General features: G+C 43.5%; 1 long non-coding RNA gene across 1 annotated transcript; it reads left to right on the top strand.

Annotated features, from left to right (window-relative positions):
• Positions 1-12,020: 12,020 nt before the first annotated feature.
• On the top strand, positions 12,021-43,847 carry LOC116595354. Its single transcript, XR_004287633.1, has 3 exons — positions 12,021-12,109; positions 13,496-13,591; positions 43,453-43,847. It is a non-coding gene; the product is annotated as an uncharacterized LOC116595354 (long non-coding RNA).
• Positions 43,848-72,089: the final 28,242 nt, after the last annotated feature.

Here is a 72,089-nt window from a genome sequence, read left to right as displayed (position 1 = left end):
ATGATGCACATCCCGAACATACATAAATCTTCTACAAGCTAGAAAGAAATAGATTGGCAATCTAGTAAAGACATGGACAGTGGGTTTGAAGTGATGACTCGTGGAAGAGGAAAGCTAGTACACATGTGAACAGGTAGTTGACTTTGTGAGTCATCAGGTAATGCCAATAAACTCTCAAAAAACACATTCATCTCATCCGATTTGCAGAAATAAGTGGTTAATATAAAGTATTGACAAGGATAAAGGTAAATGGAAATTCTTACACATGTTACAAATGCTTGGAAGAACAATTTGGCAATCTGAACTAATTCATTGACTCGTGTTATTTAAAACCATATTACTTAATTCCAAACATATGGAAATTTTCTATTTATTTTTAAATGATTTTTTCTAGCTTGCTTTCATAAGTAGATGTACCCCATTTGATTTCAGTCCTTTGAACTTTGTTGAGGTTGAGTCCCACTTCGTGCCCCTGCATGATTTGTTTTTGTAAAGGCTGTATATGCACTTGGAAACAACGCATATGTTACAGTTATTGAGAATCAGGTCAAGTTTGTTTATTGTGTTGTGTCTTCTAAGTCCATACTTACTTTGGGTGGGGGTGCTGCTCATTCTACCAGTTATTGTGTGAGATAATTTAATATCTCTCTCTCTGATTGTGGATTTCTCTATTCTTCAGTACCAACCATTTCTACTTTATGTGTCTTGAGGCTATGTTATTATGTGTTGGAAGTGTAGGACTGTTGTACTTTCCATTTGGTGGGCAACTTTGATCATCCTGGCATGTCTCTTATCTGTACTACTTCTCCAGTCTGATAGCAGTACTTCTGTACCAGCTTTCTTTCTGTTAGTATTTGCCTAATGAGTTTCTTCTATCATCTCAGTTTCAACTTTTCAGCAGTCTTCTATTTTAGTGTGTCCTTTGTATTTTATTCTTCCACTAATTATTTGATTAGTTTCAATCACTAAATATTTGCTAATGACTGCCATGACAAATACATACTTGGGAGATGGGAGAAAGCAGGTATGCAGTTCCTTTGCTTGATGTGTGGCTGATACACCATCATGGGACTTCTGGCCAAGGCTTACATGATTTAAAAAAAAAAAAATTAAGATTTTATTTATTTATTTTAGAGAGAGAGAAGGAGAGTGCACCAGGGAGCAGGGAGTGGGGTGGGGAGGGATAAAGGTGTAGGGAGAAGGAGAACTCTGTCCTGAGCTCAGAGCCTGAGCAGGGACTCGATTTCACAACCCCGAGATCATGACTTGAGATGAAACCAAGAGTCAGACACTTAACCAACTGAACCACCCAGGCTCCCCTTGCACTATTTCTCTGAAACACTGTGATGTTCTAAGGACATCACCTCTTAATGGGGAAAATATTATATAATTCAAAGTTTATGCAAGGGCTACATTAATTGAGAGCTTGTGTGGAAATCATTCAGCACAGTGTCTGACAATAGACTGTCAGAAAATGATGACAGCTGTCCCATTTGTCAACCGGTGGGTTTTTAAGTATGTTTCCTGACCAGTAGCATCACCCTCGCCTGGGAACTGTTACAGATGCATGTTCTTGGGTCTATCCCAGACCTAATGAACTATAATCTTTGGGGTGGCACGTGGCAATTTGAATTTAAAAAGCCCTCTGGGTTGTTCTGAGGTGTGAAGATTTGAGACTCACTGTTATAAGTAATAAACGTATAATGTTACAGACTTTGATAATACTTTCCTGTGTTGGCAGCACTAGGGAGCAAACGGTTTGGTTAATCTAGAGCTGGGATTGATCCAGTGATCCTGCAGATATATGGAGTGCTGGAAGGGCTGTGAAGGTAAAAGCCTTGTAGCTTTGTGCCTGACCACAAGCGCTTTGTGAACTGACTTATGTCAGTAGTTTGTGAAGCTCTGTCATTATCATCATCATCATCATCATCTTCATCATATTTTTTAGTTCATGATGCTTTCAATCCCTTATTATTCTCTTCTTGCTTAGTAGCCTTAAAGGTCACTTTGCTGAAATTGTTTTTTTACTGATGCTCCTTGTTTGCCTATTTACTTATTTAAGTGCTTTGAAATCACTGTCTGTGGTCACTTGCCTTTATCCTGAAGAACTTCCTTTTAGTGACTTTGCTAACAACATATGTTTTTGCTTATCTGGACATGTCTTTATTTCACCTGCAGTTTTGAAAGATAATTTTGCTGGATATAATAATCTTAGTTGATTTTTTTTTCTTTCTTTCAGCACCTTGGATGTATTGTCCCAGTGCTTTCTGGCCTCCCCTGTCTCCAAGGAAGTCTGGAAGTCTGCCTTCAGTCTTACTGAGATGTCCTTGGATATGAGGAGTCATTTTTCTCTTGCTGCTTTAAAGTTTTTCTACATTTCAGCATGTTTACTATGATGTGTCTTGGTATGACTCTCTTTGTATTTATCTTATGGAGTAATTGAGTTTCTTAAGATTAATGTTCCTCATCAGATTTGAGAAGTTTTCAGGTGTGTTTCTTTGGACATCTTTTCTTCTCCTTCCTCTATTTCCTTTCCTTCAGGTACCCATGTTAAGTAAATGTTGGTATGCTTGATGGTGTTCCACATTTCTCAAATGCTCTCTTCTTCTTCTTTTTTTTTTCTTTTCTCCTCTTTGGGTTGCATAATTCCTGTCATTCGATAAGTTCACTCATTCTTTCTTCTGACAGTTCACATCTACACTTGAGGCTCTGTGGTAATTTCTCATTTTGGTTTGTGTGTTTTTCCTACTCTATAATTACTATTTTGTTCTTAAAAAATATCTTTATCTCTCTTCATATTCTCTATTTGATGAGCTCTGTCACTCTGTCACCATATCTTCCTTCATTTCTAAAGCATGATTTTCTTCAGTTCTTTAAACATATTTATAATAGCAGCTTTGAAGTATTTGTCTGTTATATTTGGTATCTGGGCCCTGTCTTAGGCAGTTACTGTTTCTTAATTTTGCCCCCATGTAGGGACCACACTTTCCTGTTTTCTTTGCCCATTACATTTTAGTTGTTGTTGAAAACTGGGCATTAGGTAAATGTAGCAACCCTCAACACTGATACCCCTCTACGTCCTTGGGGTTTGTTTTGTTATTATTGTTTGTTTATTTGTTTAGTGATTCATCTAGATTCTTCTAGTCTGTTTAGAAGTCTATTTCTCCTTCAGTGTGAAACCCTCGGTGCTGTTCCTCACAGGGTTCACCCTTGGGCATGTGTGATCACTTGAGAATGATAGTGGTTGAGCAGACTCTTTGATGATGTCTTTCCAAGCTCTGTCTGGTAACCTAGCTGACTTATGGTTTAGCTTATTGATTTTGAATGCTACCAAATTACTCTTAATTACTTCTACCCAAAATCTCCATTGTTTTCTACAATACCTTTAGACTTGGTTCTTGTTTCACATTCAGTCACTTCCTTTAGGAATTGATGTGAAGCTCTCTGTCCTTCTGGATCCTCTCTCCTTCTGGGCATAGTATTTGAGTCACTACTCTGGAGGTTGGGTGAGAACCTCACTCTCTGGTCTTCTTGGCTTACCTCTCCCAGCAGGAAACCTTCAACCTCTGAGTTGTCTGGGGGAAGGGTGGTCAAGGCTCTAGTCTTCTAAACTTCCCACTCTGAAGTTAGGGTCTTTACCTTAGGAATGGAGGATATGTGGAAGAAGGGAGTTCCTGAACTCTCAGCCACACTCACCAGATATTTAGCCTCTGTAACTCAAAGTTGGACAGGGTGAGAAATGCTGGTTTTCTTCCCCTCCCAGTGATGCTATATTCTTTGATATGATATGATATCCACTGATTGGAAATGAAGTGATAGGGAATCCTATCTCTATGGCCACACCCTCTGGAGTGGGGTTTCCATCAAGCTGAGGCAGGGCGGGAGAGGGAGAGAGTTGGTTATAGCTTCAGTTCCACAAGTTATGACAATTCTTACTGAGATTTAGTAAATTTTCTGAGCAAATATTCCATCAGTTGTTCTATGACTTTGGGGAAATTTCCAGAGACTTCAAAATGGTTAATATTTAAAAAAATTGAAACGATATTATTTTCATCAATTATGGTTGTTTCACTGGGAAACAGTTCACAGGGCTCCTCATACTGCTATTCCCAAGGAATGTTTTTCCTTATCTTTTTATCTAATGTAACAAGTTTCATGTTCAGTGCTTTCCTTATTTTGAATTTCTGTTTCTTTCAGGTGTGAACTCTGTAATTTTGCTAGTTCTGCCTTCCAGGGGGCTAATTTTCTCTTCAGTGAAGTCTATTCTTTTATTTAAGCTGCCACTGAGTTTTAAATGTCAATATCATTAGTTTCATTTTCAGAAATTCCATTCAGTTCTCTATTAAAACTATATGATCAAATTTGATCATCTGTTATTCCTTCAATTTTTATTTTTGTAATCATAGTAAGCATACTTATATTTTTTAATTTGATAATTCCTACCTCTTCAGTGTGTGCAGTACAATTCTTTCTCCTTTTATTATTATTTAATAATTTAATTAAAATAAAAAATAAAGACTTATTTTTTATTATGTTATGTTAATCACCATAGAGTATATCATTAGTCTTTGATGTAGCATTCCATGATTCATTATTTGTGTATAATACCCAGTGCTCATTACAACACATACCTCCTTAATATTATTTTTAAATTGAAGTATAGTTGACATACAATATAAATTACTTTCAGGTGTACAACAAAGTGATTCCAAATATATACACATTATGAAATGCTCATCACAAGAGTAGTTACCATCTGTCACCATACAAAATTGTCACAATATTATTGACTATATTCCCTATGCTGTACTTTACATGACTATGATTTATTTATTTTATAACCATAAGTTGGAATCTCTTAATTCTCATCACCTATTTTGCCCATCCTTCCACTTGTATCCATTCTGGCAACCACCATTTATTCTCTGTATTTACGAGTGTTTTACCATTTTGTTTCGTTTATCATTTCGTTGTTAAGATTCCACATATAAGTGAAATCATATGGTATTTGTCTTTCTTTCTTTTTTTTTTTTTTAAAGATTTTATTTATTTATTTGACAGAGAGAGATCACAAGTAGGCAGAGAGGCAGGCAGAGAGAGAGAGAGGAGGAAGCAGGCTCCCCGCTGAGCAGAGAGCCCGATGCGGGACTCGATCCCAGGACCCTGAGATCATGACCTGAGCCGAAGGCAGCGGCTTAACCCACTGAGCCACCCAGGCGCCCGGTATTTGTCTTTCTTAGTCCAACTTATTTTAGTTAGCAAAATACCCTCTAAGTTCATCGTGGAGTTGCAAATGGCAAGATTTTGTTTTTCTTTATGGCTGAGTAATATTCCAGTGTGTGTGTGTGTGTGTGTGTGTGTGTGTGTGTGTGTGTGTATACACATCTTCTTTATTCATTTATTGATGGAAAGTTAGGCTGTATTCATATCTTGACTGTTGTAAATAATGCTGCAGTGAACATGGGGTGAAAATATCCTTTTAAATTAGTGTTTTTGTTTTCTTCAGGGAAATACTGAAAGGTGGAATTGTTGGATTATGTGGTATTTCTATTTTGAATTTTTTGAGGAAACTTCATACTATTTTCCACAGTGACCACAACAGTTTACATGCCCATTAAGAGGGCATGAATGTTCCTTTTTCCGCCCATCCCTGTCAATCCTTATTATTTCTTACCTTTTTTGAAACTAGGCACTCTGACAAGTGTGAAGTGGTAGCTTATTATGAGTTTGATTTGCAGTTCTCTGGTATTTAGTGATGTTGAGGATTTTTTCAAGTGTCTGTTTGCCATCTGTATGTTTTCTTTGGAAAAAAGTCTGTTTAGACCTTCTGCCCATTTTAAAATTGGATTATTGTAATAATAATTATTATTTTTTGGTCTTACATTGTTTAAGTCCTTTACATATTTGGATATTAACCCCTTACTGAATATATCATTTGCAAATATGTTTCTCCTGTTCTGTAGGTTGCCTTTTCATTTCTTTGATGGTTTCCTTTACTGTGCAAAAGCTTTTTAATTTGATGTACTTCCAATTGTTTATTTTTGCTTTTGCTGCTCTTGCCTGAGGAGACAGATCCAAAACATATTGCTAAGACTGATATCCAAGAGTTTATTGCCTATGTTTTCTTTTAGATGTTTTATGGTTTCAGGTTTTATACTTAGGTCTCTAATCCATTTTGAGTTTATTTTTGTATTCAGTGTAAGAAAATGATTCCGTTTCTTTCTATTGCAGGCAGCTGTCCAGTTCCCTTAACACCATATATTGAAGACTCTCTATCTTATCCATTGTATATTCTTGCCTCTTTTGTCATAGATTAATTGACCGTAAATGCATGGGTTTATTTTTGGGCTCTCTGCTCTTTTCCAATGATATATGTGTCTATTTTGTATTGGTATAATACTGTTTTGGTGTTTTGCAGTACATTTTGAAATCTGGGATTGTAATACCTCCAGCTTTTTTTTTTTTTTCCAAGATTGCTTTGGCTATTTGAGGTCGTTTGTACATTTATACAACTTCTAGGATTTTTTATTCTAGTTTGGTGAAAAAAGTTGGTATCTTGATAGGGATTGCATTGAATTGTATAATTTTTCTTAATAGTCTCATATTTCTTTGTATTTCTGTGGTGTCAGTTGTCTCTTCTCTTTCATTTCTGATTTTGTTTATTTTAGTCATCCTTTTTTTTTTTCTATGTTGAATCTGGTTGAAAGTTTATCAGTTGTGTTTATTTTTTCAAAGAACCACTTCTTAGTTTCATCAATCATCTCTATCATTTTTTTTTCTTCCTCTTTGTTTCATTTATTTCCAAACTGGTCTTTATTATTTTCTTCCTTCTACTAACTTTGAGTTTTGATTGTTCTTTTTTACCTAGTTCTTTTAGACATAAGGTTAGATTGTTTACTTAAAATTTTAGTTTGATATAGGCCTGTATCATTTAATTTATTCATATTAATTTCTCTCTTAGAAATGCTTTTGCTGAATCCTCAAATTTAGAAATGTTGAGTTTCATTTTCATTTGTGTCCAGTTATTTTTTTGGTTTCCTCTTTTATTTCTTCATTTACCTATTGGTTGTTTAGTATTCTGTTGTTTAGCCTCCCAATATTTTTGTTTTTTTTTCCAGGTTTGTCCCCCTGGTAATTGATTTCTAGATTCATACCATCATAGCCAGAAAAGATTATGCTTGATATGATTTCAATCTTTTAAAATTTATTGAGACTTATTTTGTGTCCTAACATGTGATCTATCATGGAGATGGCTTCATGTGCATTTGAAGAAGCATATGTATTCTGCTATTTTTTGATGAACTATTTGGATGAACTGTTCCGTATGTTCTAATGTGTCATTCAAAGCCACTGTTTGTTTTTTTCCCCTGTAGAGATAACCCATTGATGGTGGTGAAGCATTAAATCCCCCTCCTATTATTGTATTACTGTCGATTTCTCCCTATATGTCTATTAATATTTGCTTCATGTATTTAAGTGCTTCTATGTTGGTTGCATAGATATTTATAATTTTTGTAGTCTCTTGTTGGATTGATCCCTTTATCATTATGTAATGCCCTTCATTATCCCATTACAGTCTTTGTTTTAAAGTCTATTTTGTCTGATGTAAGCTCTTTTTACATTTGCATATGCATTGGATATTTTTTTCTACCCCTTCAATTTCAGTCTGTGTGTTTGAGATAAATCTCTTGTAGTCAGCATATATATGGGTTTTGTGTTTTTTATCCATTCATTTACCCTATGTCTTTTGAGTGAAGCATTGAGGCCATTTATATTTAAAATAATTATTGATAGGTATGTACTTGTTCCCAATTTGTTATTTGTTTTCCGTTTTTGTAGTTTCTTTCTTTTTTAAAATTTAAATCCATTAGCCAACCTATAGTGCATCATTAGTTTTTGGTGTAGTGTTCAGTGATTCATTAGTGTATAACACCCAGTGCTCATCACATCATGTGCCCTCCTTAATGCCCATCACCCTGTTACCCCATCCTCTACTGACCTTCCTTTCTGCAATCCTCAGTTTTCCTGGAGTCTCATTTTTTTTTCCCCTCTCTGATTTCTAATCGTTTCTTTCTGTTCCTTTTTTTTCTTCTCTCTGACTTCTATTCTCTTCTCTTTTGTCTTATGATTTAATTATCTTCTTTCATGTTATGTTCATATTCCTTTCTTTCTTTTTTTCTGTATTTATTATAGATTTTTGGTTTTTGGTTACCATGAATTTCATATCTAACACCTTATGTATATAGTAGTCCTTTAATTTGATGGTTGCTTCAGTTGAAACACATTTTAAAAATACATTTTTATTTCCCTTACACATGTTTTATGTATTTGATGTTATATTTTACATCTTTTTATTTTGTGTATCTCTTAACTAATTTCTATAAATACAATTGATTTTAGTATTTTTATTTTTCAGTCTTCTTACTAGTTTTACAAATGACTTTTCCTATGTGTATGTTTTTATCTAAAATCTTTTTTCATAATTTTCTTAATTCTAGCTATGAAGAGTTCCTACTTCAAGTTATGATTTTTTCTTTTTTTGCTTTAAGAAGCATACTTCTTTTGGGGTGCCTGGGTGGCTCAGTTGTTAAGTATCTGCCTCCAGCTCAGGTCATGGTCCCAGGTCCTGGGAAAGAGCCCTGCATCAAGCTTCCTGCTCAGTGGGAAGCCTGCTTCTCCCTCTCCCACTTCCCCTGTTTGTGTTCCCTCTCTCACTTTCTCTCTTTCTCTCTGTCAAATAAATAAATAAAAATCTAAAAAACAAACAAACAAACAAACAAACAAACTTCTTTTTTAGTGGTGGTGAACTTACAAAGTCTTGTAGAACCTCTTAAAAAGTCTTGCAAGTTCATTGCCACTGAACTGGCCTAAGGTTAACTTTAGTGGTGATGAACTTCTTTAACTTTTATTTGTCTGGGAAACTCCTTATCTTTCCTTCATTTCTGAATGATAGCTTTTCTGGGTAGGGTGTTTTTGACTGTAGGTTTTTTCTTTTCAGCATTTTGAATATATCATGATACTCTTTCTGACTTGTAAAGTTTCTGCTGAAAAATCAACTCATAGTCTTATGGGTATTCTCTTATGTAACTAGTGGCTTTTCTCTTGCTAATTTTAATATGATATTATTTTTAACTTTTGACATTTTAATTATTATGTTCTTGGTGTGAAACTCTTTGGATTCATTTTGTTTGGGGCTCTCTGTGCTTCTTAGGCCCAGATGTCTGTTTCCTTTCCCAGCTTAGGGTAGTTTTCAGCTGCAGCTTATTTCTTCAAATACATTTTCTGTGCCTTTCTCTCTTCTTCTGGGATCCCTAAATGCAAATTTAGGATAATTGATGTCCCAGAGGTCCCTTGACCTATATATATTTAAAAAAAAAACTCTTCTATTTTTACTGTTAGGCATGGATGATTTCCATTACTGTCTTCCAGATTGCTGATCAGTTTTTCTTTATCATCTAAACTGCTGTTGATTCCCTTTGGTATATTTCTTATTTCAGTTATTGTGCTCTTTAGCTCTGAGTTCTTCTTTTTTTTATGTTTCCTATTCTTTTGTTGAAGTTTTCAACTGATTTCAACCACTCTTCTCCCAAGTTTGGTGAGCATCTTTATGACTCTTTGAACTGCTTACCAGGTAAATTGGTTATTTCCATTTTTTATACATACATACATACATACATACATATATATGTATGTATACTCTTCTTGATGTGGGTTTTATTTACGTATATAGCTATAGAAAGTCTGTACTACTAATCTTCAGGGTACACTCAGAGAACACTGCTTTATATGTATTTGCAGATTGGTATGTCTGGCAAAGAAGGTGAATGAGCTCAGGGTCTTTACCCTTGCTTTCTCCTAGCACTGTATTGTTTTGTTTTCATTGACTCTAGATTGGAATGGCTTGTTTCCTCACATATTTAGTGATTTTTTCTTTAAAGATTTAAGTTTATCTATGGGGATTTCTTTGTGACCTGAGTTTAAAATATCTCCAGAAAAGATACAAGTTTGCTTCTGTCAGAGACTTGGAAAATGCAAATTTAGGTCTACTTTTGCCTGGATTTTGAGTTTTTATTGTCCCACAACAGAGACATGTGACTTCTGGCCCCAAATCACTGAGTATGTTGTCTTCTTAGAGGAGGTTCCTTTATTTTTCAAAGTTCTAAGATCTCTCTCTAACATCAGAGATGCCTCAATTCCACCTGCTAGGAGGTGGAGCCCCTGGCCTTGTTTTTGGGTACGTTCTGGTGTTGGTTGTGCCCCTTACCCTTCCCACAGCTGCCTGTGGATAGCCTTCCACCTCAGCCAGACCCTGCAGTCTTGTCCTCTCCTCTCAGGAACTTTGCAGCTGATACTCTTGCAACTTCACTCTTCTCTGACATGCTTCTCTGACATGCAAGTACAGGCTTGCATTCTTGCTCCGTGGCTCCATACATGTTTTTGAGATAGTTTTAAAAAGTTCTCGGGGCGCCTGGGTGGCTCAGTGGTTTAGGCCTCTGCCTTCGGCTAAGGTCATGATCTCAGGGTCCTGGGATCGAGCCCCACATTGGGCTCTCTGCTCAGCGGGGAGCCTGCTTCCCTCTCTCTCTGCCTGCTCTCTGCCTACTTGTGATCTCTCTCTATCAAATAAATAAATAAAAAATCTTAAAAAAAAAAATAAAAAGTTCTCTAAACCTCGTTTCCTCATTTGTAAAATAGCCACTTATCAGTACCCTAATGGCAGTAAATATTTCTTGTCCTTCCCTTTCTCTCTTCATTTATATCAATTTTTTTCCTCTCTTAGAGTAACTATTATGCTAAAGGCCATGAAAATCTTGAAGTGTGTATTAAATTAGGTAAAAGCTCTACTTATAATATAAAAATGACTTTTTGAAAACATTTTGCCTTTTGATTTGTTCTGCTGTTGTCTTATTACCTGATTTGCTGAGAGGGAAGACAGCAAAACAAAAGGCCTCAACATAAAAATGTCTCTTGGAAGTTGATGTAATAAATCTTCAAACAGAATTCAAGTAACTCTTGCCTTTAAGTCATTATGAGAGATAAGTAAATAGCATGGCACAAAATGACAACCCACACAAATGCAGCCCTTTGAAGGTGTTCTGAATGTTGGCATTTAAACACTGCTAGAATGTCTTCAGATCACTGGAATCTTCCCAAGACTGAAGTATCTTGTCCTTTGAATGTTCCTCAAAAGATAAAATGCACTGATTGCCCATATATCTTGGAGTCCTGTACATGTAATGGATGCCTTTGTTTCTATTGCTAGATTCTCTAAAAGGGGATAAGATTTTAATTAGAAGTCAATAAGATTCCCTCCCATTTCTCACTGTAATGGATTTGCAAGCTGTTACTGCTACCTCTTTATTATTCAGCATAGTTTAAAATGTCAGCGGTTACTTGCCAGTCACAGGCTATGAAAAGTTCAAGGAAGTTTGTTTGCCACTTCTCTTCTGGATGGCAGTCTCTTATTCCATTTCCCCCAACACATTTTTTTTTTTCCTGTAAGAGATGATGATATGATGGTTTTTGTCTGAGCTTGAGGACTTCTTTCAGGAATTCATATGCGACTCACTTATCCATCCCAAAAAGCACCCTTCTTCTTCTGGCAGTCGGTGCTGTATCTTCCAGAAACAGCTTGTTAGGAGGCAGGCTTGCTGTTTCTTGAAGTTTCTCTGCTTCATGAATGTTATTAGAAACCTTTCACAGATATGCTTGCACATTGATGAGCCATGAGCTGGCTTTGGAAGGGCAGTTCCTGCTGCTATAAATGACACCAGGAGAAGATGCCTGAAAAGAAACTTAGACTGGGCAGGAGAGGACAATGCAAAGGGATAGAATGTGGACCCCATTTGCCCATCCATGGATCCAAACACTATTTTACCCAAACCTTCAACCATTCTTCCACCCATCTATCCACCTACCCATTCATCTAAACACCCTTCCATCCATCCATCAATCCACTCATTGGTTCATCTGTCTATGTATTTAAGCATTAATTAATCTCTTTTCTTCTTTAGAAAGTATTCAAAGACTCTGAACTTGGTGCTGATGTTACAAAGACAAGACCTGGTCATGCCCTAAAATTGCTTGGTGTCTCATGGCTGAAGTTGAGGTAAACATTATATGTTAATAAAAAACATTTGATTAAATGAGAAAAATATTTCAACATGTAAAAAAAAAGAAAGTTGATAAATAAATAGAAATTCATTTTATAGTGTGAAAATTCTGTAATAAGATACATTCAAGTGGAGAGGAGAGCATTGCATTTAGAGCGGGGGGCAGGATTCTTAGGGAACTCGTCATAGAGTTTACATTCACACCAGTTGTGAATGTGGTGGTGCAATTGTGCTCCCTACTGAGGGCCTCTTATGGATGAATGTGGAGCATGTAGAGGATGTCCTCCATGTGAATGGGAGTGGCAGGCAGAATGGAAAGGTGTGCAGGTGCTAGATCTTGAAAGACTTGAGAAGCCTTGCTACAAAATTTGTGCTTTATTTTATAAGAGATAGACAGTGTTAGAAGGATGTGATGATAATCAAAACTTCATTTTAAAGTATCATTCTGGGTTCTTTGATGAATGAGGAAAAGACATCAGGTGGAAAGTTAACTGTTGTTGTCCAGGCAGGAGGTGCTGATGGTCTGAGCTGAAGTGGGCAGTGTAGAGATCAGCAGAGGAAACTCTCTGGGAAGTGGCTTTGGCAGAAGGTGAGGGAGAGATGGGTGTAAGAGGGAGAGAAGGGTGTAAGACAAGGACCAAGTGTCTAATGCTGGGGCCACTGGGAGACCTAGAAAATGGGCTGTAGGCAGGATGGGTGTGGCGTGAGGGTGGCAGGTAGATGGTGGTGTCAAAACAGTGTTCAGTTTTAGGGTTCCGTGGGATATTTGGATGGAGGGGTCCATAGATTGTTGGAAACATGTCTGAAGCTCAGGAAGGTGGTGTGAGCAGCAAAGACTCAGAGGTGACGGGAGCATGGAGGTGGAGGTGATGGTCAGGAGGGACATGGAAATAACTGGACACAGCCACAGAAATTCTTTGAATACCCTCTGAAGTGGTCCTAGCTTATTTTCTAAAAAAAAGATTTTATTTATTTATTTATTTGACAGAAAAAGAGAGAGAGTGTGTGTGAGAAATAGAGAGTAGAAGCACGGGGAGAAGCAGGCTCCCCGCTGATCAGGGAGTCAAATGCAGGGCTCAGTCCCAGGAATCTGGGATCACAACCTGAGGTGAAAGCAGACTCTTAACTGACTGAGCCACCCAGGTGCCCTGAAGTCCTAGCTTTTTAATTAATATTTCTAATAGCCATGTCATAGTGTTTGTTCATAGTAAACTTGTGGGGAGCTAAAAAGTAGGATGGAAGAAAGGCTCTTCCGTCTCATTTCTGGATAACTGATCCTTTGAGTTCAAATGTCAGAAGCTCCTATCTGGTTAAATATTGTCCAAAACTAGCCTATGAGGGCCTGTCTGATTTACTGTCCTGTGTTATATTGTCTCTTCCAGCCCAGTGGCCCCTGTGCCATGGTGGAGTCTCTTGCTGTTGACTACCTTCAGGGTGTTGATGAGTGTTGACTGGAACAGGACCAGGATAAGGGGCGGGTGAGGCTGGAGTGGTCCCCCTCCAGGCTGCCGGGGTTGAGCCCTATTGCATCTCTGAGTAAGGCCATTACCCATGGGAACTCACCTCCCTTCATCTCAGCACCATGTAGTTCTCCCCCAAGGCACAAAGATGCCACTTGTTCAAGGGGAAGTCCAAGTTGTCATGACATTGCTTGATGAGTTTGTCAACAGTGGTCACAGTTTGTGTGCCATTTGCTGTACTTGATGCACCCAGTCTTACTCTCTGGTTTTCTTCCACTTCCTGTCCCTTGGAGAACTCCTAAGATGGAAGGAAGATAAGATGGCCATTTCCTTTGGAAAGAGGAACCAGAGCAGGAAAAACCCCTCTTTTTATGAGGGAATGTCTAAAGCAAATTCACAAGACAATTCCTTTGTTATTTGTGGAAGTGTGGTGAGGAATTTAGAAAAATCATAAAAGTGTTTAAAATATTTTATTTTATTTCATTGCATTTTCAAATGTTGGTACTAAATTAGAAGGTGAAAAGTGTGTGCAGGGATAGTGTGGGAGTACTAATTTGAGCAATTCCACAGTAGTACATGAGGGTTCTGCATTATTATGATGCTTCACAAAGCTCACCTCCCCCACCCCCTACCTGACATGGGAGAAAACAAGGAACTGTGAGTTTTTCTGCCCTGGTCAGGGAGGAACTCTGGTGAAATTGGCTCAGAGCTCCTGCGTGGCCAGCAGGCCTGCTAGAGCCAAGAAGTGCTATGGAAATAAAACTGCCTTCTGTATTTAACAGCCAAAGTGTTTTACCTTAGCTAGTGGCAAGAACAACTTTTATTGACAAGGAACATCTGGTGGTTAGTTAGCAGGTTTTTAAAAAAGCTATTAATCAGGACTAAAGAATACCTCTGTCTGTGCATCTGCGGGACATATGATGATATGCAGACAAAGTCCAAAAACAAATTTAGTTAGAAATGTGATGCAGGTGTGCTTGTATGGATCCTCAGCCTGTCCTCTCTGGGATGGACCCACACCCAAGCACGTGGCCCCTCAGGCCCAACTCTCTGGTCACCTACCCTTGGTCTGTCTACTGGGACCTGGCAGAGGGATAAGGCCACTTTGCACCTCCTTGGGCGAGGTTCATGTCCTTTTTCCTTCTTCCTAAGGTGAGGATGGTGATGGTGGCATTCTCTTGAACAAAGCCACGGATGCTGCCCACTGAGCTGGAACCTGAAGCATGAATGACTGAGCTCTCGATGGACATTTTGGCTCCAGCCAGCAGGCAGGAAGGGATTTTGGGAGGGATCTTTCTGGAGTGGGTAGCCACTCACTTCACCGGTGTTTAAACCCCAGCTTTGGGAGGAGGGACTGGGGGCAGGGAGGAAAGGTGCACCCAGACCTCAATAGCACCAGAAAGCTTCAGAACATGCACTAGGACTGGCGCAGGTTATTCTCTTGAATTTCTGATTTCTTTAGCATAGTGATCTCAAGCATCTTTTCTCAGAAGCCGAGCTTTCCTGTTTCATGTGTTATCCCACCTCAAACTTTGTGCTTTTAGAACATCAGCTAATGAATCCTTACAGTCAGGTGAAAAAAATGGGCATCTGAGATAATTGAGTAGAAAAGTTCACTAGATGATGATTTGCTCCATATTCCATGTTGTGGTTTTGCCTAATTAACTTGAAGTAGCAGGTCTTGAACTAGCAGAACTTGAAGTAGCAGGTCTGGCACAATGTTTAACTCTGGAGCACAGAAACATCTCAAAGACCTCCTGCCTTGAAACTACCATTTTATAGATGGGGAAACTGAGGCTTGGAAATGGAGTGGGATTTGCCCCAGGATACGGTGATCTGAACTACTTTTCTGGCTTCTTGCCTTGTACCTTGATAGCTAGCAGGTGACAGCTGCCAGATGAGTTCACAGAGTAGATGCACAGAAGGGTGTGTGTAGGGATTGAGAGGGAATTCTGCTGGCTTCTGAAATCTCACCATCTGACATCAGTTTAATGGAATGCCTTTTTACCAGCGGACACTATTATATTGATGCTCATCAGTGACAGATTACTGCAAAGGATTTGGGACAATAGGTAACTTAGTCTTTGCCACACACGCCCAGCAGACAGTACAGAGAGGGTGGTGTCAGTGCTGGGAAGAGGGGAGGGTTCTTGACAGAAGGCAGGCTTGAACAAGCTGGGGCCTGTGAGCAGGAGGACCTGGTTTTTCCCAGCTTGGTTACCCAGGGGCCCATGGCCCTGGCACTCCCAATGTACCTGCTCTATCTTTCATGGCTCAGAAGGCCATTGTGAGAAAGGACTTTGGAGGAAAAGTATAAACTCATTGAGAATAGAAGCAGAGTCTGGATTGGCCATTGGAGTTTGGTACTGAGAATGACTCTGGAAAGCTGTAACTACGAGAGAGAGAGAGAGAGAATATGACCATGCTGGAGTTTTCACTGGGAGCAAGAGATGAAATCCATGAAAGATTAGCATTCTACGAGCCGCCAGGTGGGGATTTCTCCATAGAATGAGCTCTCCTACCCATAGAATGAGCTCTCAGACACTAGTTGCTGTCTCTGAGACACTGGCTTGAGACAGTGGACAGTAAATCAATAGTTCATTTTGCAAAACCTCATGAAATCGGCTTGGGTGATATAGTGAGGATCTTTTCTTGGTTGTTGGCACATTTGGCTTGGATGACATCACAAAGGAACATCACTTCTCTTCAACCCACTTCTGGAGAGCCAAAGCTTCCAGTGCAGGAGACTGTGGTGCACATCAGGGTACTCAGCCATTTATGAATGGCACAGCCGCAATCCTCAGCTGGCCAGAACAAGGGACCAATGTGATGGCCATGGTTTTCATTCCTGAGATGATTTTGCTTCTCACAAGCTCTGGTCTGCTCATATACCACTGGCACCACTGCCTGATTTGTGAAAGCAAGCCAGCCATGTCCCAAGGAGCTGCTGTGGCTAGTTAGAAATGTGGGCTCCCTATCTACCACCAGGACTTCAACACTAGGCTGAAAATAGCCATGTTTTAGGTTTTGAACCAACAGTCGATAGTCTGGGTGTCAACAATGTCTCATGGTGTGAAGCCCATGGCCAGACTCCGTTTGTAATAAAATAATCCCAGTTTTCTGTGATCACTAAAAAGAGAAATATATTCAGTGGTTCAGGATAGCATGGAAAATTGCTGTAAAAAAGCAGAGGCTAAGTTAGGATAGTTAGGGGAAGTGTCAAAGAAGCAGCAGCATTGTGGTTCCTCCCTGGCAGCTCATGGGCCAAATGTGGTTTGCACAGGTGCTCTGCATTGCTGGTTCCCCACCAACCCCTGACAGAGTATGTGTGTGTGTGTGTGTGTGTATGTGTGTGTATGTACTTACGTATGTATGTATTTATAAAACTTTAATGAGTTGCCGAACAGAGATGCTGAGAGATTTTGGTTAGGAGTCTGGCTCTCTCCTTCCAGCATGGCACCACCTGGCTCTAAACAGGGCATGCTCTTTCAGGCTACCTGCCTGCTCATGTGGGACCTAAACTCTAGGACCCTGAGATGGACCTAAGTGGGCCTTCAGGAATGGCTAGAGACGACCTTGGGAGCACCTGGGTTAGAGTCTTGAATTTCTTGCCTTAGGAAAAACTTTCACAACAACATATAAAAAGCAGAAGGTTTAAAGAAAGAGGTTTCAGTCTATAAATATTCAAATCTCTGCCTATCAAAAGACCCTTAAAATTGAAAGGCAAAAGGCAAAATAAGAAAAAGGTTTACAATGAGTGGAGGATGGTTAGATGGTAACCAGAGAGTTCTGCCCCTTTTGTCTTGCCCAATTATCAATCACAACCCTTTCACTTTCAAAGTTTCCCTGGTTTGGGCAATAAATTACATGGTTATCTTATGAATGGTTAATATTTGTAGTACATAAAGAGTGCTCACATATTAAAAAGAAAATAAATTAACACTGAAAAGTGGAGTAAAGCCTCAAATGGCTAATGTATAGTGTAGATGAAAACAGTCAATCCATGATGAAAATACTCACTTTAATGAAAGAAGGAAGATAACAATGAGGCAGTATTTTTGGAGTGGTGATTGGAAAGCTTTATAAAGAATGTAAACACATACATGCAGTTTTTCACAGGTATGGGCCACAGACACTTCTCATCTTACAGGTTGTAACATAACTTGGAAGACTTTCTGGAAGGCACAATTCCTTGTGTGGGGAAATTTTCCACTTCTAATAATTCATCTTTAGGAAATATTTTAGAATAAGCAAAATGGCAGTTACTCAGTGAAGCTTTGTATACAGAAAAGTGGAAAGATAAGTGCCCAACAAGGAGGAAATAAATTGTTACTAGCTGACAGTTCTCAAGTCCTCTAGGACCTTTGCATAATTTCTCCCTTTTAACTGCCAAACAACCTTATGAAGTAGGTACCATCATTATCCCCATCTTACAGATGAAGATACTGAGGCTTGGAGCAGTGATGGCAGCAGTAAGTAGCGGAACGTAGGCAATGTGGCTTCTAACCCCAGAACTTCACTACTATGCAAGCACCTCTCCTAGTTCTTGATGTTGCATCCATTAAGTGGCATGTCCATCAAAAATGATGTTGAAGAGTACTTAGTGATTTGAATTGAGAGATAGGAAATATTTTAAAATGTTATGAACCAACATATATAGTATTGTTATATTTTTATAAAAAGAGAACATCTCTGTGTGCATAAAAAGTGATGGATATAAACCAGACCAGTCACAGATATGCATAGGTAAGAATATCTCTCAGTGATAGGAATACATAGGATTTTTGTGATCCTCTTTTGTCTTGTTTGTATTTTATAAACATTGTACAATGACTATGATTTAAATTTGAAGTAAGAAAAAATAACTGCAAAATTAGAGTAGGGATTTGGCTGGGGAGAGGTGTCATTTTGGATGTGCTGGTGGACTGTGGCCAGCAAATCATGGTAGCTTTGATGAGACCATCAGTCTATTATGACAGACAAAGAGAGAGCAGTTGAGAACTGGGTCTTCTAACTTCTGTTCTTTATTACAAAGTGGGTGGTCTCTTTGGAAGCAGGTCATCTCTTGTTGTCTATCCTGTATCACACATCAGGCAGTGCATCTATTACCCATCCCCAGTGGAACAAAGGCAAGAGGCAGGAAGAAAGGAAAGGATGGAAATTGAGGAAACTCTCTTTCTGATAAATTTGAGACCCCCCCCCCCCCCCCCCCCCCGCTTTCTGATGCCTGCCCTTCCCTGGCTGGTGCAGCCTGCCTCCTTTCTAGCTGCATGTCCATTGTGCACCATCCTGACTCACACTCTAAGCTTGCCCGGATAGCCTCACCTTTGACCCTCTTGCCTCACCCCCACTGCAAGCATCCCTGCTATGCTCACTGAATCCCAGACCTCCTCAAATCCTCAAGGTTTGTGCCCCTATGTTCCCCTCCCTCTTACATCATCAGTTCCCCTTCCATTCTGGATCATTCTTATCAACCTTGAGCGTCACACATATTGAAAATAACTCTCTGACTCCGTTTTTCTGTTTTCCAAGAAAACTTCTTCAACCACGGTCTGATCTGCCCATGTCCACTTTTTCACCTCACAACCTACCTAGAACCATGCAATCAGGTTTTACCTCTTCCCCCAAACGCACCCTGCAGAAACCACTTAGGTCAAATCACCCACTATCTCCACTTCCAAATATCCCCGGCAGTCCACACTCCAAGACTTGTTGCCCAATTCCTGAAGACAGTGGTTTTCCCTCCCCTTTCTTCTTGAAAATTTGGATTCCTTTTTCCCCACCCAGCCTCTTCTTGCTGCTTTCCTCTGATGGCTCCTCCCTGGGGCTCACTCCTCAGCTATCCTATTTCTTCCTTCAACTTCCAGGTGGTCTAACTGCTTCATTGTTGTGAACATTCTCAGAATGTTGGTGGATCTCATACCATGTTGGCCCCATTCCTGGAGTCAGCCTGCCTCTGCTCCTTGCTCAGCATCGTGCTTGATGTCTGACCAGTTTCTTGAAACTTGGCCAAAACAGAACCTATGCTTTGCGACACCTCACCCTCCCACCACCCCCCAACCAGAGCCCTCGGCCCTACTCCTGCCATGGACTTCCTTATCTCAATATGATATACTACTGATATCTAGTATTTCATATCAAAAGCCTGGGAGCTAGCCTTTATTTTTTCACATTGTTCTTACCACTCTCTCAATCCACAAGCATCTCCTTGAATGCTGCCTTCAGAATTCCTCATGCAGCTAATCCTTCCTCTGGTTCCTCCACTGCCTTCCCAGAAACCAAGACATTAGGTCTTTCCTGAGGGTGCTATAATTAACACCCACATTCCTGTCCCTGCTCCCAGTCCTCCCTTTGCAGCCAAGACTGAGTTAATGAAACCACAAATCTGTTGATTAACTATCTTGTTATGTTCCCACCTCTTATGGCCTCCCATTGCACTTAGATCAACCCTAGTCTCACTGGCAGCATCAGGTCCTGTATGATCAGTGTCTGCCTACCCTCAGCCCCATCCCAGCTCCCTCCCATCCCAGTTACAGCCTCAGCCACACAGGACTGGCTCTTTCTTCACGTGCTTGAAGAAATTCACACTGGAGGTAGTCGTACTATTTCCTCCCTCTGCTCCTTCCCTGTTTCTCTGTATGACTGACTCTTCTTCCTAACTCCAGTGTCCACTCCTATGCCACCCCCTTGGAGAGGGCTTCTTCTTTTAAAATTAAAATTTAATGTGGACTCTTAATCTCACAAAACAAACTGAGGGTTGCTGGGGTAGGGGGGTTAGGAGAAGGGGGGTTATGGACATTGGGGAGGGTATGTGCTTTGGTGAGTGCTGTGAAGTGTGCAAACCTGGAGATTCACAGACCTGTACCCCTGGGGCTAAAAATATATTTTTATAAATAATAAAAAATTAAAAAAAATTTAATGTGTTATTTGTTTCAGGGGTACAGGTCTGTGATTCACCAATCTTAACACAATTCACAGCACTCACCATAGCACATATCCTCCCCAGGGTCCATATCACAGCCACTGTATCCTGCCTCTGCTGCCAGCAGCCCTCAATTTGTTTCCTGAGATTAAGAGTCTCTTATGGTTTGTCTCCCTCCCGATCCCGTTTTGTTTCATTTTTTCTTTCCCTACCCCCCTACAACCCTCCACCCAACCTCTCAAATTCCTCATAACAGAGAGATCATATGATAATTGTCTTTCTTTGATTGACTTATTTCACTCAGCGTAATATTCTCTAGTTCCATCCACGTCATTGCAAATGGCAAGATTTCATTTCTTTTGATGGCTGCATAGTATTCCATTGTGTATATATACTACATCTTCTTTATCCGTTCATCTGTTGATGGACATCTAGGTTCTTTCCATAGTTTGGCTATTGTGGAAATTGCTGCTATAAACATTCAGGTGCATGTGCCCCTTCAGATCACTACATTTGTATCTTTAGGGTAAATACCCAATAGTGTGATTTTGGGGTCATAGAGTAGCTCTATTTTTGACTTTTTGGGGAACCTCCATACTGTTTCCCAGAGTGGCTGCCCCAGCTTGCATTCCCACCAACAGTGTAGGAGGATTCCCTTTTTTGTTGAGGCCTTCTTAATAAACCCTGTGGGTGCCCTGCCTGGGCCTAAGGATTAAATACACCACATAGTAGGTGCTCAACAAGTGTTCTTTGGGCAGATGAACAGATGGGTGAGGGCTGCTTTTTGTTCTTTCCCCGTGTAGTGGAGACTCCACCCCAGTGTCCCAGATGCAGCTCCAGCTCCCTGAGGTATTCAGGACACAAGTCACTGTTAATAGGGTATGTAGGGGAACTCCAGGGAAAAAGCCCTGATGACAGGTGTTCTTTCCAGACTCACAGACGTGCTTCATCTTGTGTGGTTAATTTTCTGGTGCCATTCTGTGGGCAGCAACCCCCATACAGGATTTGGAGAACAAAACAAAGATGATAATACTCATTTCTATGAATTCTGTAAAATGCAGTTGACTTATGGAAAATCTGCCTTCAAGTGTCATCTAATAGGACAAGATGCTCAGCACAGGTCTGCTGTGATCTATTTTGGACTTCCAAGTCTCCCCAGGGTCATTGATCTGACTGGGTCTGGGCCTGGCCAATGTCTCCCTTCAGAAGGGTGTGATGAAGGGACCATGGCTAGTTCTGTTCTGTCTCGCTGGTGAGGGGTCTCAAAGCACCTGAGCAGAGCTGACAGTCCCCATGATGCTCCAAGCAGCTGGGAGGGAGTGTCCAGAGACCATGACACCTGGGATCCAGCAGAGACCTGGGCTTCAGGAGTGTGCCTGTGGGTTGGCATGGGACTTGGCTGGAGCCACAGGATAGGTGACTGTGCGGTCCCCTGTGCCTTGGTCAGTTTGCATCTGCAGGGTTGTTTCCTTGCATAACCTGTACCTTCTACCTTCCTTGGATGCTGGAAGAGACAAGCTGGGAGGCACTTCAGTGAGCTGAATGGAGCTCAGAGGTGACAGGGACACCTAAGTTCCTGGTCTGTGTCCCTTGTCTTTTAACAGAGGTACTGACTCCCAGGTTCCAGGACCCTGGGTTTTATTCAGCCCTGGGATGGAAGGGAGGCTTGACTATTTTAGCTGCCAGATGTCCCTAGGACCCCAGTTTAGCATTTGAATGACATTCACGACCAGAGATAAGAAGATTTGTTGGGGACACTGCCAAAACAATTGTAGAAGGTCCAGGATTTCCAGAAAGTCATCACAAAGGGGACCAAAATTTTTCTGCTGTCTGAAGTCTTCTGGCAACTGAAGCTGAGGGTGGTAAGGTCAGGCTTGTCCCCAACACCTGAGCTTTGGCATTGTGGAAGAATCTCTCATCTGAGCTCATAGCAAATATTCCATGACTGAATCTGTGCAATGTGTTTGATCATGACTTCATTTATTCACACAACAAATCAAGGTGTTCTTCTAGGATCTGGGATAGCTCAGTGAACACCAAGGCAAAATTCACTGCCTGCATCTCCTTTGTCAGAAGGACACATTCAAAGGTCTCTGGGAATATCTGTGCCTGTGGAGGGGAGCGATTATTATCAATCAGATGTCCACATTTACATTGTTTCTCTATTTAGATATAAGCTACACTGAAGAAAACACACAGATGCTTAAGTTTCCATTTGATGAGTTCTGGTAATTCTATACCTCTGTGTAACCATCATCCAGACAGATTTAGGACATTGTCATCATTCTAGGAGTTTCCTTTGTGACCCTTCACACTCAATCCCCCCAACCTGCTCTCTACACAGGTAACCCATTCTGATCTTTCAGCAGAGATTGCTGTTGCCTGTTGTTTAACTTCACATACAGCATGTACTTTTTGTGTGTGTCTGGCCCCTTTTGCTCCATATAATGTTTTGTTGACTCATCCATGCTTGGACCTATCTTAGAATCCCCTTATTTCTGGGACTGTGTAATAGTCCAAGGTCTGAACAGATGACCAGCTATTTATTCATCACAAGATGAATGCATGGTTGGGTTATTTCCAACTTTCATGGTTATGGGTGAGCACTGTGAACCAAGGTTCCAGTCTGTTTGTGGACATGAGCTTTCACTTCTCCAAATGTGGAGTCATTAGGTCATAGCTGAGATATAGGTTTGAATTTATGAGAAAGTGACAAATAGTTTCCAGCACAGTTCTGTCACCATGCTGCCCACTAACACAAGAGTTCTTGATCTGGACCTTTGCTAGCATTTGACAATGCCAGGTTTCATTTTTTTGCTGCTCTGGTGGCATGTGGTGGTATCTCCCTGTGGTTTTAATTTGCATTTCCTGATCACTGATGACAGTGAGGTTCTCCTGGTGCTCATTGGCCACTTTTTTTTCACATTTAATCCTAGTGTGGGTTCTGTTCCTCCTTGAACAGAATTTCAGAATTCTGAAATTAGTGGTGAATTTGTACTGACAGCAAGAAGTTTGGAGAAATATGTTAGTACCAAGAGTTGGAGAAATTTTAGTCTTAGTGCTCTTTGTACCTTGTCTTCAGTTATTTTTTTTTTTCAAGTCCTATCTGCAGTTATTCTCTCCTCTTCAATCTGTGGCTATTCTTAGATGCTTCTAAAAATCCTTGCATGACATCCATCCATCCATCCATCCATCCATCCATCCAGTGCATCAATCTATCCACTACTCATCCATCCACCCACTCAGTGTCCTTTCAGGTGAGAGGTGGTGCTGGGCTTTCTCCTTCCTTTCTTCCTTTGTGTTCACTCCCCATGTCCATGCTGATTTCTGTATCAGACAGTCTTGGGCACCCCTCAAATTCTCTAGGTTCCCTCTTTTACTGCAGCTGTAGCTGTGATGCCAGTCCCACACAGGCTTCCACCAGCCTTACAAAACCTGAAATGGACTTGCCTCTCTTACTTCTTACTTGGTCCTTCTCTGATGTCTTGGTGTGGGACAGCTGGATCCCATGTGGCACTTACATGTCCTACCTGGGTGTAGAGGATAGTCACCCTTCAAAGGAGTCAATGGGTAAATGCTTCTTCTTTTGTTCCTCCTGAGGGTGTCCTGAAGAGTGTCAGGTGTTTCTCCCTCAGTGTTCCTAGACTGAATGACAGTGGGCATTAGCTGAGACCACCCTAATGCACCCTTGATAGGATATTTCCTTTCCGTGTTTCACTCCCCATCCCTCACACTTATTTCTGGGGTCACAGTCCCACATGACCTTGACTTAGACACTGCATTTGGAGAATTCAGGCTCAGGCAATCTTGAAAATATGTGTCTGATACTGCTTCCATGTTAGAAGCCCTATAATGGCAGACCCGATATTCAGACCAATGTGCCAGTGTTATAACACAAACTACCAGGTTCTTTCAGACCCATCCACTGCCTGCATTTCTCCATCATTGCTCCTACCTCTCTCCCCATCTTCAGCCTTTATCTGTTTTCAACATTGCCAATGTCTGCCTCCCATCATGATTACCCATGCCTTGCTCCATCATAAACCCTCTCTCCATCATCACCCCTGCTGTCTCCCCCTGTCATAACTCCTGTTTCCCTCTGTCACTATCTATACCTCCCTTCTTCATGACCCCTGAATCACCCCCCCCCCATCATTCTGTTTCCCTCTATCATCAATCCTCCCTCCACCATCTCCTTTGCCTTTTTTCCACCATCACTCTACTTCTTTTACAGAGTTTGAAGCTCCCTTCCCATCAACAGTGTAGGAGGGTTCCCCTTTCTCTGCATCCTCACCAGCATCTGTCATTTCCTGACTTGTTAATTTTAGCCATTCTGACTGGTATGAGGTGATATCTCATTGTGGTTTTGAAACTCCCATCGAAGGGGATGGCAGTGAAATCTGCCTGGGCTGTATGTGGCATAGAGCTCAGAGAAGTCTTCTCAGGAGAAGGATACATGGATGGAGAGGAGAGAATGAGTGGAGAGTCCCTTAATTTTTGTCTGCAGAGATGTAAGAGTTATGAACACCAGCTTGGGTGTCATACTGAGAATCACTTCTAGTTCTGCTCCTTCATGGCTGCATGACCTTAGCCAATTACTTAATCTTTCTGAGCTACAGTTCCTTCTTCTGTGGAAACAGAATATTGGTAATATGTTCTGCATATGATTGCTGTGAGAACTTAGAAAGATGGCTCATGTGGCATGCTTGGCACTTGATAACCACTCAGTAAATATTCATTCTTTTTATGTGCTGAGTTTGTCTGCTGGAATGCGACCCCCCAGTGCCCAGATGTTGAGGTCATTCATTCAACTGCATGTGGAGTCACCTTCCAAGGATCCAGACCTATGTAAACATGTACAGAGTTTTCATCAGGTCAGGAGGACTGATGATTAGGTCAATAGGAGCAATCATGAGCTGTGATGAGCCTGACAGACCAGAGGGTAGGCCAGGTGTGGTTGATGGGCATGTCTGGAGTAGTCTGGCACTTCTCAAAGTGGGGACTCTGGAGCAGCAGCAGCAGCAGCAGCCGCAACTCCTGGACACTTGCTGAAACACAGATTTTGGGGAGCCCATCCCAGACCTCTGGATGACTGTCTGAGGTCCGGGAAACTTATAACCAGGCCTCCAGTGGGGGATTTGATGACAGTGAGACCCCCCTGGTGTGGCAGCACAGTATAGGGTGGTTGCTCCTGAGACCCAAATAAGGTAAGGCATCATTTGCTTGGTAAACCAAGTTTCTTGCCCTGCAGCCACCCTGATTTCTGCCCTTACTTTGGGAGATGGCCGTTGACTTTTCACATCTCTCCAGCTTTGTGAGATACACTGTCTACTCTTTAAGGCCTCTGCCCCATGTCTTCATTCCAAGACCAGAGTGACCACAAGGCCTAACACATCCAGGAAGGAACCTGTGGCATGAGCCAGGGATGCCTTCCCACTTACTCATCTTACCAAAGAGGCATCTATTCTGGTTGTTTCCTGTTTGGATCCAGCAGGACCAGACTTTTCACGTGTCTGCACTTCACAGAATCTTGTGTCAGCCTGTGGAGGTGTACAAATGATGCAAAAGTCAAAGCCCTCTGATTAAAATAAGGAACGGCACACCCTGTGAGGGGAGAAAGATGTGGCTGATCTCTTGGAGGGCCTTGCAGGGAAGACAGGGGGAGGCAGTGCAGAATTTTGCAGCCCAGTCCTTTATCATTTTACACTTTAACAATGAAAGTGGCACTAAAAGAAGCCCCCAGAAGACAGAGGGGTGGGATGGGGACTGGGGGGAGAGCCCCATAAATCCTCATCTATGTTCAATTTTCTTCTCTCTGCAGAGTTTTTAACCAAAGAATCCCAGCATGCAGGGCCTTGATCCCCATACCTCTGAATGCTAGGGGAAGCTCCTTTATTGTCTCCAGAGGCCTGGAGGGAATGGGGGAGCTCCCTCACTGTAGGGGGAGTAGGGGGATTTCCTGGGGCCTATGAGACGGCACCACAGCTCCTGTGCTGCTGGACAGCAGAGCTTATGCCCACGGCCAGTAGGGCCACAGGGAGGAGACAGAGAGAATTACAGCTGTGTCTGCCCACGGTGCAGTCCCTCTAAGGCAGATACAATGTCAGGGACTGCATAAACGAAATCCACAGACACTGACCCTCAGTAGTTGATGTGGCAGAGCAGTCCCTGGAAATACGCTGAGATGAAGAGTCACACACAGGTGATTTCTAAGGCAGAGCTGCCAGGTGAAGCCAGCAGGGAGAGGAGGAGACAGCAGGGAGAGGAGAGGCGGGTCAGTATGTGGCTGATCCCATGGCGAACTTGGCCTGCAAGATGGCCACATTTCTCCAATTCACAGATGAAGAAACTGAGACTCAGCAAATTTAGATAATGAGTCCAGAGTTACCCTGATACCTGGTTAGTGAAGTACTGTGCATCTGAACTTGGACCTTTGGACTCCAAAGCTCATGACTGCAGGTACGGGGAAAATAAGAGTCAGCTCTAATGTGTTGAAATGCGGGCTGGGGTGGGGAGGGTGCCTGGCAGTAGGGGCAGAGTGAGTCCCATGTTTGGTCAAGGATCTTACTGCGCTGGAAATCCCAGGGGTCTTCGTTTGAAAAACCCTCATGATCACACTACTGGTCTGCGTCAAACTCTGAACCTCAAATAGTAGCTTGTTTTCTGAGCACAGAGAGGGCCATGGAGGATCTAACCTGGGGTCAAGCCCAGGGGTCCTGGATTGTTTCTGTTTTGCCTGAGTGTGCTGTGTGACCTGGCACAAGATGCCCCCTTTCTGAGCCTCGGTTTCCCAACTGCTCTTCCAGGTTTCTTCTGACTCTGAATTGGCCAGTTCTGGGAGATAAAAGCTGGTGCGGGAAGGTGGAGTTAGTCCTGGCTTACTAAGCTGTCTGTTACCTGTTTTGTCCCATGTCATCCTGCATGGGTCATATCTATCTCTGACCACAGAAACAGGGTAAAAAAATTGACTCAGATTCAGTCTTCTCCTGAAGAGACTGGTCCTCTCTTTTCTAACTACTGTTGCCGTAATGGCCAACTGTGAAAATGTTTTCCAAGTTAGAGTTGATTAACACTTATATTTTGAATCTTGGGGAAAATAATCCAATAGTAGGCATGGAAGATTTAGGTGGATACAGCTTTAATAATAGTCATAAAGAAGCAGGGATCCTCCATCTCTTCTAAGCCAACCCACGCTGGCAAATATACATGCTCTCAAACAGAACCAACAGAATGGCTTGTCCAATAGAAATGCATTATCGTGGGGTGCCTGGTTGGCTCAGTTGTTAAGCATCTGCCTTCAGCTCAGGTCATGATCCCGGGGTCCTGGGATCAAGCCCCTGCATTGGGCTCCCTATTCTTCAGAAAGCCTGTTTTCCCTCTCCTACTCCCCCTGCTTGTATCCCCTCTTTTGCGGTGTCTCCCTCTGTCAAATAATTAAATAAAATCTTAAAAAAAAGTGTATCATCACATGTTGATGACGGCCTTAAACATCCGTGTGTTCTGGGAAGTCCTTATGGCCAGATGCTGGTAGCAGATGGCGGGACTAGTATTGGAGGAGGGAAGTGGCTCACCTTGGGCTCCCGTGGCTGCACCATGTGTGATTTCAACAATGAAAATCAACAATTTTCTTTGCAGCCACTGAGCCAAGGCTTGTTGCGTATTAAGCAGGATGGTTTCTGGAGAGGGTTTAATTATTAAGTTTTGATTTTACACATACATTCAACTTGTCTCCCTCAAACAAGGGCGGTAAAAGGCACATTTCTGAAGAAACATTGGACTGTGTCTGGGGCACAGGACAGAAGATCAGATGGAGAAATGGCTGGTTAGGGGCACACTTACTGCTTTTCTGCCACACAAAGCCACCACTGGGGAGACGGTTTGGCTCAGCCACTTCAGATGGGTTCCCTGGGTCTGATGTTTTACAGAAGTGCTGAAGGAAACCCCAACGAGGCTGGGCTGAGGGTGGGTTGGGGGACAGTTGGTCCTGGGCCCCCAGCCTCACCCCAACAAGAGCATTTTCTATAGACTGTTCACATAGAAAAACTACCCAGGTATTTCAACATTTATATGTTCACAGAATTGTTTGAAAACATAGTTCTGCTATTAAAAACTTTAGAAAACCACTGAGTTCATTTAACCTCTCTGCTTACATTGGGAAAGCAGAAGTAGAAAGAGTCTCGGTAAAGAACTCATGGGTTACCCAGTGAGATGGTAACAGACACCACGGCCTTCACAACACCAGTTCAGGCCTTTGCTCTACCAGTCAGTTATTTGATTAAAATACCCTTTCAAGACGTTTCTTAGTGACAGTATCATGCCTACTCCCTAAACTTTCCCCAAACCAAAACCTGTCCCATATCTGTCTTTGGGGGCATTTATTCTTTGTTTCTAATTCTTGAAATACCTGCTGTGACTTTCCTTATGGTCCCAGAGCTGGCATCATCATCCTCAGCTCCTTTGTGTGGGGACTGCGATGACTTGTCTAACTTTTCTCCACTAGTGGGTGGAAGAGCTGGGATGTATGCTTACATACTCCCCTGATGTTGCATACTTATCGCAGGCAGACACCTTGTTCCTGCACAAGTGGCTCTTTCCACTGGTTCATTATTCAGTGAATTGCTATGGCGTGTCTGCTCTGTGCCGGGCACTGTTCCAGACACTGGGGTTGCAACAGAGAAACAGAGTCCCCTAGCTCATGGATGTAAGCCCAGTCTGTTGGTCTTCAAAATTCAAGTGTGGTGCATTAAGTTCAGAGACTAATTCTGGCAGTTTGGATCTATGAGCCCCAATAGAACACTGGCCCACCAGGTCAGGTACATGGTTGATATGCTTTTTAGACATTTGTGTTGTAAGAGATGGAATCCTCACTGAAGCCTCTGAAATAAAAATAAAACATGGGTTTTATTTTAAGGATCTTGGAGTGTATCACAGGACCTGAGTGCAGGAATGTGGCTGGGTTTCACACTTCATGAAATGGAAGTGGAACTGGAGACAGAGGCTCCATCGGTCCTTCGTGTCCATATAGTTTCCTGTTTTGTTTGAATGTTGGCTTCATTCTTCTTCCTGAAGCCAGTTTTCAACACTGAGTGCTGCATATTTTACATCTTGTAGCTTCAGTCACCCAGAGAGCCCAGCCATTTGTGGGGCAAGGGCTGCTGAGTGCCTTGGACCTGTATGCACTCCCATGTGAACACATACACACGTAACACATACGCACACACATGTGTACACACATGGATAAAGGGGGTGGGTTAGGGGCACAGGGAAAGTTTCAGAGGAGGAGAGGGGCTGGGAACATGAAACTACATAGCTACATCATAAAGCTTATCCTGGACGTTCTGCATTGCCTCTTGAACATCCTCACACTTGGGATCATGACATTCCGAAGAGGCATTCAGGGACCTCCAGTGGTCATAGGCCCAAGGAGGTCCAGGCAAAAGCTCAGTGCATGCTCAACTTCAGGACCATGACCAAGGGTAAAAAGATGTCACATCACCCAACACAGTGTTATTTTACTGGGTCCGGGTTCTCTGGAAGATGTAGGAAGCAATGTGGTGCAAATCCTTCCTCCACCTCCTTTGTGGATTTTTTTTTTGGGGGGGGCAGGAAGCATCTGTGCAAATATAAAATATCATTTCTGTAATGATTCTTGAGATGCACTTTTTAAAAAAACTTTTTTAGTTTTTAGAAGTTTTAACTTAAATCCAGTTAAACATACAGTGTGATATTAGTTTCAGGTGTACAATATAGTAATTCAACACTTCCATACATCACGCTGTGCTCATCATGACAAGTGCACTCCTTAACCACCTTCACCTATTTTACCCATCCCCCCCACCCACCTCCCCTAGGGTAACCAATAGCTTATTCTCTATAAGTAAGATCTATAGATCTATAGCAAACCTATAGGTTTGCTCCTCTCTCTTTCTCTCTTTTTGTTCCTGGCTTGTTGACTTTGTTTCTTAAATTTCACCTGAGTGAAATATGCTATTTGTCTTTCTGTGACTGACTTATTTCACTTAACATAATATACTCTAGCTCCATCCATGTTATTGCAAATGGAAAGATTTCATTATTTTATTACTAATATTCCATTGTGTGTGTGTATGTATATGTATGTATGTTTATTTGTGTGTGTGTGTGTATGTATGTGTGTATATATATATAGATATATCTATATCTATATCTATATATATATCACATCTTCATCTACTTATCAGGTCATCAGGTGATGGACACTTGGGCTGTTTCCATAATTTGACTATTGAGATAATGCTAATATAAACCTCAGGGTGCATGTATCCCTTTGATTTACTGTTTTTGGATTCTGTGGGTAGATACCTAGTAGTACAATTGCTGGATCATAGGGTAGTTCTATTTTTAACTTTAACTTATTTTGTTTTATTTATTTTTTTATTAGTTTCAGAAGTAGAATTCAGTGTCTCATCAGTTGCATATGACACCCAGTGTTCATTATATCATGTGCTCTCTTTAATCCCCACCACCCAGTTACCCCTTTCCCCCAACCCTCTCTCCTCCAGCCATCCTCAGTTTGTTTTAAAAACATATTTTAGCTTCTCCAGAATTAGGATAGTCTTTAGAGTTGATGGCATGTCATAGCTTTCCTGGTAAAGGATTTCTTACTTAGCGGTACATAAAATAGTGGTGTTTTAAATCCTTTGAAATAGAACAGTTGCTGAGGCACATGTCTTTGAAAAAAAGAAAGCAAATAACATGGTAGAACAGACTGGCCTGACAACCAGGGTAGGTTTCATGGCTTGAAGCAAATGGGTTTCAAAAGTACAGGAAAGTTGGCCAGAAGGGACATAAACTTGTCTCCAGGATCCTAACTTTGAGAACTGAGCCAGGTTGGAATGGCAGCACAGGAGGTTTGGGCTACGTGTAAAAATCCCCCTAAATATTGAAATGAGATGTAGAAATTGATTGTGGAGTTCCATTCCAAAGGGTCTTCTAAAAGTGAGGTGATTCTCCATGGTCTTGGAGGTTGTAAGAACGTCTGGCTAATGACAGAAGTGTGGATCAGTGGACTTTCAGTTGTATTGACTTTGGCTGCAAGTCACTGAAAATGTGAATTCACATTGGCTTAAGGAGAAAGATAATTTATTATCTCACATAAAAGGAAGTCAGTAGTTGGATCCCAGAAATCCTCATCAATCTGTTGAGTTTCCTTTTGCTTTTTCAGTTAACTCTGATTAAACTGTCTTGGTTTTTCTTCAGGCAAGACGAAAAAACATTTACTGTGTCCTTTTTTCAGAAAGGAAAGTGACAATGTTAACCCTTCCTTGCCCTGGGGCTTGACCAGGCCATTCAAGGACCCAAGTCTCTGACCTGGACTTGACTTCTGAGCAGACTGTCTCAGTGCTCTTGAGGACTGCAGTGCACTTATGAAAATGCCCAGAGGAAGGAAAGGAATATTTTTTCCCACTGTTAGCATTTTAGGAGGAGGGACCATTCCCTGGACTCCCTGTTGACTTCCTCTTGCACATCATTGGTCAGAAACAGACAAAAGCCAGGGAAATGGGGCCTGAACATCAACGTGGTCCATCAGCCATTCCTGCTGCAGCTGGGGATGAAGAGCAGACCTAAGTAAAATCATGACTTTACCAGAAAGGAGGAAGGTCGTTTTCTAAACAGTGTCCACCTCAGGGGCTTTTCAAGGTCACTAGCAGACATAAGGGGTCCTAACAGGTAACATCTACCTGTGCTAGTTTGCAGTCTTGGAGTAAGGCATGTAGTGAGGAGGCCTCTCTGTTCTGATCCATCTTCTGACCCCTGGGCCATTTGAGCCCAACTGGATGGTGACAAAGGGACAACCACAGATAAAGCCAACCTGTCAGGCAAATGTTAATATAATCATTTTTCATCCTGGAAAGTCATTCAGGTGACATTTTATTCTTAAGAAAACTTAGAAGAAATGAGATGAAGACATGAGGAAAAGCAGGAGGAAACTCAGCACTTTAACAAACTTTTCTGGAAAATAAAGCGCAAGATCTAGTTGTCAGTTGGGACAGGAGACTTCACGATGCATCTCAGGGAAAAGAATCAAAGAGGGCGGGAGAGGGCTGGGTGAAGAGGTCACAGGTGCCTTGGTGGGACCAGGATTCCCTCCTTCCTTCCGTAGGAGAGAATGATACTGGAGCCAAATTGTAGGAAATTGCCATAGTTCTTTCCTGTTTGACTTACAAAAGTGGCGATTTTATGGAGTTCAACTTAATATTTAGTTAAGAAATGCCCAATGAGGGAAAACACTATGAATAGAAACAAATACTGAATACCCAAAGTTCTTAAACCTCAAAGTTCCTTGCATTATAAGGAATCCAGCCAGAAGCATCGCTCCCTTCCATCACCAATCCCATTTTCCCAAGCCAAATATCCTTCCCACACCAATCCTTTGCCCTTACACCTCCTCCAACTCCCCCCCCCCCCACCCCGGGACTTCTCGACCCTCATCCCTCCTCCCCTCCTCCTGGAGAAGATTTCTGATATGTGCACCTGATCCTAACAAGCAAAAACAGGAGAATGAAGGAATTCTTCCTCTCTTTCTCTTTCCTTAAGAAAGCTTCACCTGCCATTCTTTACTGAAACACAACAGAGTGCAAAATCTACCATAAAAGAGTCTCTTTTCTGTGCATTTACAATTCAAATTAAAACAAGTCCCATAGACTAAAATTCTCATCTAGATAAGGATTTAACAGACTGTAAACTTCAGTGAAATCCCAAGAAGAAAATTCCATCTGTTTTCTAAAGAACAGGTGCATGAGCTGGAAAATGTTAAAGGATATAGAAATGTGTCCAGAGTGTTGTGATAGAAACACACCCCCAAAGTCTTCTTAATTTCAAAAAGAGACTCATCATGATTACCTCCATTAACCAGCTCAAATAAAATGTGATGGTTTCTATAATCTAAGCAGTACTCCCCACATCAGGAATATTTACTGAAATAAATCAATGTATTATTGCCCCAAGAGGGAAAAATATGCTGATGGGTGGTGGTTTGTTGCAGAGTAATCACTAACATTTAAGTGACAGGTATTGTGCTGAGTGTTTACATCAGTTTCCTCACTTTATCTTATCAATGATTACATGACAAAGAAACTGGCATAGAGTGTTGTCACATAGGAGCAAGTGTCAGAGCTGGGATTTGAACCTTGGGCAATATGAAAGCCAGCCTTAGGTTTAACCGCTGATTGCCATAGCTCCCCAAAGGGGGTGTGTACAATCTTTTCTGATCCACTTACCTTGTGTTGTAAGATCCCTAGGGCCCAAATATCTGGACTGTGTTCTACTTTCTGTCTCCCGGATATATCTCTGGCAGGTCCTCCCTCATGATGGGAATCTCACAAGTATTACGCTTTTTATTTATTTATTTATTTATTTTGACTCATTGCCCTTTCATTTTACTCGAATTTTAGAAACTGCAGAGGGTAAAACAGACTTTACTTTCATAAGCAGCTTCACTGTTGCAGACCAGTGCACTGAGACAGTTTTAGCACCTCCCTTTGAATCTTGACATGAATTAAGAGCATCCTTTCCACTTTGTGCTTCCTGGTCAAGCCACAGGTGACACCTAAAAGTGATGCTGTCTGAAATAGTGATTTCAGAATCTGGGACATTAGTTGCCAAGTTCCCTGGTTGTGTTTGGGGAAAACTTCCAGGAAGATTGGAATCCAGGGCCATGGTGGAGGGTGTCTAGACCCACTGGCTTTACTTTTCATTATTCATTCTTAAACATAAAGAAACAAAACGGAAGTTGCAGACTCAATGTGTTCTATAGCTTAGATCACAGAAGGACAATGGTGTACCTGCTGAACCATCAGGATTCTGGACCAGTGCCTGTCTGCTGCAGAAGCACAGAGTTGAAGTCCAGACTCTGGTCCCACTATAGCAGACATATATTTCCACCTTTGCAGGCGTTCTGTTCAGTCTAGTCTCTGACGGGAGTGAAACCACTGATCACAACCAGGAACAGTGCTGGGATAGCAGAAGGATTGACACAGTCTGAATTCACTTAGCTTTTGTCTGCAAGGTAACTTGTTTCTTTGCAGAATAGGGTGATTTACTTGAACAAACAGTGAATAAATGTTCCTGTCAGTCTGACCATGCCATGGTTCCTGAGAAAGTGGGGCATCTCCTGACAGCTGATGATTCCTCTCTGGGGGTGTCCCCAGGGCAGCCTCCTCCCAGTCTCCCCCAGCTCATGAGGTGGGTTTGTTCTCTACTGTTCATTCCTGCATCTCAACTTAGACATCAGGTTTACTTGACAAATACTTGCAAATGTTTTCCACCTTCTTCCGTCTGTGGGATTTGTATTTGTCCTCCAGCCTATCCGGGCAGAGGCAGACACTCCCTCCTCACCCTTACACCCCCTGCCTTTGCCTTTTTGGGAGGTCGATCACATTGTCTGGGCATTAATTTTCTGTTTGCTGATTGTCCTCACTCTACTATGAACTCCCTTGTACTCAAGAGATGTTTATTGAAGTGAACTTAATCATTTCATTGAAGCTTATAAACCACACTTGCTACAGAAGGAGAAACAGTCCAAGAGTGTCCAGTGGCCTTTCCATTGTCCTTCGGCTCAGCTGGCTAAATTACACCTGCTCATTGACACTGGGTTCTGTGCTTTCAAGAGAGCTGGCTACAATGCTGCCAGAACTAATTGGGTTTCCAACACAATGGGGTCAGGTGAACGGTCACCTCCTGCTGTTGAGGACACCTTTGGACCTGCAAAAACCTTGGTCTTAGGACAAGCTTATGGAGTCCTCATGCTCAGGCAAGGCAGCCATCCATGGGAGCCTCTGAGAGTCCCAGGCCCTGGGTCAGCCTCCCCTTCTCCTATTACTGGGGCATTGATCACATAGCTGAGGGTGCCCAGTTCCCATGACAATACCATGGCTTCCCCATGGGGCCTCTTCCCACATGACAGTCCCATTTTGACCTTGGTAAAAATTTAAGTCTAGCTTCCCTGGGAGGCCAGGAGCAGGGCCCACAAACATTGAAAGTTGAAAATCTCCTTCATCATTATCTTCTATCAACTAGGTTGCTGTGTTAGTTTGAAATCTGTATTAGCTTGGTCCATGGTGGCCAAGTTCTATTACACTGGGTGTCTTAACCGGTTAATAGAAGTGTATTTCTCATGGTCTGGGGCTGGGAAGTCCAAGGTCATGATGCTAGCTGATTTGGTTCCTGGGGAGGACCTTCTTTCTGGTTTGTAGACAGTTGCCCTCTCTCTGTGTCCTCATATGGCAGTGGCCGGGGTGGGAGGGGGATGTCTCTTTGCTGTCACTTCTTATAGGGGCATCAATTCCCATTATGTCCTCATTTAACCCTAAGCACCCCCTAAAGGCTCCAGCTCCAAAATTGGGAGTTAGGGCTTCAACATAGGAACTTTGGAGGAACTCAAACATTTAGTCCACAGCAATCATGATGCTGTGGTGTAGACATTATGTCTATATTCTTTGGAGGCAGACTGCCTGAGGTTCAAATCCTGCCTCTGACCCTTGTATGCAGTGGGACCCTAGACAAAATTTTAAATCTCTTTAGGCCTTAGTTTCCCCATCTGTAAAGTGAGGACACGAAAAAAAATTCCTACATTGGAATAAAAGTAAATGTCAAATGAGGCTCTATTGAATGAACTGTAACATCTACTCACATAGGTTTTCATAGTCAATAAAATTCCTTAAGATGCTCTGAACCAACCTGGCCTCTATCTTCTTCCTTTCTTCAGGAAGGCAGGAACTCTGACACTGATAATCTTTCATGCCTGGAAGCCAGGGTGCCAGGACAGGATGCTCTCAACTGTTTTCTTCACTATATAAAGACTTGTCTATAAGTCAAGCCCTATTTTTTTCCCCATTGAGGATTCATAGTTTATTAACTATAAAGCACATGTGTGTGTGTGTGTGTGTGTGTGTGTGTGCGCGCACACGTGCCTGTTTATACACACACCTCACCAAATAAGCCTGCATGGAACCTCGCTGTGGGCCTTGCTCCCAGCTGCCAGGTGGCTAGGGAAGCCCTCATCCTGGGACGTGGGGTGGGGGTGGGGGTGTAAGGGAAAAGTTTTCCTGATGTGTGGATCTGCTCCCCTCTCCTTATCTTCGTGACTCTGTGTTGTCTGGTATTTGACCTGTGGTGTCCATGTCTGTGTCCAACACTGGTCTGGTGGTCCTAAGCCTCAAGGCCGAGAAGCTAAGTCCCACTGTTTCCTGCCTGCAATGCCCAGTGTGGAGTTTCTCAACAACTAGGTTCCTATTATTTCTAATAGTTTTATATTTTACACAAATTTGTGCATCACAGGAACTGCAGGGAACATGGTCCTATGGGTAACTTCCCTCGAATAAATTGGGACCAATGCCTACTGGGTTCCTTTGTCCCTGAGATGAGCCCCTGCTCCTTCCCCCTGCTCGCACCCATGAAAGCCTTAAGAAAAATAATTTCAGGGAAGAGTATGTTAGTTTCCCGTGGCAACTACAACAAATTACCACAAGTTTAGTGGCTTAAAACAATGAGAATTTATCATTTTACAATTCTGGAGGTCAGAAGTTCATAATCAGTCTCAGTGGGCTAAAATCAATCAAGGCTGGCTCCTTCTGGAGGCTCTAGAGAAGGATCTGCTTTGTTGCCTTTCCCAGCTTCTGAAGCCACCTGGACCCCTCCCCACCCTCACAGCCGGCAGGGGGCTACCTTCCTCACTCTACTCTCTGACTCCATTGCAACACCCTCCCGCCTCCCTTTTATGACTACCCTGTGGTTACATTGAGTCCACCCATATAATCCAAGACAGTCTCCTCATCCCCAAATCCTTAGTTTAACCCCACTTGTGTCCAAGTCCATAAAGGGAAACCTCACTAGCGTGGACTTAAAATGCTACAAAGGGGCCTGGTATGGGGAACTGTGCCACTGAGGAAAAAAAATGTCCATTTTATAGGAAACTTTACAGGAAAAATTGTCAGTCATGGGCCCCAAGAGAAGAATCGCAACAGAAAAGACTCATTGATGACAGGCCCCCATGGGGAAAGATAGATATGGCATCTCCTACAAGTCATTGACTGCTCCTGCCACCCAACTGACAAGAAACCCTCATCACTGGGAACTCTTGCTTGTCTCCCAAGGACCTGGTTCAAAATAACCCCTCCCAGGTTCCTCGTCCTTCTCCATAAAATAATGTTCCTGTCTTTGATTTGTCAGACTCACCTGTGGTTTTTCTTGCTTATCCTGGATTGGCGTTCTCTACTATTCTTGAGAAAACCCCTTTTTGCTGGTAAAATAACTGGCAGTTTCATTTTTAAGGTTAATGCCTGCAAAGTCCTCTTACCATGAAAGGCAACACAGCTACGGATTCTGGAGATCAGGATGTGGACATCTTTGCGGGGGCAAGTTTGCGTCTCTTCCCAAATTAAACACAAACAGATGCTCCCATTTGTCAGGCTCTGTCTAGGGCTGCACATGAATCCTATAATTTAAGCCTGATAAGGGTCCCACAAGGTGGGCACGTTCCTCACTCCCAACACGCTGATACAAGAGTTGAGCCTCAGGGAGGTCAGCTTCATGCAGGGGTGAGTTGGGAATTCAGACACACTGTGGTCTGTCTTAAGAGCTTCTTTTCTGAACCACAGGCTCCAGAGGCTCAACCCAGTGTCTCAAACCACACTGCAGCCCAAGGCTGGCTGGCCTTCCCTAAAGGTCCCCTCTCAGGCTCTGCCTCTTTCCTATCCCCTCTGGGGTGATTCATTGCCCATGCTGCATGACAAATGACCCCAAGATTAGCACCTGAAACAACAGCCAGTCACCTTGAGTCAGAATTCCGGTTTAGTGCGGTTCCCAGCATCCCCAGGCTGAAACTGAGTGTCAGCGGGGCAGGGTTTCTGCAGGAGGAACCTGCTTGCGGGCTCCTGTAAGTGGTCAGCAGAACTCAGTTCCTGGAAATTCAGGTCCCCATTTCCTTTGCTGGCTGTCAGCGGGGGTGTTCTCAGCTCCTGGACACTGTCTGCATCACTCCATCATCATGGCTTTGCAAAGGCACGCGGGCGTTTAATGCTAGGACTTCTGTCTCTTCCACCCGCTGGAGAAAATTGTCTGCTGGGAAAGCATTCATGTGCATAGCTCTGGTCCACCTGGATAATCTCCCTTTTGTCATTGAAACTGCCATAATCACAGGGAAAGTATCTCAACCTAAGTGTGAAGGAGGGGTCACTAGAGGCCTCCTCAGAATTCTGCCCTCCACAGGGGCTTGTCAGCACATCCAGACCCTGTCCCCTCTATCGCACCCCATCTCAGTTTCCTGCATGGGGGTCCTGCCCATTCACAAGGCTTAGCACCTAGTGGAGAGATGTGGGGGGTGCACAGGTGAAATGGTAATTGAGAGAGAAGCACAGACTTCCTGTGCCAGCCCCAGGGGAAGGTACAGGTGGGAAAATATCCAAATATGGAAAAGACTCCAATGGGCTATGGGGTTAGGATGTGTTTTCTTAGACACAAGGATGGTTTCAAAGGAGTTCCTGGAGACTGTGAGTTTTCCAAGAACATTTCTGTGGAATCTAGGGTTGGAATTGAAGGCTCTCAAAAGCCTTTCTTTAGTGTATCCAAGTCTATGTTTTATCCTTTCCTCAAAATAGTCCGCTGTAGCATTTCTAGCTGTGTGACGGTGGGCAAAGCTAGTAACAGCTTTGTGACTCAGTTTCCCCATGGATGAAGTACAGATGATCACTGTCTTTCCCCACTCAGGGCTGTTATAGGCTAAGTGTTTGGAACATATAAACACATCCAGTGCAGGAGACAAAATAAGGGCAAGCGTTCAGTCTTTTTTTTTAAGATTTTTTTTTTTAAATTTGTTTATTTGACAGACAGAGATCACAAGTAGGCAGAGAGACAGGCAGAGAGAGAGAGAAGGAGAAGCAGGCTCCCTGCCAAGCAGAGAGTCCAATGCGGGACTCAATCCCAGGACCCTGAGATCATTACCTGAGCTGAAGGCAGAGGCTTAACCCACTGAGCCACCCAGGCACAGTCTTAAGATGTAGCTGAAAGGTGTTCTAATTTTATAGAATGAAATGGATCCTTTACTGTGAGAGCAAATAAAATGTCTTTAATGATGGGGAATGTTCAGGTGAATCAACGGGGAGCATTCAAGCTGAACAACTGTCCCAAGGCAGGTGGAGGACACCCACTGGTTTCCAGGGTGCGGGAATGTCATCTTTGCAGATGGACATGTCACTGGTCACCCAGGGCACTTGGGGGAAGGCGATGAAGGCACTCCCTCCACCAGCTTTGCCTAACTCCAACAACAGAAGAAGTTGGGGACCAGCAGGAGAAGCAGGAATGTTGAGTGAGGCCTTGAGCAGGGTCCTGTGGCCATCCTAACTGCTCCTGGCTTTCCCACTTAGTGAACTTTTCCTCCTAAATTCACTTGGGCTGTTTAGGGTTCTTGGGCTCCCTGGAATTTTACGGAGAGTCTCAGATTTTTCCAGCAACTTATTCTGCTGGCTTCATAAGCAGCTATCTGGGTCAAAACTAGAGATTTATGTGGCTTCATTCCTGAGACTCTGCTATGTCTGTGGTTCAGAACTACCTGTTTTGCTTTGGAAAGTTTCTGGGCTAAAATATTTTGGCTGTTAGCAAGTGAGGAACATGAGCGTTATGTTAGAAACATGAGCTTTCATATGCTGAAATTAAAATTGTTTTGTGTGTACTTGTGTGTGCCTTTGTGCACCTATGTGTAAATTGTTGTGTGTGTGACTGTGTATGTATGTGTGCGTGTATGCATTTGTGTAAACCTGGTCCCATCTATACATTCTTTCTTGTCCTGAGACAGTCTAGGGAATGCAAGAGAAGTTGAACTCCTATAAAGCCACTGATCTGAGTCAGGGGTTAAAAGTTTCCATATACTTAGGGACAAATACCTCCTTCTGGGAACGAAAAGAAATGAGAGGTAACGGCCATCAGCAAGAACTGGTTGTCTGGAAAAAATTAGAAGTAACAATTTAAAGCCTCCTTGCACAAATATTTCTGTTTTCCAGGAGCCCAATAAAAGTATCGATCATGAAGAAAGGCATCCTGTGATGTCTTGTGTCCACTAACAGTGACAATCATGAGATAATGACAGTAGGACAGAAGGATGTTTCCCTACTCCAGCTCCTCATCCTTGGGAAAAGTGTCTTTATAAACCAGCATACTATGCTTTGAGAGCAATCCTTTCTTGTTGGCTCCCTTTAATGCAAGCTATGTATGACATTGAGGCTCAAGAACCTGGTGTTGAGGGTCTGGTAAAGGTTCCACCTTGGTTAAGGTTGGTTGGACTGGTAAGGGCTTTGGACAGTCTTGTCTATCTTCATAGAAGTCTGCCTATCGAGCTGAGCTTATTTAGAAACTTTACGGGTGAGGGGCGCCTAGGTGGTGCAGCTGGTTAAGTGCCTGACTCTTGGTTTTGGTTCAGGTCTGATTTCAGTGTCGTGAGGTTGAGGCCGACAATGCACTCAATGGGAAATCTGCTTAAGATTCACTGCCCCCACCCCCAAATAAATAAATAAATCTTTAAAAAAATAAAAATTTTAGGAGAGGTCAATAGAGAATACCTGTCCACATGATCCCAGGAGGTGAGAGCCTGGACTGCCAGTTGTCCACTGCGGGAGAGAGAAAGGGTATTTGGAGGGTGTTTGTAGGACACAGAACCTCAACCCTTGAGAGTGTGTTGTCTCTGCAATTCCTAGCCTCCTGCAGGTCCTTCTTCACTGAGCCTAGTTTGCAGCGGGCTATCCTCACACTGAGGGGTGGGCGGGTCAGGAAATAATAGAGAGACCCCAAGCTGTGCTTCAGGAATGTTGCCCAGGGGTTTTTAGCACAGCAACCTGGGTTCAGAAGACAAATTTTTCTCTGGCTTCTGGCTATGCTACTTGGGAAAGAATTGGTTTTTCTAAGGAGCTAGCTCTACTTCTGCACAGAGTTAACTTTGTAACTGATTGTGTTTTTCTTTTTGCTATGTTCACTGGGGAGCTGAGAATAAAATTCATATTCAAGTTTAAGAACTGGGTTAGAGAGTAGAACATGGACTTCTAACCTTCCCTTAGACTTGATTTTCTATGCTAATCTAGAGTTTGAGAACATTTATTTACATTTTTCCCATTTTAATGCTAGTGAACTCTATCAAATCCTCTGTGGAATCAGTCAACTGCAAATGATAAGTATTAAAAAAAATTTTAAAAAACCTGTTGTATTTACTAATAGGCCAGCAGGCTGCGGACACCCCCCCCCCCCACACACACACACCAGGAGGAGGACAGGGATCAAGTACTAAGGTGGGGATGGGCTGTGCGCAGATGGGGTGATGAAAGGTCTCAGCTTAGGGTCAGAAGTCTGGGAAAGGTATCCAAGCACTTGGGGGGCCCACAGAGAGGTGAAACTAACCGTGACTGCTCAGTTCCTGAGTAAGGAGCATGAGCTACCAGCTCTGGGGCCATCTCTTCCAGCCGGTTGCGTATACTGGCTGTGTTGCCTAACCTCTCTGAGCCTCAGTTTTCTTCTCTGCAAAATGGGATCAGTAACAGAGTCAACTACATAAAAGATAGTGAGTCTTAAGTAAGATCAGTTTGTCCGGTGCTGAGCAGAGGGCTTGGCATTAGGGACCAGCTGTCATGGTGAAGATGATGATGATCATGAGGATTAGTGCAATCATAAGGTCCAGAAATTGTGTGTCGGGGAATGCTGGAAAAGTGATGTGCTTCATTTTTTGACTTTTGAGCTTCCAGTAAGTGTTGCTTATTCCCTGGGTGCGGGGGCGAGGGTGCAGATTCAAAGATGTCCCCAAACTAAATTTCCCACCCTAATTCCAAGATCGTGCCTATGGCAGGTATTAGTCCCGAATGACCGTGCCTAAAGTGACATACATATGCAGATGTGATTAGGATTGCTAATCCTTCAGCATTAAAATCAGGAAGTGTTCCAGGTGGGCATAAGCAGAGAAAAGTTTCTTGCTGATGGTGGAAGTCTGAGAGATGCAAAGGTGAGAGGGTTTGACCCTAGCAAGGATCTCTTTCCTAGCCTTGGCATAGAGGGGTCATGGTGGGGACTGACAGCACCCTCCAGGAGCTCAGGACAGTCCAGGAAATGGGGGTTGCTAGTCCTACCACAGCAAGGAACTGAATTCTGCCAAAACCTGACGGATCCTGGAAGCAGGCCTTCCCTAGGCCCTCCAGATAAAGCATGGTATGGCCAACACTTGATTTGCATCTGTGAGAGCCCAGTCACACCCTCCAAGACTTCTGAGCTACAGAAGTGGACGATAATAAATGGGAACTGTGCAAGGCTGCCAAGCTTGTGGTGTTTGTTACACAGCAAAGATATCCTCTAGCAGGGTCCCTTGTACACGGAGCTGTCCACCTTACAGACCGTGGGTGCCCTGGAAGCAGATGCCACCGCCCAGGGAAGGGACATACCTGTGCCTGGGAGGTTAATTAAGAGCATACAGAGATGGGGCCGTGGGACGCCCCAGGAGAAGGTTCTCTTGCTTCTCCCAGGAGGATGATATGTGACATAGGAGCCTGGATAAAGACAGCCAGCTGGAGGGATAGAAGGTCCTTACAGCATTGCTTTAATTCTGGCTTTCAATTAGATCAGTGATGCCCTTCTGGTGAAATGTGCGTGGCTTAAACCCAAGACTGTAAACCTAATAGGAATTTGGTTCGCTTCACGAATCAAGATAATTGTACTTTGAAAAATGTTTTCGACATAACATTGATTTTGACCTTTACGTAAAGTGTGAGATAAGTGTGTTTTTAAAATGGATATTCATGCATGACACATTTTCCATTATCACCTTATCAGATTTTCTGAGTTCCTGCAGGAGTAGATAGTTCAGGTGTTGAAAATAAGCAATCACTTATTTTTATGTTCTTGCAGGGACATGTTATGGCGATTGAATGGAATTTGCTTTCTCTTTTTCCTACAGGAGCCACAAGAACAAAGACCAAGGGACAGTGTTGGGTCCTGCCTCCCAGAGACCACCAGCTGTGATTGAGGTTGATTAAAAATGAAAAACAAGCAAAGCATTCACCCATCTCCTGTCCTCTCCATACCTCTGTTTCCTGCCCCTGGAAAGATTCTCCTATATCCTTGGCTTTAAGTTCCTTTCTGTGACATAGTTAAAAAGCAGGTTAAAGATTTATTTGTGAATTTCCACTGGATTCCCTTGGCTTCTCGAGTCAATTCAACACTGTCTCCCTCCCACCTGTGAACTCAGGTTAGTGAGTTTACTTCCCTAACCTCACTGGCCTTGTTTGGACAAAGGAGGCCTGTCCAGATGCTGGCCCTGCAGAATTAAAAAAAACAAAACAAAACAAAACAAAAAACCAAATCAAATAGGGGCACCTGCATAGCTCAGTGGGTTAAAGCCTCTGCCTTCAGCTCAGGTCATGATCCCAGGGTCCTGGGATCCAGCCAGGTGTCAGCTCTCTGCCCAGCAGGGAGCCTGCTTCCCTTCCTCTCTCTGCCTGCCTCTCTGCCTGCTTGTGATCTCTGTCACATAAATAAACAAAATCTTAAAAAAAAAAAATACCAAATAGAGTTTTTAAAAAATTAAGACAAAATTCATACAACACAGTTTTTAACTGTTTTAAAGTATGCCATCTCATGGCTTTTAGTACATTTACAATATTCTCCAAACATTACCACTATCTAAATTTGGAACATTTTCACCAAAAACAAACTCTGGACCCATTAAGCATCATTCTGGCTGAATATGGATTTGCCTGTTCTGGACATTTCACAGAAATGGAATCATACCGTTACAGGATTATAGGGTTCTTGTCTCACGGAGTCAAAGAATGAATCTCGCAGACACAAAAGGGTGAAGTGAAGTGGAAGTTTGTTAAGTGGAGGTGAGAGCAGAAGGGGAAGAATCAGCTCCCCAGAGTGAGAGGCCTCCCGAATGGGTTGCCACTGCAGGCTTCTAGTGGCAGTCTTTTATTCAGAACTGACTGGGAAGCTTCTGGCCTTGAGTTTCCTGTGCATTCTTGGTTTGAGCACCGACTCTTGATAACACTCTTAATGACTCAATTCTTTGAGGTTTGGTCATTTTCTGTGTTACACTGTAGCTGCCAAAGAAAAGTACTCTGGACCATCTGAGGCCCGGTAGTCTGTTTCCTTATCTCTTGTTGGCTCTGTCTGGCATTTCTGTCTGCCAGGAATAGTTTCAGAGCCCAGCCAGGGTCCCCCTACTTCTCCCTGCCTAGACCGTAACCCTTTCCTTACTCAATACAGTATAGGACCTTTCTGACCTAACATGTTTTCAAGATTCGTGCATGCTGTAGCAGGTGTCAACATTGCACTCTTTTTTATAGTAGAATAATATTCTGTTCTTTGGATATACCACATTTGTGTAACCATTCATCTGCTGATGGACATCTGGATTGTTCCGACTTTGGCGTTATTATAAGCATGCTGCTATGAATATCTGTGTACAATTTTTACTTTAAGTGAGCCCTGCAGAATTTCTGATGTGAGCTAATTATTGGGTTTTATTTGAACATAGTGATGTTCCCTTGGTGAGTGACTGTTAACAAGACTTTAATTCATTGATTGGCTGCCCGGACATTTGTTTTTCTTCAGAGAAGACTGTATTGTGTTAAATGCAATGGGTTACTTAAAAGACGTTTTTTAAGGACATAATACTATAATGCTTACCCTATACTGCCTGAAAGTCTTCCCATGTTTTGTCTTGGCCAAGAAGCCTCCCATGTGGGTGAGGATTCTCTGATTTTTTTTTTGAATTCTCCTACTCTCTTCATTTCCTCCGGACCCATCCCCTGTTATCTGTCTTATTAGATCTAATATCTCAGAGACTGAATTAAAGAGGTCAGGCCACTTTGCTGAGAATTCTTGCAGTAATCATGATTTCTGAAACAGGGATATACCAGAAAACATGTGCACAGACCCCATGGCCTTATGTCATATCATGCTGTGTAAATCCAGCCATTTGGGTTGGGGTGCATTTGCTCTCACTAAGATGGATTTAGGCTGAGAAGTATTTTGAGCTGCATTGCTGGAAGTGTGGAGGTCTGAGGAAGACTGAATGCTGGGGGTTATGCATGGAGTCCATGTGTGGGACAAATGCTCCACATCTCTCACAAAGTCCCTTCTACTCAAGGCCCCCTATGCTTGACTCTCTGTACCAAGCTCCACACTGTGGGGCACACCACACAGCCTCTCCAGCTGAGCAATGGGGCTGGGGTGGTAACTAGCTGGCTAGGTGTCCTGTTGCCTCATGTATTTTCAAACACTGGAATTACAGCTCGGCAATCACAACTTGGTAAAACAACCTCTTTACTGAAAGCACAGAACTGCTGCGTCTGACCCAGAGAATTGCAAAATTTGTGTCTCAGGCTTTCCTGGGGGGTAGGAGTTTGCTGGGTAGGGATTTTGATGACATTGACATGCCCTGCCTTTTTTCCAGGTCTTTCTTTTTAAAAATTTTGACCAACACAAATCATTGAATTTGGGTGCATAAACTGTACATATGGTGGGATCTCTCAGCTCTCCAAGGGGTGGGGTAGTCCAGAGCCCTGATCCCTCTACAAGGGAGCCCCCACTTCACTGCAGACTGTCTGCAGTTCCAGAGTGATGAAGCAAAGACTCACACTTGTTTTGGTAACCCCAATTTTTTTGCCTCTGTCCTTCTGCTGGTTTATGCAGACACACACATCATTGTAGCTCTCAGCCCCTTTCCCTGCTCATTGGTTGGTTTCATTAACTGAGCTGCAAGAGACCCAGGAATTAGGATGATCTCATGAAGGTAAGAAATCCTGACCTTTGCAAACCTCTCTTTGTGTCAATATACATACACACACACACACACACACACACACATACACACACGTGTATGCATACATACGTATGTTTGTTTATTTCATTATTTGTTTCAGCACTTCTCTGAAAATACTAGAAGAAGAAGAGGGAAAAGAAAGGCAAGCTATTAGAAGACCCCACTCTCTGTGAGCTGCTTTTTGCTACAGGGAAACCCATCACAGATAAAGAAGGCATTAACTCACACTTTCTCCAACAACTTTTAAAAGAGATACAAGTAACCCAGTGCATGTCCTGCAAAGCTTTCAAAATGTGAAGGCAAGCAAAACTGTGGCTAAGTAAATGCTTCACATTTGTCAACGTTAGCATATTATATGAGATCAGCTCAATGTGTCACTCAGGTGAGCTGAGCTTTTATGGTGCCTACGTAGCTTTCCACGGTGTGCTCTCCATGTTCCGTCAGCGTCCGCAGTACATATGTCTTCTGTTTATAGGGCTTTTATCAGCAGGCAATGTGGCATGCGGAGAGTGCACAGCGGTGGGAAGGAGGGGGAGAGGGGGCAGCTTTCTAGTTCTGGCTCCTTGGGTACTTTGGAAAAAGTCTTGTCCTTGAGCCATATCTTCAGGGAAAATTGGGGTAGTTTCTTACATCCCAATCTTTGAAATTACTGTAGAATTTCAGAGGCATTAATATTTTGACTTTTTAGAATAAATTTTTGGCACACCCCTGGTTTTCAGTTATTGCTCCATAGCTGACCACCCCACCTACCTGCGCCTAGTTACTACTGTTATTTGTCATTGAGTGGGTCAAGAATCTAGAAAAGGCACAATGTGCAGAGCTTTGCTGGAAGTCTGGAGAGTCACTGGATGGTTTCTTCACTCTTGTGTTTGGTGCTGGCACCTGCATCACCCCACGTGGCCTCTGCAGAGCTGGGCTTCCTCACATGGTGGCCTCTGTGGAAGGGGGGGTGTCTTCTCCACGGAATGGCCCACTCTGGGCTCCAGGCAGGGGTGTCACAGACAGCAGGGAGCGGGGGGCATCACCTGTGGCCCAGCTCTGCCACACCGAATCACCTGCTCTCCTCACCCTCCACTTCTCTCTTCCTCAAGACCACGACGACATTTCATACTTGTCCTGCAGTGTCCTGCTGAGGAGTGTAGTCTTTAGCAGCTGGATTTAAGTATTTTTCCTTGTGCAATGAGAATGTTAGCTCATGGGCGCCTGGGTGGCTCAGTCGGTTAAGCTTCTGCCTTTGGCTCAGGTCATGATCACAGGTTCATGGGATGGAGCCCCATGTTGGGCTCCCTCCCTGCTCAATGGGGAGTCCGCTTCACCCCCTGCTCCACCTCCTTCTCCTGCTGTCTCTTTCTCTCTCGCAAAATAAAATGAAAATAAAAATAAAATCTTAAATGTTAACTCCTATCCCCAAGAACCAGAGAGTAACTTCATGCAAAGCACCTAGAACAGAGCCTGATACCAGGTGCATCTTCGAGGAATGGCCATGACTCTTCTCTCCTGCCATGTGGTGCAGGTTCCACCAGGACAGCTCTGAGTCTTAGTCACCTCAGCCTTGCATTTCCTTCAGTACTTGGTGAACAGAACACAATTGGCACAAATCGGCACAAACTCAGCCTTGATGTTTGCAGGGACATAGTCCCACCATGAGTCATGTTCCCTCTGTGTGGGGTCTTTGGCGGGGTCTGTCTTCTCAGCTTACCCCACTGTCTGGGTGCCATCACTGACCATCCCCCATAGGAGCCGTCCTTGCCCCCATGACATCCTGTTTCATTTTGTTCTTAGCTACTTGCTTCTCTTGGACCAGGAGGTGAGCTCCTGAGTGCCAGATTTCAGTCTGTCATGTTTCCTGCTGTGTCCTTAGTGCCTAGAACTGGGCCATAGAAGGGGGAAGGAAGGGGAAAAGAGATCGGCTTCATGCTGATTTCAGAAACACGTTGCAGAGGAATGCTGCCTCCTATGCTGGACTGAGATTTACTTCCTTTTTAAGCAGGATTCAGTCTCATTCAGTCCACTCGGATTCGTATTCAGTCCATTCAGTCTTATTATATTTATGTAAAATCCTTTCATAATAAAAATAAAACTATATCTTCCCAACATCAGCTTAATTTTGAATGAAAACATTTGGGGGGGGGGTCTTAATATGGACACTCAAAGTGCTTGGCCACTTTGTAGCTGTCTCCAACTCTGGCTTTGCCCTGAGTCTGCTGTCCTCCCTGTTGGAATCCATGGCTCCTGGCAGAGTTACTTGGAGTCCACTAACTTCTCAGACTGTTAGCTGGGTCACCCTCACCCTCAGCCCCTCGTCCTGTGGCTGGGATGATCCACGCCCACCCCAGCAGAGAGGACAGACTCCATTCCTGCTGTCCACCCAGTGCGATTCTCAGAACAAAAGAGAGGAGACAGACTCCTTTTTATTTTATGCAAACATGACTTTGAGCATGTCTTGGTTTTTCCTTCTTGCAACTATCTGAGTAGTTTATAGGGTAAACTAAATTTATGCTGGATGAATTACTGGAACCTGGCAATTATTGGTTTTACTTTATTTTAAACATGAAAATTTAGGTTTGCTATGTACCACTCAGTATAAAAGTTCTTAGTTTTCCTGTTTGGTGTACACTCTAGAGTCTGGCTTTGGAACTTCCAGATGTCTGCTGGGTGCGTGGGGTTGCCTGTGTGAGTTTCATTTCCATGATTCTGTCTTTCTCGAGTCTCTCTGTCTCTCATTTATCTACCGTCTCTGTCTCCTGCAGAGATGGACTTCAAGGGACTCATGCCATTCTGTGTGCCTCTGTGACATCTGGGTCATGTGGTGAGGGTTATTATGACTTTCATGATCTTATCATGCACCCAGCGGCTGACCTAATTCTTAATTGGAGAATGTGGGGTACATAGAATAAAGTCTGACCATATGCACACCTTGAATGCCTGAATGGAGGTTCTCAGGCGTGGCCACTCACTAGGACCTGCAGGGAGCACTGGGGCCAGGTCCTCTCTCCCAGCAGGGGACTTAACTGGCCTGGGTTGCATGTGGCCTTGGCACTGGGGTCACAGATCTGAGGGGTGCTGACTGGTGCCAGGCTTGTGGACCCTTGGGTTCTCTGGATTGTCAGTGGAAACAGGTGCTTCATGGGCTCTGGGAAGGGAGGGGGGTAGCAATCAGACAGCATGCCTCTGTCACCGAGCCTTCTTCTCAAGGACTACATGCTGTTCTGGATTAGTAAATGATCAATAGGTTGGATTATTTATTGGAGAAAGATGTCTGCAGGGAAAAGAACGACTGACTGGTATTGAAATGTAATCACGGATAGATTTGGCAGTTTGGTCGTATTTAACATTGAGACATTACGGTGTCATGTTACCGATCATTTTTATTGATTGTCCCCATGTTCAAATTTGGGACTTAGGTCAAGTTGGAACCACTTCATCTGACAGCAGCTGGCTGCCTGGGAAGGCCATGAGGGCACGCAGTGAGATGAGGTGGAGTCAGGCAGGGCGTGCTTGAACCCGGGCCGGGTGTGCCCACGTCATTCCAGGCTCACAGAGAGTAGATGGGGGACAAGTGGAAGACCTCTGAAAGCCACCAGGCCCGTATTGTCCTTGGGACCCACGTCCCTGAGGTGTCGGGGACAGTGGACACGACAACCCACAGCCCAGGCCTTCCTCCCACACAGTCTCCTCCTTCTCCCTCAGCACCATCTGCTTGGCTGAAGGATGAGCACAGGTCTCTGTTCTGTCCTTTTTTGTCTCACCCACAGGGAGAGTCCCCCACCTTTTGGATCGGTTCCGACAGCTCCATCACGGCTTCCTTCTACCATCAATCCCATCTGCCTCAGCATGCCTCGCCTCCCCTGCCGGAGGAGGACATGAGGAGGGATGGGCCCTAGGGCGGCACGTTCTCCTGGGGGCGGGGACTGTGGAGTGCCTGTCCTGCTTTGCTCCCAGAGCTGGTCGTGCTGCTCCTCCATTCTGCTTCAACCCCACTTGAGTCACATATTGTCCCCAGGCCTGGGTCAAGGTGCTGGCAGAGGCCACCTCCTGTCTCCAAGTCTGTTTCCCTTTGAGGCCACACATAGGGTTCGGGGAGTCCTCCACCCAATCCTGACGGAACTTTCAGTCAGCCTCAACCTTTTGTCCTCACCTCCTGTGTGGGTGGTAGAAGGACCCTTTATCCTTCAGGAAAAGACAGCATCAATGACAGCCACTTTTCAGAATCACCCTAGATCAGAGAGGGGAGACTGTTTTTCCTTAGAGGCACTGAAGAGTTTCCCACCAAACATGTGACCTATTGCCATGGAAACACATGATGTGGGGGGATCCTTAGCAGCCCATCCAGGGACAAGCTCTGTGGGATCTGTGGGACATCAGGATAGTGGAGAAGCTGGTTGCCCTTGTCCCGGGGACAGTCTGTGATGAGCACAAATGCTTCTTTGGTGAGTCTGATGAGACAAACCTGTAGGCCTGGGACCCTTCATCCTGAGAGCAGAAGTGGACAGAGAAGTGGAAGGTGACCCTTCACCTTGCTGTGTGACTGCTGATGAAGGAAGAAAACTCAGGCTCCTGTTAGGAAACAACCTACTGGGAGGACGGCCCTCCACTGAGCAGAGTGGGAGTGCGGCTGTCAGGGCACAGAGGTGGTGACAACATGACTATGCCGCCTCTCAATACATAGGATGGACAGACACAAAGACGAGGATAGAGAGGTGAGAACCACAGGCCACAGCAAGAGTCCATGAGAAATACGGCATTTCTTTATTTTTTGTAAGTGAATTGAAGCACTCACTTCTCTGGATTCTGGTTTGTAAGAGGGGTTCCTGATTCCTGGCCCCTCCTCACGGCTCTTTAGGGTCATCTCAAGGACTTGGGCACAGCCAAGGCACAGAGAAGACCTCCGACTATAGGTGGTCCCCACTGAGTCCTGCATCCTTACATTCCTCTGTGCTCTGCTCTGAAGAGACCAGGAGCTGCACAGAATCTCCTCCCAGCATGGGCTACATTCTCCCTGGGCAGAGGAGGTAAGGCAGCTCTGTCCCTGCTCCCAGCCTCTCCTCTCCTTCAGGGCCAGGGGATGGTCTGTTTTATCTGAAGGAAGCCCCTGCCCCCTGTACCTTCTGAGACTCCCACCTCTTCCCTCTAGACCAGACTTGGGATTTGTGAAAACAGAAGCCAGGAGATGTCTACAACCATGTCTATTTTCTGCCCCGCCACAAGCCACCTCTAAGGCACTGCAAGCAATACCTGCCCTAGGAGAAGAAGGAGAAGGGAGAGAACCCAGAAGATAACATCACAATCCTTTACCCACCACACATGGAGGGCCTGTGGTAAGGTAATTTGGATTCTTCTCTTAGAGAGAAATGTTTTGAAGAATGTTGCTTTGTTTGGGAAAGAGCTGAAGCATATCCTTACCCCAGAGATGGGATAGGGATATGAGTCTTGGACAGGCAGAGCTTGGCCTGAGAGGTCAAGTCCAACCAGACAGTGATTGGTCTCAGGGGACACTGCAGAGCCCAGGTTCCCCCTGTGAGGGTAAAGATGACAGAAGGTGAATCAGAGAACACAGTTGTTTTCAGGGATAGCTAAGTTGGACTTCTTGAGATGGTGTTCTTAACATGCATAAGCTTCAGTACTCTGATCCTGTAGGAGGAAATAAGGAGGTTGGTCCCAAGAACAAGTTGACCCCATGCCACTTCCTCTACCCCTTTCTTTGCTGAATGTGCACATTCTCTGCATTAGAACTGAGGACAAGGTTAAGAATAATTTTCTGCTCCTTGCTGGTGGTCTTCTGATTCTCTAGCAACATTCTGGCACTCTTGAGGGCACTGTTGCTTCCTGTCTTATTTTGTGATTGAGGGTTTTGTCTGTGCCATTGAGCCCCCAAGGACAAGAACCATTTCTGAGTCACCTTGATTCCCACACAGTGGAGCAGTACATTTCCAGCTTCAGGTAAGGCTTGCTTCAGGGCATAAGTAATATGATGTCTAATTTCAGGCAGCTTTTCAACCTCATGGTCCCAAGCTGGTTACCAACATCTTGAAGGGATATCAAACTCTTCATTCCAGGTAAGCAAACAAACACAAAACAAAACAAAACAAAACAAAAAAAAAAAACAAAAAAAAAACCCCAAACAAAACAGAACAAAAAACACACGAGTCTCATCTGAGCTCCCATGGAAGAAGTTCGAGTCTTCTCTCACAAGTCCTTCCTTTCCACTGTCTGTCTCTAGGTTATGTCTATACACCCCGAGTCCACCATGATGGTTAGGGTAAAGACAGTAAGATTAGTTCCCATACCTGGAACTCATGGGTAGAGAGAGGGATCACTGAGAAACCAAATTCCACAAAAGGGAGTCAGGGTGTTTTGGTGGAGGAATTGAAGCCCATGACTTGTATGTGGCAGGGCTGTCCAAATCATTCATTCATTCATATATATATAATTTTTTTTGAGAGAGAGAGAGAGAGAGAGCAGGGGTGGGGGGGGCAGAGGGAGAGGGAGAGAGAGGGAGAATCTTAAGCAGGATCTATGCCTAGTGTGCAAAAAGATGTGGGGCTGGATCTCACGACCATGACACCATGACCTGAGCCAAAATCAAGAATCAGATGCTTAACTGGCTGAGCCATCCAGGGGTTCCTGTCCAAATCATCTTCCCTTCACTATACCATTTTGTTGTTTGAGGTATTCTTTTTAAAAATTTTATTTGTTCAATTTATCAAAATGTGTTAATTCAATAAAATTTATTTTAAATATGATCAAAGTGAAACCCTTTCTGGTATGTGGTTCTAAGACTGATACACAAAGTCATGAAACCATCATCCCAAAGGAGCTACAGATCAATCCCTTTTCTGTCAAATTCCTTTGTGATGTTAATCTCTCCCCAGTCCTCACCTGGAAACCACGGATCTGTTTTTGGTTGTTATCATTTTTTGTCTCCCAACGATTCCTTTTTAACATCAAGAAAATACCACAGTGAAATATGATAGTGTTTTGAGTTTCCAGAAAATAGTGATCAAAAGCTCCCCTGGATTCGGGTATGCTCTAGAATGAGTTTGCATTAATCAGTCACCATCGACATCCTTTTGAAAAATGGCACTATTTGTGTGTGTGAGGCATTGCTGTTTTGTTTATGGGTTATTCCTGGGGGACTTATCGATCCACAATCTCTCTGCAATAATTTACAGCCTACAGGTTGGCAGCCATGGTGGTTCTGTCAAACCAAGGGAGCCTCAGAGGCTTCAAAGAAAACAAGGACAGACCTATGCTCCTCCTGCCATCCTGGCACGCTTGTTGGACAAAGCTGGAACAGCTTTGACCGCTCAGTGTGTGCCCTCAGTCCCAGTACAAACAACAGGAATTGAAGGGAGAGATTAAAAGATTTTCACCAATTTGACTTTTTTACTTTTCAGATCAAACATAACTCGGTTTTGCACAAGGAATATTAAAAACAAATGATATGTCAAGTTGGCGAGAGAACCAACCTTACTGGAAGTTCTTTGTGTTTATTTTATGTTAAAATGGATGAGAGCTTTTTGAAAAGAATATGCACTGGAAAAAGAATCCATATACTCGTCCAATGAAGGGATCCTTGTGCTGTGATCACATCCTCCATGGTGACGGTGATGGACATAGGGATGTGGGTCAAGATACAAGATCCAGCTGGTGCTGGCTGTCTGGCAGGATGGTAGTGGGCAGCCTTCTTTAGACAGCTTGGCTGGCCCTTGCATTGCCGGATGCTCCTCTGGTTGGGTGAAGCAGGGAGCATATTTTAAAGAGAAGAACAGAGAGTTTGCATTTCTAATTTGTCATTAGATCAAAGATAAATCATGCATGTGACACGAGAATCCTACCACCTCACTTGCTTCTTTGTAATCAGAACTTCCAGGACCCACATATCTCTCCCTGTCTCTGTCTCTCTTTTTCACAGACACAGACACAGACACAGACACAGACACAGACACAGACACAGACACAGCTTTTCTGAATATTTCTGCTTTCATCACAATTTCCCATTCATGGTCTGTCACTCCAGTCCCCCTAGTCCCTTGCCAGCAGGAGGAGAGGTTATTAAAAACAGGCTCATGGATTCTGCTCTGGAGACTCTGAGTCAATCAACTAGTCTGGAATTTGCATTTTTAGTAAGCAATTTTAGTAAGCAGGTAAGTTCTGATACAGATGGGCTGCATGCTACACAGACGTCTGTTAAACATTTTAGAGATATTTCTGATTGTCCATGAGTTGGCACATTTCTATGCGGGATCCATCTGAAATGGGCTGACAACTCAAAGGAAAAAAAAATCCAAATCCTGTTTTATAAGCATGTGGTTTGGGCACACTGGGTTATAAGTATGTCCCACTTTTGCAGAACGAAAGCACAAAAAATCTACCAAACAAACACAGAAAATTATTATTTGTTTATAAACTATAAATGTATTTGTCCTTGGGGCTTCCCAGCCCCTCAGTCTTGAACTCTCCCCAAGCAAAGTCACTGTGAGCAATGGCAGGGAGCAGCAGGTGGCAAAAGTCAAAGAGCCCACCCATATCCCCCTCTTGTGCTCTGGGATGTCTGGGACAGAAATGGTCTGGGGACAGGCAGGCTTGAAGACCCCCAACTACAGCACACCTATCCCTTTTTCTGTTCCAGCAAGTTCCCATCGGGTGCAGGGCTTTGCCCACCTGGGTTGGGAGAGGTTGATTCCCGTCCCACCCTGCACATGACCCAGCCTGCCCAATCAGATGTCTCCACCGCCCCCCCAACTTCACTCCAGACACAGGGATTGGTTCAGCCATGGCCAATAGGAAGTTCCTAGAAACTCACTGGAATTTTGGGGGAAGAGTCACCTCACCCACCCACCCACCGCCCAGCCCCCATCCTCGTTGCAGGAACATGTTTCTTCGCAGCTGGGAGCCCAGCTTGATTCAGCTTCTGCAAAGCTTCACAGACCAGAGGTGCAGGAAGGAGGCAGGTTCCCAAAGTCAGAACAGATCTCTCACAGTGCGTAGGTCCCATCCATTCCCTCCTCTGTTTAGGCAGGTGAAGGTTGGGTGAGCATGGTCAGCCTGTTGATGGATGCATAAAGCAAGCCTTGAGTGTGTGCCTGGTTCTTCCCCACTTCCATCGGTAATGCCTCAGTGTCCTGAGATAAACAGGGGCACTTATATTTCCACTGGAGAAATCCCGGTTTCTCTCTGTGGTTGTACTTACATCATCAACAACAATATATTTTAATTTTGAAACAATGTCAAAGTTAAACAAGAATTGCAAGAACAATACAAAGAAAGACCTTCCCTCCCAAAGGTTTAAGATTAAATTACCTGTGTGATGATCCCTCATTCCCAAATAACTTAGTGTGTAACTGTGTAATTCCTACAAATAAGGACATTCTCCTCTGTAACCACAAAACAATTATCATCAAAATCAGGGAATTATCATGGACACATTAATAACTTCTAGTCCTTAAGCCCCATTAAAATTTTTCCACTTGTCCGAATAATGTCTTTTAGAGCAAAAAGATTGGTTCAGAATCAACATGTTCCATTCAGTTGTCTGTCCTTCAGTCTGGAGTAGTTCTTTAGTCTTTGTAGACTCTCATGACCTCCACACATCTGGAGATTAAAGATTAGGAATCTTTTGTCTGGTGTTGTTTACTACCAGGACCAGGTGCATCATGGGCAGGAATATCACAGAAATGAGGTTGTGTTCATGCACAGTATCCTTGAGGGTGACACCAAGGGCTAAACACTCATTATATCAATCCTGGTTCTGCAGCAGCAGCAAAGGGCCATTTATGTGGAAGGTTATAGGTGTCCGTCTTGGAGGAGCAGGGAGGTAGAGAATTCCAGCATGACTATATTACATGGAGCACTGGGTGTGGTGCATAAACAATGAATCTTGGAATACTGAAAAATAAAATAAAATAAAATAAAATAAAATAAAATAAAATAAAATAAAATAAAATAAGAATTACAGTGTGATCAATGAGATTTACTACTAGGGACTTTGGGAAACAGGGCAGGGATAAAGGGTCCTCATCCCCGCAGAGGCAGAAAAGTCATAATACTTGGTCCAGACTTCCATCTGTGGCTTTGTTATTGACTTGTTGTATGACCCTGGACCCACATATCCCTGTGCTAGTCTCCATTCTTTTATCATAAAATGAAGACAATAGTCTGTCCTCCATAATTTGCAGGCTGGTGTGTGAGTTAGATACAAGGAGAAGGATTTCAGTATCAGAAATCCCCGAGCAAACATATGGCATAGCTTTCCTTACTTGGGGTTGAGCTGGAATCTTGGGGCTACTTCACACCACTGTCTCACATTTCTACCAGCTTTGGTCCCTTTCTCAGATGACAGCCCTTTTGGGAGAAGAACAAAGCTAGAGGAAAGACACTATTCACCTTCAAAACTCACTATAAAGCTACAGTAATCAAGATTTGTGGATTGGTGAAAAATAGATCAATGGAACAGAATAGAGCTAGAAAGAAAGAAAGAAAGAAAGAAAGAAAGAAAGAAAAGATAGCAGCCAGAAACAAACCCACATATACAGTCAACTGATCTTTCACAAAATAAAGAAACACAATGAAACAAAAATAGTGTATTTGACAAATGGTGCTAGGATAATTGGACATCAACATGCAAACAAATAAAAAACAAAAATAAAAAGAGAATTTAGACACAGCTTACACCCTTCCAAAAATTAACTCAAAGGATCACAGACATAAATGTAAAATGTGAAATTTCAAGACTTCTTGAAAACAACACAGAAGAAAGTCTAGATGACCTTGGATTTGATGATGACGTTTAAGATACAACATCAAAGGCATGATCAATGAAAGAAGCGTGACAAACTGGACTTTATTAAAATTAAACATTTCTGTTCTGTGAGAGACTCTGTCAAGAGAATGAGAAGATGAGCCACAGACTGGGAGAAAACATTTACAAAAGATCTGTTGTCCAAAATATAGGGAGAACTCTTAAAACTTAACAGTAGGAAAACAAAAAACATGGTTAAAAAATGAGCCAGACCTTAACAGACACCTCACCAAAAAAAGTAGACAGCAAATAACTATAAGAAGATCCTCCACATCATATGTCAGCAGGGGAATGCAAGTTAAAATAATGGTACCATGACACACATATTAGAATGGCCAAAACCCAGAAAACTGACACCACCAAATTCTGGCAATTATGTGGAGCAACAGGAACTCCCATTCACTGCTGGTGGGAATATAAAATGGTAACAGTTACTTTGGAAGACAGCTTAGCAGTTTCTTACAAAACTAAATATACTTTTATTCATAGGATTCAGTAATCCTGCAAAACTGTGGGGACAATAAAATGATCAGTGGCTGCCAGGGATTAAGAAAAATCATGGGAATGAAATAGGACACAGGGGATTTTTAAGGCAGTGAAAATATTCTGTATTGATACTATAAGGATTGATGCATATCATTATACATTTGTCCAAACCCATAGAATGTATAACACTAAGATTGAACTCTAATGTAAACTATGGACTTTGGGTAATGATGATGTTTCAATATAAATTCATCAGTTGTAACAAATACACCATTCTGATGCATAAGGTTGATGATTGGAGAGGCTATGTATTTGTGGGGACAGGGAGATATGGGAAATGTCCATAGCTTCTTCTCAATTTTGTTGTGAACCTAAAACTGCTCTGAAAAAAAATGGGAAAAAATATGTATTTCTATCTAGCTGTCTCAGAAGTCCTAGTCTTCAGGAAATCCAGATCATTTAATTCATTTAATGTTGCTACACTCCACCAGGGGTTCAAAGTATGAGAGGCTTTTCATTTAGTTTGAAAGAAGACCCTGGGAAGCTTGTCATGGTGTAATTGGCAGGAAATCCCAGTTAAAAAAAAAAAAAAAAGGAAAGGAAAGGAAAGAGGATGTCAATAACTTATATCAAAGAAGTCTTGTGAACTTCATTTTCATAGAAAGTTTGAAAGTTAAGCCCTTCTCTGACCAGCAACGCGCGCGCGTGTGTGTGTGTGTATCACATATATATGGTATTTGTATATATGCGTGTGTATCTATGTGTGCATACATATGTATTTATGTGTGTGTGTGTGTGTGTGTGTGTGTAAGATGAAATAAAGCCTTTCTGCATTTCAGCCTAAAACATCCCCAAGTCCTAGTCCTAGGGAGCCCTTGTGGCATTGTGAATATGCTTTGCTACATCACCAGCTTTCATAGGATGCTCCTGCCTCTTTTGTGCTGTGACCAAACACCAGCCAAACACAAGCCCTTCTCCTGAGGGCTTCGTTTCCTTTGCCACCCTGATGGGCTTAACTTCCAAACTTTGTATGAAAATGAAGTTCACAAGACTTCTTTGATATTAGTTACTGACATTCTCTTTCCTTTCCTTTTTTTTTTTTTTTTTAAACTGGAATTTCTTCCCAATTACACCATAACATACTTCCCAGGGGCTTCTTTCAAACTGAATGAAAGGCCTCTCAGGCTTTTTCCATTTGGGCCTCTGGTGGGGTGTAGCAGGATTAAATGATCTGGATTTCCTGAAGCCTAGGACTTTTGACATCCGTCTTTGCAGGACGTGCTGCTGGGATGGCCATTCAAGTCAGGTAGCAATGGGTCTGCAGCACTCCCTCCTGCCTGCATCATGAGCTCACTGCATCACCGTGTACTATGAGTGGGGAGATTGTTGGTTCCTTCAGTGTGCACACCTGGGACACATGAATAACAAGGTCATTTGTGGGAAGAGAGAAGGCTCATATTTACGTCCATTTTTTTTTTTTTAGATTCATTGCCAAGTGTAACACAGAGAATAACTTAATGCTCAAAGGAAAAAGAAACAAACCCTAACTGGACATACAAAGCAGTCTGGAAGGCTTGAGAATCAAAGGTATAATAAGCATAATGTTCATACATTTTGTTTTTTAGTTTTATTTTAGTTTTTAAGTAATTTTAAAAAGATTTATTTATTTATTTGAGAGAGTGGGGAGGGGCAGAGGGGGAGGGAGAGAGAGAGAATCTGAAGCAGACTTCCTGCTGATTGTAGTGTCCTATGCAGAGCTTGATCTCATGACCTCAAGATCATGACCTGAGCTGCTATCAACTCGGATGCTTAACTGACTGAACCACCCAGGTTCTCCAAGTTTTTAAGTATTTTTAATTTTATTTTTTCCAGCATTATTGATATAATTAGCATATAAGATTGTTTAGGTCCAACGAGTAAAATGTTGATTTGATACACTTGTATTGCAAAATTATTATTACCATAGTATTAGCTAACATCTCCATCCTTTTACATACTTAACATTTCTTTTTTATAATGAAAACATTTAAAATCTCTTTTCTTAGTTACATTCAAGTATATAATACAGTATTATTAGCTATAGTTGCCATGTTGTACATTACATCCTCAGAACTTGTTTATCTTATTACTGGAAGTTTATACCCTTCAACCACCAACTCCTTATTTCCCTCATCCCCCAGCCCCAGGTAACCACCATCCTACCCTGTTTCTACAAGTTCAGCTTTTTTAGATTCTATGTATAAATGATTTATCTTTCTCTCTCTGACTTACTTCACTTAGTATAATGCCCTCAAGATAATATGCAAATGGCAGGATTTTCTTCTTTCTCATGATTGAACAATATATATATATATATATATATTCATATATGTGTGTGTGTATGTGTGTGTGTGTGTGTGTGTGTGTCTGTGCACATTTACATTTTTATCCGTTCATCCACTCACTGATGGACACTTAGGTTGTATCTATGTCTTGGCTGTTGTAATAATGCTGCAGTAAATAATGCTGCAGAATATGGGGGTATAGATATCTCTTTGGGATCTTGATTTCAATTTCTTTGGATATATATCTATAAGTAGAATTGTTGGATCATATGGTAGTTCTATTCTTAATTTTTTGAGGACCCTCCATAATGTTTCTATAGTGTCTGCACCAATGTACAATTCCTACTAATAGCATACAAGGGTTTCCTTTTCTTCACATCCTCACGGACACTTGGTTATCTCTGGTCTTTTTGCTAATAGCTTATTTTGGATCTTTAAAAAATTAAGCAAATGCTCTTTCTGTAATTTCAAAAATGGTGTATATGTTCTCCTCTTCCTTAGATTCCATGACCTCTCCTTCTAAACCTCAAATACTTCAGTGGTTTGCAGGAGTCATGCTCCCATTTCTTCCTTGATGAGAGAACCCCATTTTTAAGCCATAATGCTAAGTGCCTAGCTCCAAAGGGTGACCATGGCTGGTCTGAGTCCCGAAGGCGGTATCACATCATCTTCCTGAATCCTCACTTTACCAACCTCCTTCAAAGCTGGGGGAGATCCATTTCTGGCCAATGAGTCTTTTTTTTTTTTTTTTTGATATAATGTTCAATGATTCATTAGTTGATTATAACATGAAGTGTTTATCATATCACATGCCTTCTTGGTCAATGAGCCTTAAGATATTCATCAGTTGGTACTGATGGCTTCTGGGAAGAGTTTTTGCTTTCTGATAAAAGGTAAGAGAAACTGAGAGAAGTAATCCTTGCTAGCTCATGTGCTCGTGATGCCTGGAGTGGTGACAGCCATTTAGGGGCTATGAGGCAATGGTAAGGAGGATGACAAACAGCACATGAAGAGTGGGGAAAGGATAGACATCCTTGTGTACTTGAGCCAACACCGGCAACTGTCCATGTTCAGATGTCTTATTACAAGAGCCAATAAATCCCATTTTTAATCTATTAGACTAGTTTTCAGGTGCTGACCATCAAAGCATTCTTGCCTGACACCAGCTCCACACTGTTTTGTTGGACCAGCTTATGTCAAAGAGTGTGGTAGTTATTTCTGGAAATGTGTGAATCTGGTAACGCTCCATTTAGTATCATTCCTATGGAAATGCATCACTGACACTGCCATGTATTTCTTTTTTTTAAATTTTCTTAAAAGTTTAATTTATTTTTTATTAACATATAATGTATTATTAGCCCCAGGGGTACAGGTCTGTGAATCATTAGGCTTATATACTTCACAGCACTCACCATAGCACATACCCTCCCCAGTGTCCATAATCCAACCACCCTCTTCCCCTCCCTCTGGCAACCCTGAGTTTGTTTTGTGATATTAAGACTCTCTTATGGTTTGTCTCCCTCCTGATCCCATCTTGTTTCATTTTATCCTTCCCTACCTTCCAAACCACCCACATTGCCTCTCAAATTCCTTGTATCAAGGAGATCATATGATAATTGTCTTTCTCTGACTGACTTATTTCTCTGAGCATAGTACCCTCTAGTTCTATCCACGTTGTTGCAAATGGTAAGATTTCATTTCTTCTGATGGCTGTATAGTATTCCATTGTGTATATATATATATATATATACATATATATATATATATATATGCACATTTCTTTATCCATTCATCTATTAATAACAAAAACCAAACTATGTCATATATTTCTTAAGCTTAATGTTGAAGCGTTTCTGGGTCACAGACAGGACACAGAATGGTGAGGAGGACAGACATGAATGAGAATGAGGTATGGAGGATTATTGAGGTCTTAAAATGGCTCCATTGGTGGATAAGACTGTGCACACTCTCTTGATGCTCATGTGGCAGGTTGCATTTTCCACACATGGCCACAATGGTATCTTTGACTATATATACTTTTCCAGAATCTTGTCACATCCCCATCAGGATGTTGAACACATACCCCTTCTCTTTGGTCTGTGAAGGTCTTTGTGAGGGTTTCAACCAATAGACTATGGAGGAAGGGGCACACTGAGTTAAGGAAAAGTGCCTTGCATTCCTCCTGGAACATTTGCTTGTGGATCCCAGCAGCCATACTGTGAGGAAGCCCAAGCACCAACACCCTGAAGAGAGCTGAGGTACTACAGTCCTGCCTGAGCTCTGAGAGAATGGTGAGTGCAACACCTGGAAATTAATCTCTTCACCCATGCTGAGTTTCTCTGGCTGACACTGCATGGGGCAGAGATGAGACCCCCACCCCCACCATGCCCTGACCAAACAGCAGGTTCCTGAGAATGATAAATAAATGTCATTGGTTTTAGCAGGAATAGCTTGGAGGGCTAATCTTTTACTTTGGCAAAACTTGCGCTTAAAACCCAGAGTGTATTTTAGCCATGAAATACATCTTATGTTTGCTTATTTTTGTTAAAGCAGTTGTGTTGTCTGCTGCAAATAAAAGCATTCCCCAAGGAAAATAACTGTTGATGGTAGACAGAACACTTGGAGTTAGCCATCCAACAGGTGACAGCATGTTGCAGGCAGTAAACTGATGCTCAGTGGCTGGGGGAATTAGAAGTTGCAGTGTTCCACCTGCTGAATGACATGATGGAGGAGTACTAAGTGAAGGACCTTGAGCCTGCCCAGGGCCCAGGTCCTCTTCTGCTTGGTCCGTCTGCAGGGGGCCTCCATAAATGCTCCCCAGATTTCTAAACCCCAAACAGCATCCTTGAGGTCCCACCTCCCCCAGCCACCATGTGCTTTTGGGTGGCTGCCCTGCATTGCTCCAATCTCTACTGGACTGAATCATTTGCAGGAATCCTATCTGAGACATGTCCCTCTCCAGGAAGCCCCCCCGCTCCCAAGCCAACTTGGCTGCTTCACTTCCCCCTGTGGCTCCCTAGCCAGACCCTGTTCTTCCTAAGGATGCTCTAAGCTGACTGGTCGCATTTATGGCATTGGTTAATTGAGGCAGTGGGCACTACATGAGACACGACTCTGTCTGCTCATGAGAGGTCTATGGCTGCCCCTGAGGGAACACTTGCTTCTCTAAAGACAGAGCCCCAGGGTGATCCTGTGGGGAGGTGAGGCTGCAGCTCACCCCACCCCATGTCATCTTATGTGTAAGAAAGCAGTGTAGCCCTCCCTTTCTCCAGAGTCAGCTCCTCTTCCAGGACCCTAACAGCCTCCCATGGAAAGCTATGACGTTGTGTTTGCTGGGAAGAAGCCTACCCAGGAAAATCTTCTTTTTGCTAAGATCTGCCTGGAGCCCTGAGATGAATCTACCACTTAGTGTCTGTAACTTCTCTGGAATTTGTAATAAGTTGGGCTTTGACAAGCCACTTTTATTTCCACAAAGCTTAATTCAAGAAATGAATGATCTGAATGATCAGTCTGCACATCAATTTCCAGCCAGAGTGTGCCGTGAAATTGTCTCTTCTCAGGTCAAGCTGGCTGCAGCAGGAATTAGCCATTTTGAAACAAGATGTAAGTGGCTGCAGGTTTATTGTGACTGATGATTCCTGGGAAGTGGGCACCTTCTTCATACTCAAATCTTCACATTCACTGCTGAAGCCATGGGATTTCCAGGATAAATGAGTTAAGAAAGTCCTTGTATTATGAGTTGTTTACCTTTTACTTCTGTATGGAGACCCCGACTTGGTCAGAGAAGGGGATTAGATAGCACGTGTGCACAAACTCCTACACACATATATGTGCACATGCATGCACACACAGAGACACATGTCTGCACACATGCACACATGCACATGATCCCCTCCACCCATGCCAACTTCCAACGGAGAGTACATTTAGCCAACAAATAATTGATGGAGCACTGCCTGATATAGTGTAGGGCTGGTCAGTTGTCCTTGGGGGACACAGCACTGAAGTGTAGGCTTAGAAATGATCCTGTCTTCTTGACTACTGGTTCCCCAAGCAGCGGAATGGTGCACACAGCAGGGGCTCCATAAACAGAGTGGGTGACTTCCTTCTTTGGTCCCATTTTGCAGATGAACAAGCCAAGGAAAGGAAACCTCACACAGGCCCCCATTTTCTGATCTACAGCTTTCCCCCTGTTGATGTGGCTGTAGGCAAGTCCACATAGAGACCCAGTGCTGCTTGGCCTGGACAGGACTCTCTGGGGTCTGTCAGGTGCAGCAGGCCAAGGTTCCACCCTGTTCTTCCATCATCAGCATTGCCAAGGAGACAGGCTCAGTCCCTGTGATGCTGTGTGTCCTGGTTGCAATGCCACCATGATTACAAGTCTGTACCCATGGAGTTGACTGGCCCAGGCATTCGTCAAATGCACATAATTGGGCTTCCTGTGTTGAATGCATTGAAAGTCTGAACACAGCTAGGAAAGGTGAATCTTTCTTCATTGGATGCACATTAATAAGGCCCTTCAGATGCAGGAGTTGTTAGTGGAACAACATCTTTCAGCAAATACATGCATGGACATGTGCTTTTTTTATATCTTGGGGAGAGAAAATCCTTCTCTTGTAGACCTCATTCACTGGGTCCCCAGGGCTATGACCCTGTGGACTTAAGACTTGATTTAATTCTCTGATTGCTGTCAAAAAAGCAAAATCCCTCATTCTAGAGGGAGGCTTCCTTATAAGAAATGCAAACGCCAGTGAGTTTGTTTATTCGGAATAATATAGTGAAGCCATAAGGGAAGATGTATTTCAGTCCCAGAGTCACATAAAAAGCAGTTTGCTGTCCCTCACGCATGCAGGGCAGGTGGAGGGGAGATGCCCGGTAATTAAGAAGATGAACCTGGACGTGGGGTATGGGGGGGCCCACAGGGAGCCTAGCAGAGGAGGAGCAGGGCCTCTTCTTAGCAAAACCAGGGCCCAGCTGTGCCCTTCAGTGACTTTTGATTCTAGGATCCTTGCTGTCAGAGTCTCTGGAGTCCCTCCAGATGCCAGGTAACTGCTGGTATCTCCTTGGCATCTCCTTGCCAAGGTGATGAAACATAGGTGGGTTGTCTACTTTCCCGAAAATAAACACCGGTCAGGTGACACAGGTGACTGCATGTCCCTGGCTTTGCAGGACAGAGGCCCTGTGTGCTAGTGGCTTTCACCATGCTGTCGCTGGAAGGACTTTTGGAGGGAGGAAGGCACAAGAAGAATTCTAGACCCCTCTTTAGAGCGACACAGGGTGCCCTCTTCTGTTTTATACAGGGGGCATCTGTGTAAGAATTCATAGAAGGAAGGAGTCCACTGAGAAACCACTTGCTGTGTTGTGAGAACACTCAGGAGCGCCAGGATTTTGGTGGCCATGATTCATATCCAAATGGCCTTTTGCATGCCCAAGTACCATAAGGCACCTTTGGTGGACCCGTGCTTGGCTTGAGGGCTGTTTTTGTGGTGGGCTCCCTTACAGATGGCAAGCCAAGTGCACAAACCCCAGGGAAGGGCAGGCCTCCTGGGCTGGGGCCAAGGATAGCATGTCTACCTTAGTCAAGGACTAGGACAGAGAGATACATATTCATTCTTTTGCTCCTTGTCCCTTTTCCCTCCAGCACTGTTTTATAAGAAGTATCAAACTCACAGAAAGGTGAAAGGAAGGGTGCCTTCCAGGAGGTGGAGCTTCTCCCCCCACTCCCTTCTGGAGTCCTCCTCATCCCTCTCCTGGTCAAGGGTAGCCTGAAGATGGAAGCACTGTTTTTGGTCGCATGGAGAGCCCTCTGGGTGTGCCACGCCCTCCCCTCCCCTTCTCAGGCCCAGAGACCTAAGGGTGCATTCTTCATGCTGTGGGGGATGAGGTCCCAGTGGATGGACCGGGGTGAGCAGTGTGGAGATAACTGGATAGCAAAGCTCTTGCGGAATGGGATGTGGGACCTTCTTTATCTTGGGGAGATGTCACCTGTCAGAGTCCTGTCCCCTCAGAGTGTGCAGCTCCAGTGTAGGGGAAGGTGAGAGCACTGGCGACCCCTGTTCTCAGATCGTCTATGGAGGGGGGCACATTCTTACCAAGCCCTTCTTGGCAACCCCACTTCGTTCTGCCAGTTTTGACTCCAGATAAGCACCAGGTGCGTCTCGGCCCCATGTAAGAGTGATTTGGTGATGCCCGCTCAGCAATGTGCTGGTTTGTGGGTCAAGAGCCTCTGTGTTGGCTAGTTTGTATGTTCAAATACATACCTATGGTAAAAATATCTGTGGAAAGAGAGGGGGTGTTCGACACACAGAGTTGAATATATTTATTTTAAAATATATATTTTAAAATATATATTATTTTAATATGAATAACTTTTTCCTGTGTAATTTTTATTCTTATGTTTTCCCACTGTTCTTACAAAGGCAGGGGGGGTTGATGGTAGTTAAGGGGGGTGAGAGAAACCCTCACAAGTTTCCCCCACCCTGAGCTGACATTGTGCAGGGTGTAAGGATGCTGCAGGGAAAAAGGTAGGGACCTTCTAGCTGGGAGAAGCAACTTAATGTCTGGATCAGGGGATGGGGACTTCAGTGGGGAGTTCTGGGGTCTTGGAGCAGCCCTGGGGATCAGGGAAGGCTCCAGAGCAGGGGGGAAGGGGACAAAGTGCTGCAGAATCTTGGGTTTTTAACTAGTGCCCTTAGGGTACCATGCACTAGGCCAAGCACCAGGTTCTCTGGCCTATGGGTCACTTTTGTCATATAGGGACCCTGACAACCAGACTTTCTATTTGCCCAGAGACTGGGTGTGGCACAAACATAGGGAGGTAAGGGCACCTAGCTAGCAGACACATTAAATTCTGAGAAGGTTGTGAGGAATGATGAGTGGAGGGTGACAAAGCCTAAGGCCCTTCTTCCTCTTCCCTCCTCCTCCTGCCTCCTCCTTTTACTTCTTCTCCTCTTTCCTTCTCCTCACTCTCTCCTCACCTCCTCCTCCTCCTCGCCTTCTCCTCCTCTTTCGCCCACCTCCCATCTCTTCCTTCTCTGACCTCCTCTTCTCACCTCCTTCACGCCTTCTCTTCCTCCTCCTCCCACCTTCTCCTCCTCCTCCTTCTTGGATGTAGACTCAGTTTATTTTTATAATATTTGATTTCAAAAGACTAAGGCCAAACTAGCAAGGAAGATAGAGGGTAGAGGGACTTCAAAGGCTGACCCAGTCCTCTCACTTTTCTTCCTAGATGCAAACTTAACCCAACCCAACACAACCCAACCCAAACTCGACCACACTAAACCAAAACCATACCAAACTGCCCTGAGCCAGCTGAAAAAAACCTGGACCAAGGTCTCCTAAAGTGGTGTGGTTGCACAGGAGTGAGTCATCCATGGTACCTTCTGGAGGAAGTTAAAATAAAAGGAGCTAGAAGCATGAGGAGGACTGTCAGCACCAAGGGCAAATGTATCATCCACTTAGTCCTGGGAATGGGGTCTCTTGTCCTGCCTTAATGTAGTAAGGGTGGAAGGGAGGATTTGGATGATTCTTGCTGGTCCCTTCAAGGCTAAGATTTGGGAGAGAGTTTTCTTGAAATCTTCACTGGATGACATGAACGGGTCAGGACACATCAATGCTATTCTTCCTCATATTTTATCACTTTCACACTTGTAAAGTTAAAAATGTCAAAGTCATGGGATGGGGGGAAATCAAAGCTCTTCTACAAGTAAGACCTACCCTGGGGAATTGGAAAGACAGGTAGTAAATGGGAGGTCTCTCCTCCAGATGACCCTGGAGGACTGTGCGGCAGCCTGTGTGTGCGGGAAATGCAGTCTGAGCCATGCACACTGTGGAGATGTCAGCAAGCAAGTTTTTTAATCAGACTCACTCATTAATTTGCTGTCTTAGATGACTTGCTTTGCACCAGGATAGTTAATGAAGTGAGATTTGGGTATCATGTGCAATTATCATTGTTCTTTGACCCGAATGTTGACATTTTCTGGGGACCTCCATGCTAGTGATGAGCATATACAAACAAGTTCTTGGAATGTTTCACAAAAATCAAGGTGGAGGCCATTCACAGCATTTTACGGGCTTTTGTAAGTCACCAGTGACCAATGAGGGTCAGGTCAGTTACTCACCCAGAAGAGACTGAAAACAACTCTTGCTCCCAAGAAGAAGCCCTTCTGGAGAATTTTATGACTCCAAATCCAATGCTGGGCAGCACTGATCTTCTGTAAGATGTTCGTAGGAGTCACGTCGTTGGAGAGGGTGTGAGGATGATCCCATGGCTGTTGTGTTTTATGGTAGTGCTGTCTGAGGGCACCTGTAGAAATGCAGATTCCTCAGCCCTACCCTAGATCAGCAGAGTTGGGATCTCTTGGTGCGGGCCCCAAGAATTGCTCCTGCCACAAGAAGTACACACATTCCCACATACATCCCACTTGCCTGGAGTGAGCAGAGAAATTCTGGTGACCCCATGCCATCAGAATGCCCATGGAAAATGGCAGTTGACAGGATGCAGAGGAGCTGGGACAAGTCAGACTCTGAATGCTGAGTCACAAGCTGATGTGCAGGAGATGGAGGGTGGAATTGGCTTTGGTCCCTTGTCCCTTGGGGTTATGGGAAGGATCAGCTGGGGGTGTGAGAGCAGCTGCCTCATGGGCAGATCCAGGTCACCTGGTCTTGGGGATTCAATAGAGAGCATCCCTGGTCTCTGAGGCTGGGGAAAGGCCCCTCATCCTCCCTCACCTTGCTGCCTGTCCCTGACCTGGCCTCTGACTTGTTCCTGTCTGCTTGGAGATGGCTCAGACCCAGAGACACAGAGACCCCCAGGGGCTGGTCCCAGGCTTAGGGGAGGTCTTGGTGGCTCCACCAGGGGTGATAGAACATCTGGTTGGGAGGAGGAGATCCAGGAGGACGAAATAGGCATGTGTCTTGAACAGCAGGGCACAATACCAAGAGTGGGGCCCACTTCCCACCATAAGACAGTGACTGTACCCATTCACTCTTGTCTTCTCACATTTTCTGAAACCCTTGAGCCTAGGTATGGCCATGTGACTCAGTTCTGGCCAATGTGATGAAAGTGAAGTGTTTTATAGGGCTTTCAAACAATCTTCTTAGAAGACAGGCTCTTTCCTTCTTTCTTTCTTTCTTTCTTTCTTTCTTTCTTTCTTTCTTTCTTTCTTTCTTTCTCTTTCTCTCTCTTTCTTTCTTTTTTCTTTTTTCCTATCTCCTTCCTACTGCCTAGAATGTAGGTGTGATGGCTGGGGCCTAAGAAGCTATGCTGGCCTATTATGTGGTTTGCCAAGAATGTGGAGCAGCAGGACATACAGGTCCATAATACTTTGGACTTGACAACTAAGAGCTGCCTGTCTCTGTTCTTCCTTTATGCATGAGAGCGACATATCTATCTTGTTTAAACCACTGTTTTGGTGCACTTGAACCCCAAATGGACCAATCTAAGCTAATAAACATTGACATCTGGTGGCAGGGATCTAGGCATGGAATCAGGAATCTGAGAAATATGTTCTTGCCCCAGAAGTACTGAACTAAAGAGAGGCCATACTCTGGCCTGGAACTGGTACAAGCCAGGAACTTCTCCAAAAGGCACAAGGAAAAGTCTACTACCTAGTACTGGAATCAGAATTTAGAGTAGTCTTGGTGATAGTGCTAGGCATGGAGTGCTTGTGTCCTCCTGCCCTGCCTAGAGCAGTACAGTTCTCAGAGCAGGCATGGATAATTGAAGTTGGAGCACCTGGGTGGCTCAATCAGTTAAGCATCTGCCTTTAGCTCAGGTCATGATCTTGGGGTTCTAGGATTGATTCCCATGTCAGGCTTCCTGATTAGTGGGGAACCTGTTTCTCCCTTCTCCTGTTCCTCCCCGGGCTGGTATGCTCTCTCTTTCTCAAATAAGTAAATAAAATCCTAAAAAAAAAAAAAATAGGTAGGGGTAGAGGTATACAGTCCCAGTTTGAAAATGAAGAGGGTTGCAGTGGCAGAGAGGCAAGCCAGGATCCCATTTCCTTATTTCACTCTTTCTGGAATTTTCATCCTGTCTTGGCAGTTGGTTAATTCTTGCCCATGTTTCCATAATGGTGGTGCTAGGCCAAAGGCTGGTGTGTGCCTGAGGGACAACACTTGTTAGGTGGGTACCCTGCAGGGCTGAGGTCTTCCACAGGGGCTGGACAAGCTGAACAACACTGAGCTCTCCAGTTGAACTCACACCCACAAGAAGTCTTGGGATGGATGGACTCACCTGGCTTAATAGCATGGGGCTGTGATAACAAGAGTTCCTGGGAGCTGGGGACAGCCCTTTACCTAGTAACCCTTATTTCATTTAACTTGATCTACTTGTTGAGCCGAAATGAAGATTGTACTTGGAAAATTGTTCAAAGCTGAAGAACTAGGATTCAAACCAGAACTGGTCTCACTTGAAAGTCTGTGATCTTTTCCTATGTTGTCCTGTACTGGGTCTCACTTAGCTCTACCACTCGCTTGTCCATGTCACCTAGTCTTTACATTTCTGTGTTCTCATTCAGTGAGAGGAACAGACTGGATAAATTACCAAGATCCCAAGCCCTAGGACTAGAAGTTGAAAACTTATGCCTACCCGATCACCCCATCTGGTACTGTGCTGCTCTCTAGAGAGCTTAGGAAGAGCTTCTCTCTAGTCATGTATGGGATATTGCTTGTTTCAGTATATCTGTTGTCATGAAACAAACTTTCCCTAACTTGAAGATGGAAAGCAACATTCTATCATCTTAGGTATATGTATGCTGTGGTCCGGGAAAAGGACACAGGCACAGTGAGAAGACTTGCCTCCATTGGACAATGTTTGCCTCCACCTGGAGAGTGCAGCACTATCTGTGCCCTCCCTGTGGGGTTTCTTCGTGGTGATTGGCTTCAAGAGGGAGTGTCCCAGTGGGTCGCAAGAGAGTCAGGCAAATTGGTGTGGCTTCTTCTGACCCAGCCTTGGAAGCCACAGCTCACTTTGCCATGCTCTGTTGGTCAAACAGTTACAACCCACCCAGATTTAAGCCGAGGGACACAGATCCCACTCCTTGCTGGGAGGAATGTCAAAGAATTGCAGGGCCCCATTTTATGCTGTGATGGTAAAGTGGTAAAGGCACACACTACACTCATGTACTCATGTCACTGTGATCTTACTCGTTGACTTGCAGGGGGCAAGGACATCAAATGGACTTCATGTAAGTTTAGTCATGTTGTCTCTCACTTGGTCCTGAGCAATCCTGCAGGTACGTGAACTTGGTATTGGGTTTGCTGGAGAGGTGCTTCAACATCCCCTAGAGGGCTTATTGACGCACAGATTCCTGATCTCACCTCCAGAATTTCTGACTCAATGGGTCTGATATGGAGCTTGAGAATGTCTTCTGAGATGTTTCCAGGAGAGGCTGATCCTGCTGGTCTCGGGACCAGCCCTGAGAACTACTGAGAACCAGCTATCGATGACCAACCAGGCCTCGTGACTTTGGAGGCTCCAATGATTAGAACAATGCTCTGCATGCATATTGACAATGCTCCATCAGTTAAAGAAATTGAGAACAACCCAGATATATACATTTTAAAGTTACACCTGAGCATAATCACATATTAAATATGATATTTACATATCACATATTTACATTTATATTGCATTTACATATTACATCCGCAGTTACATATTAAACTATTAATATAATTAATCACATATTAAATATTAATGAAACCTAATACACATATCTTATGTTACCAGTTTAAAATATATGTGAATAAAAAAGTTCTAGTATTTTCTTTCTGTATCCCAGGGCATGGCTTGGGAGCCTGCTGAGTGTCACAGCCTATACTGGAATCCCTTTGGCAGAGCACAGTAAGTGCCTTCAAGGCTCGAAGGTTCTTAGTGCTCAAGCACAGAATTTGTCATTGTAGCTCATGAATATTCAGTGAATGCTGCATCTATGGAAGGCAGTAGGTCAGCACAATAAAACATTCAAAGGAAGCAAAAAATTAATCTCACAACCTAGTTGCTACTTTTGAGTATGTATTTCTTGTCTTGTTTCAAAGCGGACTTAAGGCAGCAGAACAAACTAGTTAGAAAGCTTATTAGTCCATAGACAGATAAGCTATAAGATCACATGAATGATTCAAATGCCAATTCAGCATTTATAAGCTGCATG

This window comes from Mustela erminea, chromosome 7 (assembly GCF_009829155.1).
Source record: "Mustela erminea isolate mMusErm1 chromosome 7, mMusErm1.Pri, whole genome shotgun sequence".
NCBI classification, from domain to species: Eukaryota; Metazoa; Chordata; class Mammalia; order Carnivora; family Mustelidae; genus Mustela; species Mustela erminea.
The sequence above is the reverse complement of the archived record's forward strand: the minus strand, read 5'-3'. Positions and strand labels throughout refer to the sequence as shown.